The sequence below is a fragment of the Platalea leucorodia genome (genome assembly GCF_965183815.1).
Source record: "Platalea leucorodia genome assembly, chromosome: 1".
Classification (NCBI taxonomy): Eukaryota; Metazoa; Chordata; class Aves; order Pelecaniformes; family Threskiornithidae; genus Platalea; species Platalea leucorodia.
In genome coordinates, this window is record NC_138823.1 from 15,987,217 (window position 1) to 16,059,305 (window position 72,089).

At 42.5% G+C, this 72,089-nt stretch overlaps 1 protein-coding gene across 1 annotated transcript; it reads right to left on the reverse strand.

Annotated features, from left to right (window-relative positions):
* Positions 1–1,131: 1,131 nt before the first annotated feature.
* On the reverse strand, positions 1,132–23,722 carry SLC30A8 (solute carrier family 30 member 8; the record flags this gene model as incomplete). The annotated part of the gene is made up of 8 exons (XM_082309932.1): positions 1,132–1,277; positions 2,281–2,415; positions 5,166–5,271; positions 5,664–5,853; positions 6,378–6,531; positions 11,064–11,202; positions 15,128–15,332; positions 23,643–23,722. 8 exons carry the CDS (start codon positions 23,720–23,722, stop codon positions 1,132–1,134), a joined length of 1,155 nt encoding a protein of 384 aa, XP_082166058.1.
* Between the last annotated feature and the right edge of the window lie 48,367 nt (positions 23,723–72,089).

A 72,089-nucleotide genomic window follows, 5' to 3' on the forward strand; every position in this document is an offset into this window, starting at 1 on the left:
CACTGCAGCAAGACCTGACTCTTTGTTCCCAGTTCTGCAGTAACCATTACCAGGTATGCAGAAGAGGAAGATTTAACACATCCTGTAAAGGAATCTGGGAATTAGCTGCCTGAAGGAGAGGCATGTCCCTTCCCTGTACAGTGAATGGCTGTGTGATATGCCAAATGGTTTTTTAATTGTCTGATATAACTTCGGGGATGTAGCATCACTGGGTAACGCCCCATAGGCCATACTATGAAGGACACTAGACATGATGTTCATGATGGCCCACAGTCTTTCCTTGTCCTAATTATTTTTTCCTTTTCTAGGAGCACCTGGTCTGTTTTATTGTCACAACCCAGTGGTACCTTGTGACACAGACACCCAAAAATCCACTACAAATGCTCCATCTCAACTTATCATGATGCAGTGCAATACGAGTTATGGGTTGACTTGATAGTAGAGAATACTGCCTATGTCTGGCAGAAAAGAGTTTGGCTGAGGGTTAGCTGAAAAATAGATAGGGCTAGCTAAAAAACAAAGAGCTATTTGCCAAATGTGAATGGAGTGAATCCTCTTGTGATGCACACTGCAGAATATGGTGCACATCTGGTGCCCTTAATATTCAGGAGGAGGAGTGTCTGCCAAAAGGCAGGGAAAGCACATGCCACCATCACTTTCTTTCCCAGATCTCTTCATCCCTTCTGCTAATTTAAATTTTCTCTTTTATCCTGAGTAAGTGTTGAGCTTTGTGAACACCAAACCCACATTTCCTTACATTTTGTGATAATTGGTCTGCTGATAATTTGAAGGTTGATTAGTTTTCTGTTACCTGTGATTACAAACAGGCACTCCTAAATGTTGCTTTAGTGCCAATCTGCTGCTCTAGTCAAGAATAATTTAGATACTTTCTCTTGTAATTGAAAGGAACCGTTGATGGACAGGTAATCTAGCTGATGGATGGACATAATACGTGTTCTCTGCTGGTAGGTGGTATCAACAAATAAAGGTCCATGCACTGCTCGCAGTGGCAGGGCTTTTTAGTTCAGTTAATTACCATTTGTTGTTAATCAATTACATACAACCAGCACATATAGTCTCCATTGACCTGTAAGAGGGGTGATCGTTATTTTGCATAGCATACTGCTCCCTTTAATCCCTGGGCTCTTGACAGAAGACGCAATCTCGTTTCTGATCCTCTCCTGATTCAATCTGAATGGTGATGGAGTGGAAGCTGTAGTGCTGAAACAGGGCTTCAGTAATATCTCTCAAAATCTTCTGGCTGTCTGCTGTGTCTGCTATAGATAGCAAGCAGAAAATAAACAAAATGCATATAATATAATACTTTAAAGAAGAGCAAGTGTTTAGTGACAGAAACTATTCACAAACTTCTAACAAGAAGTTTTGAGAAGTGCTTCTTGTCCTTTTTATCCTCCTTTCAGGAACCTGCATGTCAGCAAAAGTTTGTTCATTCAAACGTGGTTGGAATATGCAATTTTGGCAAGAGCTGAGCTAAGAATAATCACCAAAGAAATTCAGTTTGGCAGAAAACTGGAGGAAAGCAGGAATACTTAATAAAGATTAGTTCATCCAGCCAGGGAGTAGCAACAGTGCCAAGTGATTTGGGTGGCTGATAGACCCACTCTTTTGGGGAAGCAGGGACTCCATGGAGGTCTTCACCTCCGAACCTGTTCTTGGCCAAACACAGGTGGAATTTTTTTTCTTAAATAAACCTTAACATGTACAAAGCAAACAGATAAACAAGAAAATTGATCTGGGTAGTGGATAATTTGTCAACAGGGATAAGGACTACATTTAAAAAAATTATTTTTAAAGATGAACTGTTCCCCTGGAGTTACCTCTATGCTCCAAGCTATGTTTTAAAGATTGTTTTACAGCTAGAGATGCATCAGGAATGCAGATTTGCCCTGTAAGTTTTTCTTATAGGGATCAACAGTTTTCAAGTTTGACAAATTCACTCCAAAGTCTATTTGGTATTGTGAGAAAAATCCAGCCTGGGTCTAATTCTTCTAATTTATTTGAAACACCTTGTAATTTACTTCCTTGCTCCACAATCTCTGCCATTTTCAAGTTTTGGGCTAAGTAGAGGTCCATGTTGATTTGGCAAGATTTCTGGGAGGAGGATTTAAGAGCTTTTGTTGTTGTTATTTTTCAAACAAAATGATGACATTTGTTTTAACAAGCAACAGATATACAGTCAGTTGTATCCCAATCAGGAGAGACTGACCTTTACCAGGCAGCAGCTGAATACTTACTCCCTGTTTACAGAAATTTACTGACCTGTGGCAACATGAGCAGATAGAATAGTTTGATTCACTGTCAAAGACCAAAGATGAAGGTTGTGAACAGACTCCACTTTCTCAACTGCTAAAATTCTTGCTTTCACTGCATCATAAGCAAATCCTTTTGATGTTCCTTAAAAGGAGAAATTGGTGGGAAAAAAATTTTGAAGCGATAAGAATGATGATCATTACAGGAAAATGCATCATGAACCTTTATTCAGTTAGACATATAATTTTTATAAAAATATTCAGTGCTTTGGAAAGCCTGTCTATTTCAGGGTTCACTGCGAAATTTAATCCTATCCCTTGTTTTATACTTCACCATGGAAGAATGAGACTCATGCATGTCTTAGGAGATACTCCGAGGGTCCAGTTTACATAGGGAAATGAGCCGTTTAGCCAGATCACATCCCAGTTTTGCACCAACATCTTTTGTGAGTGTAGATTTTATGGCATCACCTGAGCACCTCTGAGGGATTCTGTCCTCAATACATTTACACAATAGAGAAGCATCTGTTTAGCAGAGAGGGAAAGACAAACATAAAGATTAAAATGGTCTGACTCAGGAATCTTAGATGAGATTAGATAGCAGGTCTAGTTATTGAGGAGATCAGTGGTTGTTTTCCTAGATTAGTGTTCTTACAAAAGATGATGATGGTGATGACCCTCATTCAGAGTGAGGACAATTGTGATAGGGTGAGTTGCAACATGAAATTCAGAGTTTAATCTAAATCCAAATTTGACCAAGGAATTTAACTACAGATCTTCCCTGGAGTGAGACCTGGGAGTTTGGAAATGCACCTCTGTGCCCACGTGAACGCTACACACATCATGCTTCACTTGGATCCGTAAACTGAAACATATTTTTAATGCCACCAGTTATGAAGTATAATAATGATAAGCACGGTATTGGTTAATTTTGTCTTTCCTACCATAACTGATACTTATTTGTAATCATTAATGACCTCATTGTTGTATGCTTTGTCTTATCAGTTTATTACAAGAATGATATGCTATATGGAGTACTGACTTAGTAGAATATGATGCTGAGATGCACATGCTCTTTAGAGAAAACCATGGAGAGTGAGTGCCTGCATGACACAGTCACTCACAGGGGCTGTGTGGCTGACATCCCCGGACAGACGGGATGCATGGGGTAAGAGCCACCTCCAATACCAGCTCCAACATCCAATTTCCCTTTAGAAAATTCTGGGCAGAATATACTCCTTAGGAGGTAGGAGACTGGCTTCAGAGACGTCTCCAGAAGGACAGTGTAAAAGGGCTTGCTGCAGAGGGGAACAGAACACTGGCAATTTTGGCATGTCAGCACTGCTTATGGAATCTGGGAGTCACTTCTCTGAGAAAGAGACCTCTGAGTGTCAGGGACTGCCAGGCCTTCCTGGTAGTTTGATTTTTTTTTTCAGTAATCAAGAGATCTTCTGATTTTTTGGCAGCCAAGATACAGCCAGTTAGAATGATAGAATCATAGAATGCTTTGGGATGGAAGGGACCTTTAAAGGTCATCTAGCCCACCGCCCCTGCAATGGGCAGGGACATCTTCAACTCGATCAGGTTGCTCAGAGCCCCAACCAGCCTGGTCTTGAATGTTTCCAAGGATGGGGCATCAACTACCTCTCTGGGCAACCCATTCCAGTGTTTCACCACCCTCATCGTGAAAAAGTTTTTCCTTCTGTTTAGTCTAAATCTACCCTCCTTTAGTTTAAAACCACTACCCCTTGTCCTGTTGCAGCAGGCCTTGCTAAAAAGACTGTCCCCATCTTTCTTGTAGGCCCCCTTTAAGTACTGAAAGGCTGCAATAAGGTCTCCCTGGAGCCTTCTCTTCTCCAGGCTGAACAACCCCAACTCTTTCAGCCTTTCCTCATAGGAGAGGTGTTCCATCCCTCTGATAATTTTTGTGGCCCTCTGTCTAGGTACACTTCTACACAAATGTATCTTTGTCTCACAATCACTGAAAGCAAACCAAGAATGAAGCTTTACTGTAAAAAAAATACTGGAAATTTTCTTTCTTGAAACAGAAGTAGGTGCAAAATGAAAGAGAGAAGTAGATAGCCATGCAGACAGTCACACTGAGTAACTCGTATCCATTCAAAACCTACACTGTTAGAGCTACTTTTCCCTTTAATCCTTATGTCTTCATAGCTGAGAAAGAGGTTGCATTATATTATTCAGTGTAAGGAAGGCAAAAACATGCATCTGTGACTGCTCAAGTCATTTGGCATTGCAAATCAAATGTTCAGGCCCATAGCTGACAGGATTAAATATTGCTAAACCTAGTTCTTCTTGCTGCTGATGTGTTGAGAATTGCCTATGCCCTTGCACCTGAACGTGACTGGAAAGCTCCATCAGCTTGCTTTTCTGGACTGGCTTAACTAAAAATCTTTTAAACTTCTGCCTCTTGCACTCAGCCTATTTCACAGACACAGTTCAAAGCACAGTCTTTTTCTTTTCTTTGGGGTTTTCTTTGGCAAAGACTTGTATTTCACATGGGTAAAGGAATTACACAATGAACAAAGTGAGTAGACATCTCATACGCCAAAGGGATGATAAAAAGCAATGATGTTACACATACGACAAACAAAAGCAACTCAGTTTTAGGAACACATTGGGAGTTCATTAGCAAAACACCAGTACACGGATTTTTATGAAAACTGGCATATGTATAAATCTTCTAGTGCAATGGTAGAAAACAGTTTTGATTGATTAAATTTGTAATTAGGTTTAAAGTATGATCAGAATTATGAGAATAATGGAAACTGATACAGAAGTATGCTATTATACTTTTGTCAGTGAGTATAAGTGTTATGGAGAAAGAGAGAGGAAAAAACAAAATATAACTGTATTGATTCTGGAATCAGGTCCTACCTTCCATTAACACAATCAAAATATCCCTTAAAATGGTGATGGTGGTGGCCAAAACAAAGATGGAAAACACAAATGTGCAGATTGGGTCAGCTATTTTGTATTCTGGCTAGAAAAATATGAACACATCACTTTGTTAATTTCATTATTGTTGGTTACTGCCATTTTTAATTAGTTAATCTCAAAGAATAATATATTCCATTCATCTAGTACAGAATGAGTGCTGACCTCCTTTGCCAGTTAGGGAGCCTCAGAACAGGGAATGAAGGCGCTATAGTCAGAGAGACATGAAAGTATCCTCTTTGCAGTTGAAACACCAAGAAGCGTTACACTCTCAACAGTCATTTCAATTCCCAAGAATAAGTATAATTGTCTTTGACTAAATTACAATGTATATCATTAAGAAAGAGAAAATATTTACATAGTACCTAGTGTCACAATGCTATGAAAATAACGGTTATCCTTAATTGCAAGAAAGGCAAGTGAACTAATAAAACTAACCTTAAAGAAGATGATAAGTGCACTAATTAGCACACTAATACTCTGGAATAGATCTCCGATGGCATGCACAAAGGCTGCCCGCAGACTGGCATTGCTCAGAGCTGCCTTTTCCGGAGGGGCCAACGTGTGTTCCCTGGCTTGTGCCCCATGGCTGTGCCCGTGGCCGGTCTGGTGCAGAATCAGGCTTAGTCTGCAAGAGATGCAAAGCTGCAAATATCAGTGGGGTTATTGCACCTCTGAAAGCAGTGATGTCACACACGTCATCAATCCTCTCACTTCTGAATGCTGAACAGTAAAATCAGACACATTAGGTAAAAATACAGAGTGGTTAAGCAGATAATTCCTAGGTGATTCGGTGTTTTTTTTTTTGTACAAACAAGAAAGTGTGAACAGGGGAATTAATAAAGTCTTATTTTCTGTAGGGTTCTTGAATGTTCTGACATCTAATAAAAAGTGAGATGGAGATTAATCTTTTCCTGGAGTTTGTGCATTTATAATTTCCCTTCCCAGTGTGGCAGCTAATGGAAAGGAGGAGAGTAACTGCAGCCTTCAATGAGAAGCAGGATCTCTCTTCTCTACCTTTTTCCATATTCTCATGAAACTCATAAACACTTAATATTTTTGAGGCCAATATCTGTCTATCATTTTTTATTGAAATACAGGAGCAGGTTCAAGGTTCAAAAGTTAGATGGAGAGGAAAACCAAGTAACTTACAGGATGTTGGCGAGCACGGCACAAGCAGAGGTAATGAGCATCACTGTAGCATCAATATCATAATCAGGGTGTAGCAGCCTCATGCTAGCCAAATATGTCAACACACCAGTCACTATCCAAACGATTATCATAGACATCAAAGCTCCCAGAATTTCTAGGAATTAAAAAAATCTGATTTTAACAGGAGTCATAACAGAAATGTAAGAAATTTTAAGGGATTGAGGTAATGGTTCCAGGTTTGTGAGCTTTATAACCAGCAGAGTTACTTCTTGTGTATTGTCAGCCTTGATGCTCACAAAGAATGGGCCAAAACCCTTTCTGGTCATAGCAAATCCAGTGGCTGCCCAGGGCATGTGGTGGCCTAACCCTGTTCTACCTGCTCCTGCTTTTGTGCCCATTCCAGTGTTGAGTTCATGTGGCATTTGGAGAAATTGGAGAGACGAAGAAGATCGTTTGGGGAGTTTTGGGAGGAGCAAAGGGAGTTATAAAGGTGAGGAAGTATAAAAGAGCAATTCTTTCACACCTTACATAGTTGCCTGGCCCTGCCAGTATGGTTTGAAGGCCCCAGGAGCCAGCCCTCCTCCCCCAACAAGGTTATCTTGGTCACGAGAGCAGATGTTGGAGGGAAGGAGAGAGGCACGGCTCACCCAAACCCACTGGCAGCCATAAGTCCCCTCCCATAGCCTCTCTTGTTTCTGCACACCTCTTGTCACTTCACACTTCAGAAAGTCAGTGACAGCCCCTGACGAAGTCCTGCCAGCAAAACCTCTCCTTCCTCTCTCATAGGACTCATCCTGCCAATGCCACAAAATCACTTTTGTGCCACCAGCGGTGATGAGGACAAAAGAAGTTATTTTTTCCCTGGGGCAGCAAAATTTAATTTTGTCTCTATTGGCTCTGAGTTGGGCTCAAATAAATCCAGTCCCCAAGGCCACTTTTTATTGCACTGCCATAGGCGAGGTCTGGGGATGTTCGTATGAACATGCAGCATGTTTTTAATAGGATGTGGGACTAGTAACTGCCATGTGACTTGAATGGGTAAATGTGGCACTTTATGAGCACAACTGAGACAGTACCAAGGAAAATGAAAATTCACAGTAAAGTGAAAGGCAGTAGATATAGCCAGAAAGAGCAAAGCACTTGCACAGACCTCCACTGTCAGTTTGTGAAAGCAGCTGAAACTCAGCTTATGACTTTGAATATATTTTTATGAGGGTCACACATTTTGCAGCAGTCCAGGCTCCAGATGCTTATCAAAATAACCATTTTGTCTAAAACTGATAAATAACAAATGAAAGCGCACTGACAGGGAAATCTATTTTTGCTTAAAAGTAGATAGAGAGAAGCTAACATAAAGCATGGTGTTTATATTTCCTGATAAATCTGGTGTTTATATCTTCTGCAAGTTACAGGTTAAAACCCTGCAAACCTGGCCCAGCTGAAGGTGTTGATGGCTATGCTATGATTGCCATGAAAGGAGCCAACAGCTTTTGTGAACACCTGCATGAATGTCTGTGTGCATGTGTGCATATACTCCACAGCTGAAAATGTTAGAGGTCATCCTTACCTACACAGGTGAAAATACATATTACTTTTCAATGTATTTTTCAATCTTAGCAAACGTTTAGCTAAGCTTACAGACCAGTTCAGTAGTATTAAATGCTTTACTCAAGATGTTCTCAGTTACATTTCTTCAGAACTGCTAACACTAACAGAGCACAGCAAACAATAGTATAGGATTGTTTGGGAAACTCTGAATCATACCGGAGATAAAGAAATTGAGATTGAAGAGAGCTTTCCTACCTGGAAGTAGGTCTGGCTCATACTATCAATCTCCTTTAATATTATGCTTCTAGCCATGTTGCTGAAAGTAGCTGCACACCCAAAGGATTGTGTTGAACTGCTGTCTTGACTGATCCTGCTGCCTGGTTCTGGCTTAGAAGACAGGAGGCATTCAGATGGCTCCTGCTAAACCCGAGCCCTGTCATACACAGTCTTTGCATGACAAACCCTATCTATCAGTCTGAGAAAAGCAGTGAAAAAACAGCTTCCAGTGTCATGGAGGGCTGCACCTGCAAGACTTTGGTAGTCAGCACACAGTCACTCTGCCACCCACCTGACTGCCCTCAGCTACTCTATTAAGGCACCCACCTGCATATTAAACTGGAAATATAGCTGGGAAAATAAGCAAGAAACAGGATAACTATCATGGAATGCAATTAAATAGCCACTGATGTTTGATGCAGGGCTCTCTTTGCTACCAGGATAAAAAGGCAATAAAAGATTAGCTTTGAAGTTCTGCATTGTGATGAGAAAAAGCTAAAAAATCTAACACAGACTGAGGGTGAAGTTACATGAGGTTGCTGAACCTGCCTACCATCTCATCTGCAAGAGAGAAGTCTCTCTATCACTGTCCTGGTTTCAGCGGGGATAGAGTTAATTTTCGTCTTGGTAGCCGGTATGGGGCTGTGTTTTGGGTTTAGGATGAGAACAATGTCGAGGATACACTGACGTTTTGTTCTTGCTAAGTAGTTGCTAAGTGGCGCTCACAGTGGTAAAGGACTTTTCAGCTTCCCCTGCTCTGCCGGGTGCACAAGAAGCTGGGAGGGGGCACAGCCAGGGGGAGGGCTGACCCAGACTGGCCCAAGGGCTATTCCATACCATATGACGTCATGCTCAGTATATATAAGCTGGGGGAAGAAGGAGGAAGGGGGGGGACATTGGGCGCGATGGCGTTTGTCTTCCCAAGTAACCGTTACGCGTGATGGAGCCCTGCTTTCCTGGGGATGGCTGAACACCTGCCTGCCGATGGGAAGTAGTGAATGAATTCCTTGTTCTGTTTTGTTTGCGTGCACGGTTTTTTGCTTTGCCTATTTAACTGTTCTAATTTATTTTACTTCAATTATTAAACTGTTCTTATCTCAACCCACGAGTTTTCTCCCTTTTACCCTTCTGATTCTCTCCCCCATCCCACTGGGGGAGAGTGAGTGAGCGGCTGCGTGGTGCTTAGTTGCTGGCTGGGGTTAAACCACGACAATCACTTTCTTTTATTCCCAGGCTGAGAGAGCATAAACACAAAAAGTAATTATGGATCGAGTGATGGCAAGTAGTAGTTTGCTAAGGCTGCAAAATTCAGCTGTGTGTTGGCAGCATAATGCCAACCACACTTCAGTCATACTAAACCTCCCCCTCATCCAGCAGCCTGTTTCCAGCAGAGTTGGTACAATATACTTAGGGAGCAATATAAAGACAGGATAAATATGGCATCTGTCTTTTCTGGTACATTCTGCAGCTACAGGCAACCTTGGTCAGCAGACATCCTGAGTCAGAAGCTGCTTCTGGCTCTTTGTATTGAACATCCTTGAAGCAGTTATCATCTGAGTCTTCAGTTCAGGTGCATAGGTACCTAGAGCCATTTGAGATACACTGACACCTCCATGTATGGCTTGACACAAGATGTGTAGATGACCCATAGTCTTCTAGAGTGGCAGCTGGAGACTTTGTGGAACACATTAGGACATTTCAAATAGCACCAATCCCTTACGTATGAGCAAAAATAAATTGAGCCCTAAGACACACAGCATGGAATTCATTTCCAGACTGAGGCAACTAAATTAAAATGTCTACATGTAGGTCTAAGCTAGGTGTCTAAACTCCCATTGTGGACAAAGGACATCAAATTAGTGGTGATTCACACAGCTCCCTGCTCCATTGACTGTCTGGGAACACATCCTAATTTCTTAACTATGAGCATTTGGTGGCATTTGAGATGCCCCGGTCTTGTGTTTGGCATCCTGTGCAGTCTCCTGTGGGTCTTGTGCCACAGCTGCCATTCCCATGCATAAGTCTGAGACACCCTAGAGATGTAGCACCAGATCTCTATGTTTAGACAGCTGAATGGAGCCTAGATTTCTGTTGAATGTACCAGAAACTTGGACCCTCTGCTTATATGTGCCCACTTATGTGTAGCCATTGATATTTAGGTGTCTAAATCTCGAACAGAATCATACCCTCAGAAAATTGTTCTCATCATAGTTAATATTTTGCTGATGACTTTTGTAAAAGCACTTGTGTTTGATTGTAAGGCTTTTGGTATTAGGTGTCATCTGTAAATATATTGATTTTGGTTGAGGACAGAGAACTTTCAAAACCAGTGCTTCCATCTGATAAAAACCAGCAGTGATAAAGAGATATGCAGGGAGAGGATTTAGAAAATGGTAAATGTTAAAAGATCTCACTTTTCTACAAACATAACATTGTTGTCTTTTTTAAATAATTTAATGATTTGCTTTATCATTCTATAAATGAAGTAGACCCTCATGTTTATGGATATTGCTGCTTTTATAGAAAGTTGTATTTTATAGCAGATTGAGGACTTGGTCCTCCTCAGACTCAAGTCACTGAGGGAAGTTGCTGTTATCCCAGCCAAAGCTAGCACCAGCCCAAAACTGTATTCAATAATGAACTGAAAGACACGTTTGTAGGTAAGAGATGACTGTGCTTTTCACTTCTTTGAAGCTCACTGGCTTGCTTTGTTTGTCATGTGTCCTGGGGGCTTTGAGAGCATTAGTGCACTATCTTCAAATATCTGCAGACCTATGTTGGACATTGGCATGTTTTTCAGTCCCTGGCTATGATGACTTCCCTTTCCCATTCCACATGTTCATACTGTGACATGTTTGCTACCTGCTCGGTGCCACCCGAAAGTTAGCTGCTTGTTGGGAGGTTTGGAGGCAAGCCACAGAGAGAAGAGGCTGATCAGGAAGCTTGTCAGGTCCACCAGAATGTGTGCCGCATCGGTGATCACGGCCAAGCTCCCGGCAATCTGCCCACCTGTGTGGAACATGTGTCCGTATCATGGCTCTGGTCGGAAGTTTGAGTTGACCAGATCAAACTCGAGACCTGCTTTGCTGTGAATCAAAGGGAACATTCGATTTTCAGTGATCATACACGACTCAAAACTCTTCAAAGTTAGTTTCATTTGTACCTCATTCATGCAGTGAAAGGTATGAATTAATAGAAAGAAATAAGCTAAATTTCTTTGTCCGAGAGAGAGAGAGAGAGTCCTAAGCAGAATAAGAGTTGTGATACATTAGTGCTGTGGTTATAGCACTATTGGACTGTTTTATTGTAACTATTTCAATATCAGATTTCTTGGTGAAACACAGGCTTAGGGATCACATTTCCAGTATCCTCCCACTATCTCTTCACAGATCGCTAATATTTTAATGTATGTACAAATACTCAGACTCCTAGCTTATGGTATTAATTTTCCATTTGTTATAGGAAAATATGCATGTTCTTCCTGAGTTTTGGATGGCTGGATGCCCAACTTTTTATTTGTCACAGGCAACATTAAAACAGGAGTAAAAGGAAAGGTCCCAGCAGAAGAGCTGTGATAAACAACCAGCCATTTTGGTGAGGGGATAGAGAAAAATGTTCTGTTTACAAGACTAATCTATCATTTTGCATCTGTAATGCATGATTTAATTTTGCTGCTAGAGCTGGAAAAATGTGGCTGAATGTCATTTGACTTTGGGGGATTTTGGTTTCATGTGAATTCTGGAAAAAAAACCCGAGCCATTTTAGGCTATCTGACACCACATTTCTTTTACCCAGTAAGCCAAATATCATTATTTTGCCAAAAGCTTCTAACCATGTCTCAGGGCTAAAGGCAAATCCAAAGAAACTAAAAGATTGCTCTAAACTACCCCAGCTGATGATGGCTGCAGGGGAAGACAAGGATCACAGGCAGGAAGCTCTCCTGCCAACTTGTTACAGCAGGGGAATCTTTTCATCAGAGTGGAAATGTAGAAAAATGGAAATGTGAAATGATAGAGCCAAATCGTCTAGTTCCTGTGTTCGGCAATATATTTCCATCCTTCTTCAGACATTTAATTAATTTCAGTTCACCTGTTTCTCCTGACCACAACCCATATGAGAATCAATGAATCCTGAAAAACATTGTAAAATGTCTCATTCATACCTTTGGCAAGATACCACTGCCAAAGGGACATGTAGACACATCTTTTGTTTCCTTTTAGATGGAAAATCTTCATGCCAGCAGGATGGACTGTCTGTTTAATTTCCTCCCACATGCAGATTTTAGATTAGAATACCTAATCCTGTATGGTTTGCCACTGCAGGAAAATGCATATTGCACATATAGGGCATATATTATTTTTTTCTGTTGTCTACCTATACATCCCATTTACAGCTGCCTGAAAGTTACTTCCCAAAAGGGAGCAGGCATGACTGCAGAATTTGGGGGCATCTCCTTCCTTGCAGTAAAATGAAAAATGCAACAGAATGGGGATTTCCCAGAACATGAGCAGGTGTAAATGCACATATACTTTTTGGTCATGACACAGTTCCTAGACTTCCACTGTTTGCAGGGTAGCTGTTTCCCAAGTGGGAAGCAATTTTGCATAGCAGAGGGAAGCAGGCTTGTCTGGCAGTGCACAGATGTTAACAACCAAGGCATCAGCTATCTTTCAGCAAACAAATATGTAGAGCACAAGCTGCCTGCAAAACCCTATTACATTTTAGCTACTGTATTTCCATGTTCTGTGGGACAGCATTACAAAAGCTTGCTTCTAGCCTGCTGTCTTTGAAAAATGTTGGCAAATTATTATTTTATGTATTGCTGGCATAACTAATGCCTTGGGTGAGTTTGTGAGATCTCAGTCTGCTTATCTTAGCAACCTGGTCAAGTCTTTATATTCCTTTTTGACATGATGACACATGCTGGGTTTGTCTCTCTTTCTAGTGCCCAAATGGAAATAAAGTACTTTGAAATCCACATTTGGTCTTTAGCCACTAAAAATCCTTGGAAAGCACTTTTATATCAGGGCTGTACATAGGGTGTAATCGGTTTGACTGATATCTCCAAATCTATGGAGGTTGTGATGGATCTGCATTAGAAGAACAGAAGATAATTGTCTTTTGGAAACAGTTGGTGTATCAGGCTCAGCCAACAGTGCCCCTTCTGGGAGAGCAGTAAGGGCCAGCACAGATGGTTTGAGCAAAAATATCACGGGAAAGATCTAGGGATTCAAAGAAGCACAACTTTTTAACCTCTTTGAGAGTGATGCAGCTTTGTTTCTTCTGTTTAGCATAATAATGCCCATGGAAGCTGTTTGACCTTAAGAGGAGAAGGAAGGAGAACATGTTATTTATTTTCAAGAGTAAAGCCTGTCTAATAGTTACAGGCTTTTATTGCTTTGTATCAATACTCCCAACAAGTGGCCTTTATGACTTACTCTTACCCGCAATGGATGTTTATAGCTTTGTATACCACAAAGCAGTAGAAACTGTCAGTCACTCAATGGTCAATCATCAGGCACAGGCTGTCTAGCCTAACGATTAAAAAAATTAAATGTATCGTTCATAATTACAAAAATCTCCACAGACTGCTGTCTGTAACTGCAGTTAATAACTGGTTTGTCAAAGTTTAATGGTCTGAAGCAAAATGGTCTTCAAGCCTGTTACTTAAGCTGTCACTGCAAAAAAGCTGTATGATTCATTAAGCAAAATGAAACATTTAGTTAACATATCATCTGTCCTTCCAATTATCCTCTAGGATTGCCACATTCACCAGACTTAAGCCTACTGATTATACGGTTTTGTTAATAATGCATTACTTCTGGCACTGGAAATTACTGCATGGAGATTAGTGGTATGCACCGGTTTTCATGGGGAAATGCACGTGACCTGCAAACAACGGGGCTTCACGCAGATTAAGCACGTGGGAGGGAAGAGATGGAGAAGTCCCTGCTGGGTTTTGCAGCCAGGGGAGAAGGCAGAAATGCAGCGGCTCTTTCATTGCCTCCACTTCTCACCTGTGGGGAAGACAAAGCCTTTCTATTTCATTTTCTTGGGGCTCCAGAGATGCTGAAGCAGGGAAAACATGGGTTTCCCAGGCCTTCCTGGCTGATTTTTGTTACATCCCCTGGGGCACATGTGGCAAAAGCCTGTGGCGTTCCTCATGTCTTACTTTACCTCACCTCACCGTGGAGAAGGGGAAATCAGAGCGCCAGGAACTGTCAGGTGGGTATAAATATCACAGAAGCCATGCAGAGAGCAGTCGGTGGGACAAAATGAAAGCTAATGCTCTATGAGTGAGCCAAAAATTTATATTGGATATTGTAGGATGAGTCCAGAAGTGAAAGCTAATTAGACAGGGGAATAATCTTCCATTGATCCAGAGACACACCAGCAGGCCAATTTAAAAGATAAACGTGCCCTGGTATAAATACATTCACTTAACTGAAGAAAAGCAGATGGTGAATCTGGCCCTGGATTTCCCTGGATTTTGTAAAGACTGTTGCATTTAATATGAGATCCTGCTGCTAGCAGCCTTCATCAGTGCTGAGGTCTCATTGGCCTGGATAAACGTGTAAAATCTTCTAATCTTTTCCAAAAAGTGTAACCCAATTTATTAGAAACCTTTTGTGACATGATGCTAAGACATGCTAGCCATGTAAAGAAGACCTGGGAGAGCAGTTTACACCATTAACTGATCCTTGCATTCCTACCCAGATGCAATCCTTAAATGAATATATGAAAATATTTTGATAATTTTACTTAAAAAAAGCCCACAATTCTTTTAAAGATTGGGGAGAAAAGAGAGTTATTTTATCACAGGTGGGTTCACGTCTGTGGATCGTGGGTCACTGCACTCAGAGTAGCTGCAAAAGGGCATGAATACGGCTGTGCTGGGCACCAAACTGAGCTCTCTTTGAGCAAACATACTCCCCTGTAATCTCAGCAATCATGAAGAAGATGCAAATTACTGATGCTACACAGAGCTTCTTCCTGGCTTGATGCTGCTCCCTTTTTCTGTTCTCATAGGCCTGTGAGTAGCTGTGACAGTGATACGCTGGATTAGCTTCAGTATCTTCTGCTTCCTGCTGCTGCCTCTCTTCATTTAAATTCTTCTGATGCCGGCTCATCCTTCGGGATTGAAAGAAACAGAAGGTTAAAAAATAAAAACCCTGGTTATTTGGGCGTCTAGCCCTGCAGCCCCAGAAACTATGTAATTAATGCTTTCAAAGGATAAAAGCAGCGTTGGGAACAGCGGAGCAGGTCATAGAAGAGGCTTGCTCGCACAAGCAGGGCTCTGCAGGAGGGAGCTGCACATGAAATGACTGCTCTGGCTGTGTTTCCCAGCTCTTTGGGCTCTCCTACATCATTTAGCATTTTATGAAACACAGAGTGACTTTATTAGGCTGTGTATTTTATGCACACCGCATGATTTTCAAGAAGTCATACCTCATGCAAATAGCGACCAAATTCAGCATAGCATGGAGACAGCTCTATGGAAAAATTCAGTTTTTTATTCCTTACAGTTTTTTCAGGAAGACTATTAAAAAAAAAAAAATCCTTTTCTCACATATAATTGACTAAAGATATTTCTCCCCTCTCTTTGCATGCAGAACTATTTTATCTCAAATTTCAACATATGTACAAAAACTATCGATCTTCCAGCAGGGCCTGAGTATAGAAAGTATTAGCCCAAAAGTTTCAAAGACACTTAAAAAATCAAAGAAATCAGTTCTCCATAGTATGCTGACCCCTTTGTGCCACTGATTTCACAGAAAGGCTAGAAGTTCACCAAAAGTGGCTCTTTGAGCATTGCTCCATCACAAGGTGATTTCCCAGCCAAATCTGCTCTGCCACAAAACCTCAGTGCTGTTCTTCTCAGGGTTCCTGCACAGGAAATATGGGGTGAAGGTAGAGAGGTCCAGGGCCGAGCACATTGCATTGCAACGGTGGGAGCTCCTGGATGACCATGACATCTGGTGCTTTCACTAGAGCAGCCCAGAGACTCCCCCAGGGGGGGCCCCAGCGTGGTTTGGTAAGCAAGAACGTCCCCTCCTCCCTACCTCTCAACTGAGAAGAGCCCAAACAGCAAACAAAAACCAACCAAAGCCCTGTCCCAGGAGGCTTTATGTCTCTCCAGATACAACATTTGTTGCCACAGCTGCTCCTAATGTGATACCTCCATTGGTAAAACATCCCCTGCTGTGTACTGAGACTTTCGGGAGCACACTGTGTAGCATCAAAAGGCAAATTTGGCCCAGATGCACATACATAACCTCCATATAACCACGTGTTACAGCTATTTGAGGTCTGTATGTGCAGGGGCATAGTCCGCAAGCCTGTCTGGGAATGCAGCAAACTCCACTGCTGTTTCTGAGTCTGAAATTAGGCTGGGGGCATGACGTGGAGTTAGCTGCCCCCAGTAATAACAGCCTCTTTTCCTCATTCTGACTAAGGACTTTCCTTTGGGACCAGGAAGAGTTGTTTCTTCAGTTGTGTGAAGACGACCTGTGCTCAGGGAGGTACATGGTTCTTGAAGACTTTCTGTAGTGTTTCAGCACTGTTTATGGAAGTGTCAAGATGCCTAAAATCTCGGTGGAAAGAAATCATGCCGGTGGCTGCCAATCTGCAGCAGTTGGTGTCAAGAAAAAAAACACACTGAAGTCACAAGCTTTTTCCAGCTGCCTTTTTGGGCAGCCTGAGGGGGCTGCAGCTGCTCAGCAGGTCCGAAGTCCTGCCAGGTTCCCTGCAGCCCGCACCCCACCGATGGGCGAGAGGCAAAGGCAGCCACAGAGCTGCGGATGCCTCGGCGCCTCATTGTGTTCATCAGCACCGTGGAGGTACTGGCGAAAGGAAAAGAGCTGACCCACCTTGGCAATCAAGCCCTGCAACTGTAGATAATCAGCGTGGATTTGGTTTTGTAAATATTATTGAGATGTTCCAAGGATGCAACATGTTCCCCTGAGTCAGCTTGTTTCCCAGCCAGGTTAGCATGTGGTCTCTGTTTGCTTACCAGTTCCCCCTGTACGTGAGGAGCTTGCATGAAAGAGCAACTGGTCAGATTTAATGGCTGATGCCTGGAGACAGTGAGTTTTCTTAGTCCTTTTGTCAGTGTTTTCCTTTATTTTCCTCACAACCACAAATAAATGGGAGCTGGACCAACTGGGGAATGGGCTGCCCATCTGGCAGCCAGGGTACCCACTAGCCAGTCCTTCTCCAGTCCTTTAGTTTTACATTCATGAGGCTCCTCATGTGCACTGTGTCACTTATGTACAATATTTTCCCGATGAATTAGACTCAGAAGGTACCACAAGTTGATTCCTTCCAGATGGCTGAATAAAATACTGTAGTTCTCTCGCTGTCCCCTGGAGATCAGAGCATGCAAGTTTTTCTTTCTCGTGATCCCTCTCTGGAGTTAACTTCCAATGCTTTTCTATAGCTTGCATGTAAAATTAATTTCCCTTTAACTCAATTTTCATCAGCTGGCATTGAAAATTAAAATCATCTTAACAACATGAGTCACGATCAGCTCAACAGCCTGTCAGGGCAGGGATGCCAAAATTACCCCTGCAGATTTTTGAGCCACCAAATCCTTTTCTTGCTGTTAACAAAATAGGTCGCTTTGTGATCCCCCTCCCTTTTTTAATCTTCAAGTCTTTCCATCAGCTAACAAAACCTCAGAGTACCACTGAGGGGTAGGAAGGCACTGTCCACAGATCTCATTGAACAGATGCAAAAGCAAACAGAGACAGCTTAAACCCACAATTGTCACATTTTTCTGCCTAAAGGGTACCTAAATAAAAGTGGCCTGGTTGTCAGAGGTAGCAAGCATTCGCTGCTCCCTTTGAACTCCCAGAGCAGCATCTGGCCCCATGAGTTAGGAAGACTCCTGCCAGCTGCCATGCGTAACCATTTTTTTTTTCTTCCAAAAGCAGCCTGCCACTAATTAAAAGAATCTAAGAGACAGTTTTATAAATGTGTGAATCAAAAGCTTAAGGTGCAGAGATCAGCTCTGTCAAACCATAAACCCCTTCTGAGTGTGTTAGAGCAAGATGTAGCCTTTGAGCATCAGATCTCTGCACCAGCACACTGCAAGCAGAGTCCCAGATTAAAAAATAATCTTTTCTCCATTTCAAATTCTTTCCTTTGTAAAAAAGATAGTCAGGGGAATGTCACAGAAAGGCTCCTACTGAGTCAAGCCCAGAAGGGGGGAAGGAGAAAATATTAATACATATTGCAGATTCCACACAAATCATTAGCAAGAGCTTTTGATTGCAACTTCCTTTTGTTTGTTTTCACTTGATCTGTTGGGTGCCTTGATCTGCGGGCTGATGGGAATAATTGCCGTCCTCCTAGACCATTATGAGATCCCCAGTCAAAAGAGCAAAATGTGGAATTGCTGCACTTCCCACAGGAGATCATCTCCTTCACAAGGGAAAATAGTAATTTTTTGGTGCCTGAAAGGATAATGAAACTGCCTTCAGAGAAAAACTTATCAAAGCCATAGTCACCTCCTTATGCTGGCACCACTCCGATTTCAACTAATGTACCAATCTTCAATATTTCCAAGTAATTTAAGAGCCTGTTTATACCCTGGCTGTCCAGATTCTCCTTTTCCTTATCACGAAACCAAAAGCAAATATTTATATATTTGCATACATTTAGATGTCTAGTAGATGGGAATTTGTCCCATGGTTATTTTATTCTCATTTTGAGGGCCTGGTCACATCATACGCATAAATGTAGTGTCAGTAAAGTTCCTTCTGCATAAGGGTATAACAATACCTGCATGGAGTTAGAACAAAGGTGCATGTAGTCAAGTATCCAAACTCTGTCATGAGCACAAGGGAATATGTGAGGACAAAGTACCAGAAAGGAACATGTCCAGAGCAGTACTGCTCCCCAGTTGCACAAATCTGGAGGCTTGGAGGTGGCTGAACCAGAGCTTGTGTCTAATAGCCCTTTACAGGTCTTTCTGCCACAAACCTGGCTGACTTGGAAGTGTTGAGTTCCACAGCTTAATTATGATTTGTGTAAAAATAATGCATCCTTTGTTACTCTTAAGCTGCCTGCCTGATATTTTAATTAGTTCTTGTACTGTTAGAAATAATGAATGACCATTCCCTGTTTACCTTCATCACATCATTCATGATTTTATGTATCATTGTTATACCCCTGAACCATCAATTTCATGAGCTGGTGTCCTAGTTATTTAATTTCTGTTTCATACCTCTTACTATGTCGGTTCTAATTTTCTTTCTGAGATGAAGTGGGCATAACTGAAGTGGGCATAATGGAGATGGCGTATGGCCAGTATTGGGCAGACACAGTCCTTTCTACAGGGTCCTCATGTCACCTAACACGAGGGCAAAAGCAATGGGATGGGTTTTGCTGAGTCCCCTAAGATACTGCATGCTGCTGGAGACAGTACAAAGGAGACATAACCACAGGGCCCACAGCTAAAACCTTTCAGAAGTCACAAGAAACACCTACGGTTTTCCTGAGCATTGACTTCTGCAAAGCACAAGGAATGGTGAAAAGCTTTTATTTGATGAGGACGGACTCTTTTATCCCATAAGAGATTTCATATCACCTGCAGGAAAGCAGAAAAAGAAGAAAATATTCCCTATATGCTTGTCATAGAAAATCAGTCTACACCTGAAGAAATTGTCTCCCAGGCTAACTTCAAACTTTTTGCCTGGTATGAGCCTGGCAGACAGGAATCAATTACAAGCCTCAGGCCTCACTGATAGGTAGGAATAACTACAGGTCACGTTAACGCCTTGTGTTACAAAATTTACATGAAGACAAGCCCTAAGGTTTTTACACATCTTTCCTGCTTTCAGCATTTCCCCTCCCCCCCCCTTTTTTTTCTTATCTCTTGTCTCAGAGATAAAATAAAAACCAAAACCTTGAGACCAGAAGCCTCGATTTTCACTTGTGTGATGGTATTCAAAATCCCACTATAATGACGCATAAAGAACATGATCAGGAATCCAGAAATACATGCTAGATCAAGCCAAAATCTAGTTCATAGTTGGTACAATCTGATGCAAATCCACTGATTTATGAAGTGAGATATTGAATATTTCTGGTCAATATTACACTGATCTATTGTCAGCAAGAAATAAAATCATCAGGCCTGTCTTCATTCATGGAAACTTCAGGAATTTGGTCAAGACTCCCGTGTCTTTGATAAATGGTTATCCAGATCATTAGATAGGTGATAACAAATAAAAAATAACATATCAAATGATTAATCATCTGAAGAATTTATCCTCTCCTACCACCACCATTGACTGTAAAAAGACCATAGAAAACTACCTTAGACACCTAATTCAGACTGAAGTTAAAGAGAGATTATATGAATCTCACTTGATATGCCTTACAGACAACATTTTTGCATAAGGCAGGAGGTTCTGAGTGCCCAGCTTCAGACTCTGTTATGATTATGGCTCATACCCTTCCTGGAGGCTGGTGAGAAGTGGTGTCCTATCCTGGGATCAGTCCTGTGTAATATCTTTGTCCATTACCTAGAGGAGGAGGTGCAGTGCTCCCTGATCAAGTTGGCAGATGATGCCAAGTTGAGGGTGCAGCTGATACATTGGAGGGCAAGGCTGCCATAGGCAGGCTGGAGAAAGGGGCCAACAGGAGCCTTATGAAATTCAGCAAGGATGAATGCAAAGTCCTGCACCTGGGACAGACTTCTCAGACCACATGTAGAATATGGTGTCCAGTTTTGGAGTCCCCAGCACAGGAAAGATCAATAAACTGGCACAGGTTCAGCAGAGGACCACCAGGATGGTTGAGGGCTGGAGCTCTTGTCCTGAGGGAAATGGACTTGTCCAGCCTACAGAAGAGGTGGCTTCAGGGGCACCTAACAGCAACCTGCCAATATTTTTGAGGCGGCTATTGAGAAGATGGAGCTTTATTGCTGTGCATGGAGGAAGGATGAGGACAATGGTCATAAACTGAAACAAGAGAGGTTCAGACTGAACATAAGGGAAAAAAAAAGACTGTGAGAATAATTCAGTATTGGAGCAGATTGCCCAGATAGGTCATGCAGTTTCCATCCTGAGAGATTTTTTTCAAGACTAGACCAGATAAAGCCCCAAGCAACCTTGTTTGATCTCTCAGCTAACCCTGCTTTGAGCAGGAGGTTGGACCAGAGACCTCCTGAGGTCCCTTCCAACCTGAATTATCCTACAAGCCTACAGCTGACCTGATTTTCACAGAGCTCAGTTAAAGCCCACACCCTTGTAAGCATTTCATTTGGTATGGGAGACCTCAATGCATCCAAACCCGCTAGTGACTACAGACCGGCTTGGCATGTACAAAACACTCTCCCCCACAGCCTTGTGTGCAGGGAACGGGGCCTGTATTCAGACTTCCTACTCACGTGGTTAAGATAAAAACAGTTTTGTTCGCTGTGTATTGTAATAATGGCATTTATTAAAAAGAAAGAGGCTGGGGGATGGCAAAGAAATCGGCAATGTGTGTGCATAATAAATTCTGCTGAAAGCATTAGAGCTGTTCATTAAGCCTACACACAGGGAATGGAAAAATGTGGTAATTTATACCAAAGGCTAAGGTGAGCTTATTGCTACTGATCGGCTTAAGACACCTGAAGCTGTGCACGCAGCCAGTCTGTGCAAGCCCGAGCCCAGCAGGCTGCATCCCCACCGCCCCGCTGGCTCCGGCCCCTGGGCTGGCACCCCAGGTCGCTGGGCTGCGAGGGGGAGCAGGGCGAGGGCTTCCCCTGAGCTGCCAGCTCTTCTGAACAGGAGGAAGACCCCGGCTCTCAGCCCCCATTTCTGGTTATTGCTGGAACAGAGTAATTAGGCTATGCAGTTAATCAAACTTCACCTGGCAAGAAAAGCCGAGAAGAGGTGAAGCACAAAAGCCACACGCCTGGACAAGCCCTTCTCCTCCTGGGGAGCTGTGTTGCCACTGCCATAACTCAGCCTCCTCAGGACCTCTGCTACAGAGCCCTCCTGAGCCTGGCCCTCTAGCACTGGGGCTGTTGGGAATATCTGCAGCAATCAGCCCAACAATTGCAATTGTTGCATTGATTTGTCCCAACTAACTTCAACCCTAAACTAAGAAATAATTATCAGGAAGAAATCGACTCCTCTAGAAGGTGAGTCAGCTCTTAGATGGGAGGATCAGCTGCTGGGGGTTACTGCCCCTGATGCGCACCCTACCCCTCTTCTCACTGGCAATATTCCCTGTTCCTGGTAATCTAGGGAAACTGAGGGCTTCCTCAAGAAGCAGCCTAACAATTATTCCTGTCTCAGAGCACCCCTTCCCACACTGTGTAAAGGCTTCATCTAGAGATGCCCTTGTGTCCAGAGGTGGCAAGGGGCCAAAGGACCTAAGCCACTGAAGCTGTGCCCACAAAATTGCAAGCTATCAAAAAAGCTCTGAGATCCTTCAGTAACTAAAATGAATTGCAGAATCATATGGGATCTTTTTAAAATATAAATATTACCACAAAAGTAATTTTGGACAGTGCCATGTATATTTACGGAGCCATGTAATAATATTTAAATAATAACCCAGACACTCAAATGACTAAAATATGATGGCAGTGACCCCAGTATAAGAACATAGAGAGACAGATTTCCATTTGAATTGACAGTGTTTATGCCAAGTTTCTGTCCCACACGTTTTAACAGAGCCAAGCAATAAATAACCTGAAAACCAATGAGATAATGGAAATGTCAAGAGGTGCTAAGCTGTAACTGAGCAGCTATTTTCTTTTAAAAATACTTGCTGGTCTGAGTCAAGAGGAAGAATGAAAATAAGTTCAACTGCAAAACTATTTTGTGATAGACGTTTATACTCATTTTTAACCCAAGCTACAGCACATGTTTTCAGAGGGTCTTTCCTCACTCAAGCAAGCATTTGCTCACAGGACCTCTGGCACATGAGAGGTACATTAGGTTCAAGTCTGATCGGCTATCCACATGAATAAACTTTTGCAGGATCAAGTCCTTAACAGCATCGCATTTCTTTCACACCAAATAGATTATTTAGACATTCAAGCATGAAGGAGCCTTGAATCAAACATGGTGTCAATAGCACTATTATAATTCAGCCTAAAATTGCAGCATAATCCATGAGGTTTTGCATCCTACAATAAATCTACTAAGCTTATAAAATACATAGCAGGAGACACTTGCTTCAACAGTAGATTGGTTCAATCCATCACAGATGCAGACACATCAAGCTGCTGTGTAGTAAATGCATCAAACATTTAATAAGAAAGTTTGGAAAGGAAAAAATCAAACAAAACATTTTGAAAGTAATGAAAGATGTTCCCTGTACGCACTGTGAAACTCCTCGTACTTTGACTTCAGCAGCTCGTCGGCAGATCGGTGATCTCATATTGCTCTCAAAGACAAAGCAATGGCAGTGAAGGAAACAGAGCTGTGTTACCTTTCTAGGGCCAAGGAGTACTTCTTGGTGTCCCTCTCACTCACAAGGCAAGCTCTTTCAAGACCCTTTTTGGCAGCCATCAGGAAAGTCGGTGGGGTTTTGCTTTTTTTTCCCCCTTAAACTCTCCTTTCTCTGTTGGAAGTGGATGTAGGCAAAAATGTCCTCCCAACCTACGCAGAAGTCTCTGCCAAATGTTTTTTAATGAGAGGGGTTTAATAATCTTCTCAATAAACCCACTGCAAGAGAAAGCTGCTTTCCTAGTGCTAGTGGCGTCACTAATATGCCAAACAGCCACTTGCTGAGCATGTCAGATTGGGGGGTTTGGGCCTCCCTCTCTTTTTTTTTCTTTTTTCCCCTCCATGTTTGATGCCGTGATGCGCTCTTTGCTCACGCGGTGGGTGCGTGCTCTCCCACTCGCTGGCTCAGGGTCAAGCGCAGCAGTGCACACACCAATGTGCACGCAGGTGCTCGCCTGGGCACGCTGAAAGGGAGAAGGAAGGTGATTAAAACAGCCTGATTTGCCTGGAAACAGTCAAACCACTGTTTGCCTTTCTACTTCCTCAGCTTGGGAGGAAAGTGCACCTCCCTCACCCTGGCTCGGCGCAAGCCTCTTTAATCTAAGCGATCTCTCTAAAGACTTATTTCTACCCCTGGCACGTTTGCTCCTAACGGTTCAAAACAGAAGAGACTGCTTATTATTGCTGTTTGCGACACAGGTTATTGAAATCTTCATTTCACCAGGAAGGACTGCGGATTGTTATTTCTACTTTATTCAGTTTGTTAGTTCTGTCGACAGCCGTGGTCCCTGGAGGGGAGGAGAAGACCTCCAGCCTCACCTCTCTCACAGCCTGGCCTCAGACACGCTCTTCGGCGCTAATGGGAAATTTTGCACTGGTGCTGTCTGTGTTTTACGATATTCTGGGCAGAAACAGGCTGTAATTGAGATCCCTACCTACGCACTGCCTTCACAGAAGATATTAGAACAGGCAGTGAGCAAAAGCTGGGTGCTGCATGTAAATCCTGCAGCCTTTTTTTACCATGGGTAGCCTAATACGTACATGATGAGCTGGGATCTCCCCTCCCTTCCCCCAGCTTGCAGAACACATACTCTGTCTGAAACTTATGGGGGCAGGGGGGCACATTTGTACATCATATAAATGCAAAAAATTGGTTTTATGCCATCAGAGATCCACATGTTGCTTCCCACATGTCAGCTGTGCAAACACTTCCCTGGAACCTGTGAGCTAAGGAGCTGATGGTATCTCAAACACCTTTCTGAACAGACACTGGCAAGCGGCAGACATACATGTTTTTTCCACAATGTGCTGTCACCTCTGCCTCTCTAATGTGCTTTTCTCAAGAGACTTTTCCCAGGTGCTTATGCCCAACTATGCACCCTTATAAGCCCCTTTGGTGGAAGAGATTGATTTTCTGACTCATTCCAGGGACTTCCTAGCTTCTTCTGGACATTAAAATGTTTCTCTTTAATGTTTTTTAAAGTTGCAGCCACTTACTGGACCTGACACTTAATGTGGATGGCTGGCAAGGCTGGTTTGAGAAGAGACTCAGGTCCAAGGATGAATAGGGTGGACCCAGGGCATTTGCAGAAATCTTATAAAACAGAAGTACCACATTACTTACCACCCCAGAAATGCCATTAAGTAGCAATTTTATTCTGCCTCCAAGAGGGAGGAAGGAAGGACAAGGAAGGTAGCCTTTCCAGCTGTGTACCCTGGAACCTGACATGGGCTTATAATTCATACCTAACAAGGGCTTCTGCTGGCTCCCCATCCCATAAACGCAGTCAGCATGGGTTTATGAAAGGCAGGTCCTGCTTGACTAACCTGATCTTCTATGAGGTGACCCATTTAGTGGACAAGGGAAAGGCTGTGGATGTTGTCCACCTGGACTTTAGTAAAGCCTTTGACACCTTTTCCCACAGCATTCTCCTGGAGAAACTGGCTGCTCATGGCTTGGACGGATGTATGCTTCTCTGGGTAAAAAATTGGCTGGATGGCCAGGCCCAAAAAGTTGTGGTGAATGGAGCTAAATCCAGTTGGCAGCTGGTTGCAAGTGGTGTTCCCCAGGGCTCAGTACTGAGGCCAGTTCTCTTTAATATCTTTATCAGTGATCTGGATGAGGGGATCAAGTGCACTCTCAGTAAGTTTACAGATGACACCAAGTTGGGTGGGAGTGTTTATCTGCTGGAGGGTAGGAAGGCCCTGCAGAGGGACCTGGTCACGCTGGATCGATGGGCTGAGGCCAACTGTATGAGGTTGAACAAGGCTCAGTGCTGAGTCCTGCACTTGGGTCACAACAACCCCATGCAAGGCTACAGGCTTGGGGAGGAGTGGCTGGAGAGCTGCCTGGCCGAAAAGGACCTGGGGGTGTTGGTCGACAGCCAGCTGAATATGAGCCAGCAGTGTGCCCAGGTGGCAAAGAAGGCCAATGGCATCCTGGCTTGGATCAGGAATAGTGTGGCCAGCAGGACCAGGGAAGTGATCGTCCCCCTGTCCTCAGCACTGGTGAGGCCGCACCTCGAATCCTGTGTTCAGTTTTTGGGCCCCTCACTACAAGAAGGACATCGAGGTGCTGGACCATGTCCAGAGAAGGGCAACAAAGCTGGGGAAGGGTCTAGAGCACAAGGCTTCTGAGGAGCGGCTGAGGGAGCTGGGGTTGTTTAGCCTGGAGAAGAGGAGGCTGAGGGGAGACCTCATTGCTCTCTACAACTGCCTGAAAGGAGGTTGTAGAGAGGTGGGTGTTGGTCTCTTCTCCCTAGTAACAAGCGATAGGGCAAGAGGAAATGGCCTCAAGCTGTGCCAGGGGAAGTTTAGGTTGGATATTAGGAAAAATTTCTTCACAGAAAGGGTAGTCAGGCACTGGAACAGGCTGCCCGGGGAAGCGGTTGAGTCCCCATCCCTGGAGGTATTTAAAAGAGGTGTAGATGCAGTGCTTAGGGACATGGTTTAGTGGTGGACTTGGCAGTGCTAGGTTAAGGGTTGGACTTGATGATCTTAAAGGTCTTTTCCAACCTAAACAATTCTATGATTCTATGATTCATAAATACCACTACTGTTGCAGTGTCCCTGTGTTCTTCTCAACTCGTCTTTCCTTTAGAAATTACCAAACACCAACATCCTGTCACAGACCGGGGATGCCTGAAAAATAAACCTAGCCTGGGACCTGGTTTACAATGGATCTCAGTCTTTCTAAGGTGCTAAGCCAAAGTATCAGGTCTAAGCACTCTCAATTGAAGGAAAATTTAAAATCCACCTCAGAAGATTACAGATAAAGCCTGTTTCTCTTTCAAATCACTGGAAGCATGTAACTTTTGTTAGTGAGATAGATGAGTTTCCATCATTTTGCAAAAGGGTCTTGAGCCTCAGGTGCATACCAGCAAAACAAAGCCATAGATCATTCCCAGCATTTAATCTAGACCTTTGTTTTGTGTTTATTGTTGTCAATGCTGATGGTTGTGCTTCTCAGGAGGCAGGCTGTGAGGCAGGATAGAAAGAAATCTCTTCAGAGCTTTCCACAAAGACTTGGGTTTCCTCTTTATACAGACTCTGAAACTCATTAAGAGAGAGACAGCAGCTGTCTGTGGAATTTCTGCTTCAGAGAAATTATTCAGACCATCTTAATAAATTCATCTTTGGCTTTCAATAATAATGCAGTTTGTTTCTGAGTCTACATTAAAAATGTCACATATCCAATCATACTGGTTCTAATGACCCTCATCAAGGACATTTCTCAACATTTGCATCCAATGAAGACATGTGAGACATCACACTGGCTTTTGCAAATGAAAGGTCCTCGTCATTATTATCCAAAATCTCCGTCAGTAAAAAAAGCATATCCTTGATCCCATTTCAACTTTAATCAGCTACACTTAAAAATGAAAAAATAAAAACTCTCATCCTGTCATTATGGGAGTAGATACTGACAGCTTAAATGTACAGAGGGAAATTCGGTGCATCTATTAATTGAAAATGCCAGTGAAGTTGGTCAATTTTACCAGGCGTGACACATCTTAGAGATAATCTGCAAAGTTCTTCCCCACTTTTCTCCGGCATCAACTCAAGTAACTGTACTGCATTGCCTGCAACCTAGCAATCCAGGCATTTGTGATTTCTGGGGCTTGATTATTACAGGTTTTGCGTTTATAGCGAGAACATGCTTTTTCACCCAATGGAGCTCCAGTACCTTCGACTGGAACCTCTCCAGCCATCTGTCATTTTGGGATCCAAGGCTGGAGGCAAGACAAATTGAAAGAAAAAGCACTTCCTTCTTCTTGTGAAACTAGTAATGCAGTAACCTTTTGTAAGTGACTGTCAAAAGGAAAATATCTACCCTGATTTATAGCCAATTTAAAAATCATTAAAAGGATGTTAATGTTCAATATTTTAAAATACTGAATTTTTAAACTTCAATATTTTTATCTTGGGTTTGACACCAATATTTTAAAAGAATGGAGATTTTTGATAGCTACGGACTATGTATTGAGGGATAGAATTCCTCTGCAATGTCTTAGGTGGGTATTTCAAATTACACAAAGTAATTGAGGAGAAAAAGACTTTACTTTTCAGGCCTTTGTCAAAGAAATTCAAGTTTGCATTGGGAGTGGGGATCTAGCAGGTACCATTTTGTGATGTACACCATTACCCCCAACAATAAAAGTCCATGCTGCTACCAAATCATGTTGGAATTCTTCTATGAAGGCTGGAGCCTCAGGTCAGGAGTATCAGACATCTAGTCCCAACACAAGGAAGTGTCCAAGCTCAGAGTTTCTCTTAGGCTCCTGGTGAAGCCAATGGTGTGAGACAGCCCCTCCTAAGACAGGTGTCTCTGGAGGAGGTCAAGACCTTGCTATGGATAGCGAGAGAGCCCAGGGTGCCCAGGCTGGGCAGGGAGCACACTGGTCAGTATATGAGGAAATGTGGGATGAATCTAGACCACAGCGTGGGAGTCCTGAAGGACACCACAGACGTGAGCCTTGCACAGCTACAAACTTCATATGGCCCATGCCAGGTCTCTTGAAGGTTTTATTTCTCCAAGTTGTGATATGAATATGGATCTAATCCATATGGTCACAGAAAAAGGAAGGTTTAGCACCTTTTGTCCTTTTTAATCTTATTTATTCAAACATACATTTTATTTTATTTTATTTTATTTTATTTTATTTTATTTTATTTTATTAGGGCCAACATTTCAGAAGTGCTCTGAATCACCTTCCCAGCATCTCAGCTCTCGTGGTTGAATCCACGTTGTCTAGCTAACCCAGCTCTCATTAAGTTTCTTGGAGGGACCAGACCTTCAGAAGTAAGTAATGCCAAGAAATGTTACTTTGATACAGCTGCATTGCTTTTCTGAGAGTCTGGCAAAGTACTTTGGTGTCTGAGTGTCCCAAAAGTCCTGTTCAGGAGTAGCACGGAGTCTACCCTTAGTAGAAGTTTTTCATTCTAGGCTGTAGCTTAAAGGAAAAAGACAGTACAGTTGAAAAACAAATGCTAATGACTTTTCAAATGTTATTGTCAAAGAGTGTGTCAGCTTTTGTTATAAAAATATATTATTATCTTCCTCTGAACACTTAGTGTTTTTCTGTCTCTTTTCCATTCCTATTGCAAAGGGCTTCTGCTTGTTTTTGTTTTTATCATGTCTGAAGCTGGTTGGGGAATTAAGCCTGTAATTGCATTGCTAACAAGTATTTCTTAGATACATTTATTTTTCCTTGGGGAAAGAGACTGTTAGGAAGAGAGTACACATATTTTGGCAGCAAAAGAGACAGCTATGAAATTTGGTTCCTAAGTTACTACCTGGATATAATTTTAATTGTTTTCTTCTACTAATAAAATATAGTAACTTTACTGCATTAGTTCCTTTATTACACTTCCAACATACATTTTGTTGTCATGCTCTTCCTAAGTATATTTGTGTCATGAAGATACATTACAATACATATTGAGAGCCAATTTGTTAAAGACACTAGGAGTTCTGCATTATTTCTCACCGGTGCAAAACTAATTGGTTTTTCTCAGCTACTGCATATATATTTATTTTCCATTTTATCATCCCTATAATTGCAGTTTGAATTAGGAAAAGGACAGAGCAACCTGGTAAAAGCATTTGCAGGGACATCCTGCGTAAAGGCTTCCCAGCAACCAGGATTTCTCAAGCCTGTCGAATTGCAGTTGGTGTTTAAACACCGCTCGTTGTCCTTCTTGCCTGTGCCACGCAGGCACTGGCCATTGCTCAAGCCCTTTTTGTTTCCTGCAGGACTTCTAAACTTTACTTTGCAATAATGTGTAATATTACTGGGAGGTAGGAAACCAGGGCTCTCAATTCAAATGTTCAAGAACTGTGAGAATCCGAAAAAGTGAGCTGTTTTTGTTTACTCCCTTTCCAGTTTGTGAGTCTGTACAATGTGCGCAGGCAGCAGAGCCGGGTGCACCCCAGCTGCAGTGCGGGGGCTCCCAGGCACACGAGCACACCTACATCGTCGCACAGGGACAGCATGCCTAAAGCTTCTTGGTGAAATGTAGCCCACATTGCTCTTGTCTCCTGCAAATCATTACCTGGGTAAGATTTTCTCTGCAGCCACATATTTTTTCTCTGTTTTCTGCTAAAGAAAAAGTGGAAAGTTCAGTATAAGTCCAGGGCTGGGACTCCAAAGAGTGCCACTCTTGCACTGTATTATGGCACCATGTAAGGGATCCAAATGGGTCACACTGGCTGTGTTTCAAGGCAGACAACACCACAGGATCCTGGATCCAGCATCTCAGAGGTGCAGCACATATGTCATCCCCAGGCAGTCCCCACCTGGACTCCCAGCCAGGATGAAGGGACATCGACCTTGCAGCCTGAAGCTCAACCTATGGAAACAGTTGGAAGGCTTCTAGTTTAGGGAAGCAAAACACACTAGATGATAAGCTATAATTTTAATGGCATTTTTCCACACACGCATACCTCTGAGCTGCCTCCTATAAGCCTGTTTCCTGCCTGGGTTCTCTGGATACCTTTTATATGGTGCATATACAGCATCTGGAAATTAAATGAAGAGTTAAATAATGGCTCTCTTGTGTATGGAGCACAGTAAAAATTACGCAGTGAGTTTTTATAACTTTTTTAATATAATAAAGAGACTGAATGCTGGTTTTATGATATGAGATTTCCAGATTGCTCCCAAGTCAGCAACAAGCTATTCATAATCTTTTATTATAGCATTGTCATGATGACTGTAATCAAGTCCCTCAGCTACCTGATGATACCAGGGATAGCGTGAAGCTGGTAAATACTGATACGTTTGCATTTAATATGACATTTAAAGAGTCTGGCTCTTCCTTTTTCTAATATTAAAAGCCTGTTGATAAATTTGGATCTTGTTGCCTCTTTTAAAAATATCTGGGTTTTGTAGATATCTTTGGGATACTAACATATGAGCTGATTTGGTAAAATACGAGTTAGTGTTCCTACTGTAAAAAAACTTCATCACCAGCCTCCCTCCACACTCCCCCACTGTCTATAGTTTTCCAACACCAATTAAAAATTTGATCTAAGCAAAATCTGGCAGGAAGGCATCTAAGTAAGAGCATGCTGATTATTACAAAGGTTGGTCGCACTCTCCTGCTAGGCTTTTTCCTGCATATAAATACCAGTACATTGCAGCGTCAGCTGGACCCCAATTCCTGCAGAGCATCTGGGCTAACCTCATACCAAGGGGTGAATCAAAGGGTTTGCTTTGATGCCCTATTCCATGTGTTCCTAACATTTTGAGGTGCCATCTGTAAAAACAGGCCTTCTATTGGGGTTTGTGCACATCAATAAATGAAGTACTTGCTCCAGGTCGTCTGCATGCTAGTGCTACACAGACAACAGCATAGCACAGCCATGAGACTTGCATTTAGAAAATGTAAATCTTCTCCACTTGCTAGCACCAAAATCAGAAGAGCTCTTCCCCTTTTTCAGCCCCATGGCTGGACTGCCCATTCCTGTACAACTTGCACACACTTTTCTAGCCTCCTCTTAAAAGCCTCCAGCGATGGATATTCCTCATGAAGTCTATTTCTGTGCTTAATTACTCTTGCTATTAGAAAGCTTTTCCTAATGCCTAACTTAAACCTCACTGTAATTTAAGCCATTATTTCATAATGGAGAATTAATTCCTTCCCTCTCTAAAGCTACCTTTTATGTGTTAGAAGCCGGAGTCGTGCCTTTCTGTTCTTTTCCTTTTAGCAAATGACTCCAGTTCCTTTGGGCTGTGGTTTTGGACTGTTCTCCCCTGGACACTCACCAGTGGCTGCATTGCTTCTGAGCCGCGGTGGCTGGGCACATGCTCCAGCTGGGGCCATGCCAATGCTGGAGGAAGAAAGATTTCCAGTATGTGTCTCATAGACAAAATCCTGCTTATATATCTCATGGCAATAGATACTTCTCTGGAAACAGTATAATGTTACTGACTTTGGTTCACCTTGTGATTTACTAAGTGTCCTCCCCCACCAGCCAAATCTTCTCCTGTTATACTGGTGTTTACCCGACATTGGCTATTGCATATTTGAGTAGATGATTATCACTACCTGCGTATAAAAACCTTTCACTTGGTCTGATTGAATTGCATCTTCTTTTTTTGTTTTCATCATTTATTCAATTTGTCAAAAGTATTCTGAATTCTAATCCTATTTTTCAGTCCTCCAAGTAACCCTTTCCAGATTGGGGTCATCTGAAAAATTAATAAACATATTCTGTATGTCACTGTCCATAGCAATAATGAAAAAACTGAATAATGCTGGTGAAGGACAGACCACAATGAAACCCCGACTTAATGAATTAAAGTGCATTAAAGTACACAATTTGCAATTGATTTAGCATTGAACTCACAGACGTGGATACCTACGTGCATGTCCTGTGATCGCTATGGCGATGCTGTAATATGGTAATATACAGCTGCAAGTCTGGCAGAAGCAATGATAGCACAGTGAAAAACTTCGGAAGTTATCCTTATTTTCTACGGGGAGTATAAATGCTTTCTGGAACCACGCTTTGACCAGGAAAATAGATGGTGTCCTGGAAAAAGTCCTCAGGATTTTCGTTAACACCTGTGCCCAAGAACATAGGGAAATGTTGGTCTGTATCTGATATTTTTCTGAAACTTTTCCCTTCACATTTGCCACATGGAAAGGACTTAGGTCAAGGCCTCCAGACTGGATTCATTGTGGGGACTCAGTGGCTGCAGCTCCCCACCAGAGACCTGCCTCGTAGCGAGCACACGTTCCTGCTCGCGTGGCTCTGCAGGGTCCCCGTTTACATCAGGCTTCCTTCTGCCCTGAAACTCACAAGATCCTTCACCTTTTCTACAGGGCCTACAGTGAGGTTTATTTGTTTCAAAAGAATTATACTTTAAACTGACATTAAAAATCCATTATTTATTTTTACATATCATGAATTAGGCAAAATGAAGGAAAAAATCTCTCCTATGCATTTATGAACTTTTTCTGTTGAAAAAAGTGAAAGAGAAAAAAAAAAAAACAAACAAATGAAAAATTGCTATGAAAGCCACATCTGTTTTGGTTGCAAGGTTATTTTTCTTTGTAAAAAAAATGTTTCAGAAAAAAATTTCCAGTGATTCTATGCAATGTCATGTCATCTGCCTGTGAAATCCCTGTAATGACCTTTGCTGTGGCAGTTCTTGGTCATCCAATAGCATATAATGGCTTAATACATGGCCTGAAGCAGTATCAAAATCAAAGAACAATCATCTTTGGAAGGCAAAATGTCACAAGGCAGGCATCAAGCCGTGATGGTTAGGGCGGGAGCGCTTGCCCTGTGAGGAGGGGCTGAGGGAGCTGGGCTGGTTCAGCCTTGAGAAGAGACGGCTTGGGGGGGGACAAAACAGCAGCCCCCAGTGCCCACAAGGAGGTCACCGAGCAGGTGGAGCCAGGCTCTTCACAGCTTTGCCTGGTGGGAAGATGAGAGACAATACGCATAAAATGAAAAAAAGAGAGATTCAGGCTGGATATAAGGAGAATATTTTTCCCCATGAAGGCAGTCAGGCACTGGAGCAGGTTGCCCAGAGAGGTTGGACCATCTCCATCCTGGAAGCATTTCAAGCCCCAACTGGATACAGCCCTGAGCAATCTGTCTGACCCCAGAGCCGACCCTGCTTTGATCAGGAGGCTGGGCTAGAGACCTCCTGAGGTCACTTCCAGCATGAATTTTCCATGATCCTGTGATTTGTACACTGACCAGGACAGGCCATGGCAGTGATTTTAACTTCCACTTTGAATCTACTCATGCCTTTAGCTCTGGATCACACATGTAGTCACATACATTATTTAGTGTTTCTCATGGTGTAAATAAGCTGAACAGCACCTAAGTCACCCAGTGAGGAGACACCGGTTGTAATGTAGCAGTAAACAGCCTGCTTTAAGAGAGAGAAATATGTCAGGCAGTCTGAAGAAACATCTGCAATTAAAATAATTGCTGTGCTGGAACATGGCATTTATTCAGGAAGAGCCATAGGTAGGTAGAAACAGTCGTAATGTATCATTTTCCTAGCACCAAATCTATGGTAGTTTTACACTGCAGATTTGCAGTTTAAAACTTTCAAGTACAGTGAAAGATGATTTATCTGATCTATATGGTAGAGTTCAAATGTTCTGTGATAAAAATGAGCTATTGATCTCAGGAGATTCTAATTTAGATCAGTTCACTTAAAAAGAGTAATAAACTGAAACAGTCTGGGAAGCTTATGTTTCGAATGACTTATCAAGGAGTTAAAAAATTTAGTAACCCGAGCCAGCAATAACTTTAACAGTAGCGAGAGTCCCAGATTTTACTGAGCCAAACTTTTTTTAACTATTCACACAAGTATGTGGATAACAACTCTTCCTATTACACTGATGTCCAGAGAGATGCTAATTTGTAGTAGATCTTATGAAAATAAATAAAAAGTAAAACACATTCTGGAGAACTCAAAACATAACCTTAGCAGTGATGCTGAATAATGGCATTTTGGGCATAAAGTGTTGTAAGTAAAGTATGAGGAGGTAAGTCCCATTTTCCCATAGATTTTCCATGAAACTTGGGGTTTTGCCAAAGATTTGGGGAGATTTCTAGAAAAAGCTTGATTAATGTTTTATTGCTGAAAATCTGACTAAATGGGTACTTTGGCTGTCCGGTTCCTCACAACCACAGTTTGGTTTTAACTGCCTAGCCTGCATAGCTCTCTCTTTTTAATGAAGTTTATGAAATAAGCATGAATTGAGTGGATTAAAACACTATAAAGGTGAATGCACAAATTGCTGTAAGATTGCACTCAATTTTCAATAACTCAGAACAGGCTGTGTCCCGCACAATTAGGTGTACTGTTCAATATCCCCATTAATGACCTGGATAACAGAAAAGCATGGACGTCCTCAAATGTGATAATAATGAGCAAAGTGGGACTGAAAGCACTTGAGAGGGTTAGAATTTAAAACAATACATTGGAGAAACGATCTGAAGTTGGGAAATGAAGCGCAGCATAGGCAAGTGCAAAAAGTGCTACACTTGGAAAGAGGAATAAATTGAAAAGGGAGAAAGAACTGGGCAACAGCACAGCAGAAAAGCTGCTTGTAGGGAATCGTAATCTAAACATGATATAACTGATGTCATGCTGTTGCCAGAAAGGCAGCTTCTATCCTGGAAAATGGACAGTAGTTCTCCTCTCATCAGCACTTCTGAAGCTTGACAAGGAGTGTCATGTCCTGGTTGAGATGTTACATATCCACAGAGATGAAGACCATCTGCTTGATATTAAGAAAAGTGGCACTTTTAGAAAATATTTTTTGTAGGGGATGATGGAAATAAAATGGGTTTGACTTAGCTTAGCAGACTGATGGAAAGGAAGAAGAAAGGTGATATTGCAGAGGTTGTACAGAGGGATGGAGGACAAGAAGGACAAGCAGCAGATTAGGATACTTTGCAGCAAAAGAGAAAGCTGGGCAAGAAAACTGTCTAGTTAGAAGAATAGTTAATCAATGGAACAAATAACCAAAGGCACAAAACCTCTGTCACTAAAGGTTTTGAGAAATGTTTAAAACAGATACGAATGCTCTTCAAAATGCACCCTGTAAAGGACGCCATGAGTTCCTAGCTCTTAAGTAGGCCCCTGCAAGTAGGTAAGAGGAGTCCCAAGAAAGATGGCAGAGGAGATTGCAGGAGGTCTTACTTAAAGTTACAATAGACTCCTGGGATATGAAGGACTCACATTTAATTATCCATGAAAAGCTTTGATTCAATTCTCCCTGTCAGGAGACTGTCTAATCACCACATGATATCTATAAGATGGCAGAAGATCTTTGTTAAAGACATCCCACTTTCAGTAAAATAATTAAAGATGCATTAGCACAAGAGCTGAAGTCCAAAACAGGAGTTTCAGGAGTAAGATACAGGCTCTTTGCTTTCTACACCAAAGAAGGGCTGCTCCAGTGGAGGTCAAATCATGTTTCTCTTTTCTGTGTGTTGAGTGTGTCGGGGGCTGCTGCTATGCACATTCTCTCAGTGCCCCAGGAGCATTGCACTGCTAGTACACTTGTTGCACAGACATTCACAGACAGAACACTTGTTAAAAATAAATAGATCTGGGGGATTGTTTCCATAGGGTAATGCTCCAGTCCCTCAAACAGCACGGTTGGTTACTGTCCATATGGTGATGGGAGTCTCTGTTGTGAGGTTCCTCGCAGCAGCATCTTCAGCTGGACCTGGTGAGACTCCCCAAACTTCTGCTCACTTGTTATGATCCAGTTGGGCTGTGGTCCTGCGTGACCACTCCAATGCATGCATGGTCAGTTTCTATTGATAGTATTAAATTATGCACAAAACATCTAACTATCTTGACTGTGTACAAAAGGCTGTGCTATGTGCCCGTTTCTGCATCTGCAAGAACAGTTTCCACTATTGACAAGTATCTTAGCTATGTGCAGTCTGGTCAGTTCTGTAGCAGGAGCTGCCTGGGTGAGTCCCTTGGACAGCCAGGTTCTCGGCCAGGTTAATCAACACATCTAACACATAAATAGTGCCTGTCAGTCCATCCAGGCACAGCAGGAGCTGCCCAGGGGAAGCTCCAGGCCAGTCTGAAACTCCACCTGGAGGGCTCCTGCAGCAATTGCCCAACAGCTTTGCTGTGCAGGGGCTGGGAGCTCAGGCAATCACCTTGTCACAAGGCAGTCTCTTGTCTTGGGCGGACCCCTTGTTTCATGCATGCAGAGACTAGCTGGGAGCTCTGGGACCAGGGATTAAGGATGAATTGTGCTGGGTGCACACCCAGGCACAGCCCTGATCCCCAGCTACACCACAGTTACAGCTGTAGGACAGCTTAAATTTCAACCTTAGATCTCACTTATGACTGAAATTCCCTGGCTTTTGCCCCACACACATTCACAGAGCAAAGGGTACACACTAAACTCCAGAGTGGAGCCCTGTGTCTGCCGAGCATCCTCTGCATCAGTTATCACCTTATTAGTTTCCTTGGCAGGGTTTTCACTCTTTCCCAAAAGAACGCATCCTCTATGCTTTCACAACTTGTCTTCGTAGAACTGAAGCTCTTTGTTAAAAGCTTCGCTTGCTGGACAAATTTAGAAGCACATAAGCCTGATGAGATAGCAAATTAATAATGGCCTGTCTGCATCAGGCAGTAATAGAGATGTTGTAGTTTAAATGACTGTTTCAGGGTTGGTAGATAAGACTTTTCATCTCCTGTGTGTAAACTAGACTTCCTGACCCAACAATAATGGCTGTCTGCAACCAGCACAAAGCCTTGCTTGTATTTCATCCTGATATGCATTTCCCAGACTGGGGAACTGTACAATTTACTACATCCTTGAAGGTTCTTTCCTCATGATTTTTCCTACATATTTAGTGTAGAGAACACAATAATGGTACAAAATTCAGTTCAAAACGTTGCAGCTCCTGCTTTCCAACTCCACCAGCCTCATGAGACCATTGATAGTTCTCTTAGCATTACCTGTGAAATTAAGTTAAATTAATTTATTTGCCTACACATGAAATGGTTACACATTGTGACTGGTAGTTTCAAAATAAATGGCCACACTGTATTTTGGAAGTTTTGATGGGGAAAAATAAGATGAAAGAAATTTCAAGGCAGGGGAGAGAAGAAATGTGCCTATTATATAAGCAAATATAGAAATGTTTACTCCAAGGAGGCAACGATAGATTTTTGGGTCCATGATCACCCTCTTCTTCCAGTTCTTGGCTAGATGCAGAGTCAAAGCTCTGAATGAAGGAAAGAGATCCACACTGAAGAAAATTCAGAGAATCAACAATCAAGTAATGTTCTGCTTTGGACATAAAGTAAGTCCTAACTAATTTCTTCATTATTTTTTTCCTAGTTAGATAGCAAGCTAAATAGTGGCTATGACTTTCCTAGAATTAATTTTTCACTTACAAACAAGGATACAACTCTCCGCTGCTACAGAGTGAACATACTAAGAGTTTGAGGCCAGATATCACATCACTGAGGACATCAGCAACAGCTCTTCTGAAGAGATAAAGCACCTAAAGGAATTAATTTCATATGCATCCGCTGGGAAGTGCGGTGAGACAAAGGTGTACAGCTAAGAAATTTTCAAACAAATGTAGTAGGGCCAGGGATAGCCCATGGGGATGAAGTTCTGAGGATTTCAGTTTCTCTAGCTGTAAAAGCAGAATAATGGCACTGGTCTTCTCTGGAAAACATTATGAGATAAAAGGAACCTGATAGCATTGTAGGAGAAAAAACATCTGGGAATCATGAAGTTGCCATACTCAAGTGGATAATCCGTCAATATAAATATCCATTGACTGCTGAGAAGCTGTTTTTAAACAAATGGAAATAACGCATTTTTGCAGTATTTTAAGGAAAAAAAATCTCCTTTTTACCAAACAGCCTTACTCTTTATATGAGCCTAGGGGATTTCTACAGCTTTCAGCATCACAGCATCCGAATGAAGGATTATGTTTATAGTCATAAGCACAAAGAGCCCCACAAACGCTACTCTGCTGCACACTCAGGACTTCACAGACACAGCCAGAAGAGAGCTCCAAAGCCCGCTGGAAATGACTATACTCATTCCAGCTACTTCGGTGACCTCCAAATCAGACCAGAGGGGCACAAACTGCTTGAGATGAAGTTTGAAGGGTCATTGTTTGACCCTCACGTTGAATCTACAGTGCTTTAGGCCTCACATGATGCTATTAATAAAAAATTCTGTATGTAGGACTTGTGTAACACTATAGCCACAATGCATGACTGATAGATGCTTACAGTTCCAATAAGGATGGGCAGAGAAACGGGTTAATGACCTGCATGAAAGCACTTGAAGGTAATGTGCCTCCAGCCACACAAGGATCTGTCTTTCAACACATCAGGGGTGGTCACAACAGAAGGACTTGGTGCTAAATAGACATAGAGACTAAAATGTTAGACTTTTTGAGCTATATTCATTAGAGGTCACTTTTGTGGATTTTCAGAGTATTTTGGATGCCAGGTTTAGCTATCCAGCATCTTTTCTGTACATATAAAACTGCTAGATTTTTATAAAAGTGCAAAAATACCAGTGTTGATATTTACATAGCAGAAAAAAGCCATGTTGTTTTCCCCAGTTATCAGATTTTGAGATGAGAAATCCCCGTAGACAGCAACCAGATTTCCAGATTTAAGAAGGATTTTGGCCACTTCATGAATACAGGATGTGTGTAGGAGATCCATGCATGCATGGCTGGGCCTCTAAATCAGCCTGGATTATTGCAAATGTTGCCTAGTAGGAAGGGACCCAAATTCAGTATAGAGATTATTGGAGCTATGTTATGCTGGAGTAGATAGCCTGTCCTGTCTCCTGCAGTTGTCTGCATTTATGAGCTGTATCAGCACCACTCCCTGGTACTTGCTTTGCTGTACGTTGTCAAATGGCATGTCCTCTGTGCCTTGCTTTCTTGTTATAGACCCAATTTTACTCTTACTAACAAAATGCTACTCACCTGACATCAGTGCAGTAACACAGGGGCAAGAAGAAACTGCCTGTGTTTATACTTACCCTGCTGCTGACTATTTAGACCTAGTAAAGGAACTTGGGAAAAGACTAGGCAGTCTATCAGCTATTAACTTACAGACTATTTCGCACTTCATATGCCTTTTTTCTACTTTCAGAACTGTGTTGCTCAAAAAGGCTTGTCAAATTTTAGTGACTTTTATAGCTTGTGCTCATGCAGCCTGCATTAGTTCACTGACTACGGATTTCCAATATCTCTTTTACATTCTTATAGTTTTTACAATTATGCTTGCCTTCTATCACCATCTGAAATAGCAAGCTGTCAATTTTATTTTGTCCTAATTACTGCTAATGACTTATTGATGCAAGCAGTTGTTTTCCGTCTCTTATTGTCTTGGAGGTGTTTATGTATGGGTCTTTAATGCAGTATCAGGAGAAATATTTCTTGGTAAGACATAGGCTCTGGTATAATTTTCTCGATTCTACTTCAGTACAGATCTACTGAATACCTCAGGAGATGGTGGAGGTCAGAATAGTTATAATCACTAAGGACAAGCTTTAAAAGGTATGGAAGGAACTGAAAATGTACATAGCTGACTAATGACAGTGAAAAATGCCCAGGCGTCTAAGCTAACCTGAAATCAGTGACAATGATCTGTGAAATAGATAGCAAATGAAAACAGAAAGTGTCAAAAGCACAAACAAGATACATGTTCATTGTAGACTTTTAATTCTGATACTTAAATGTATGAATAATAAAAAATGGGAATTATTGTCCCAAGACACAGCAAAATAAGGACAATTTTTAAAGCAAGACGATTTCAGAATGATAGTAATTGGATTTGTGCAGGCAACACTTTTACCATCCTGCAAAAAATGATATTTCAGACATTTTTCATATTCTGTAAACAACAATAGAAAGACTCTGAAACACTTTTTCCTGAATGACCAGACAGGTCCATTCCCTTAGTGTGTTTGTGTTCATAATGAGTAAGCATGTCAATACTGAATGTGCTAAAAATGCGTTACACAAGTAATATATGCTACTCTATGCTTATGACATTCACTGGTGGAATTCAATGTTAATAACAGCATTATAAATGAGACAAGCATAAAATGGGACCCAATTTCATGACCACGCATGGCTCCTGTCATACTTCAGAGCTTCACTGACTTTACAGTATTTCCATCAGATCAGATAAGGCAAGAACTGGGTCTGTGATATCTAAAGCCATTTCTATTCAAGTCACTGATTTGGTGATTTGTAGAAGGCTGTTATCTTTCACAGAAGCGAGTTCCTCAGTAGCAGCTCTGCAGAAATTTCCACAGCTTCTCACTACTTGGCCCACAGTCTCACTGCTGGTGCAATTAGCTGTGCGGGAGGTCCTGATTGCAGGACAATGTCTTAGAAAGCTATGATCAGTCTTCTGGAGGACCCAGCACATCACCACAGAAAATGTCATTTAGGCTATCGTAGGAGGAAAGAATGCAGAAAGTAAAGCAAGAATCTGAGGCACTCAGAATAATGCTTGTCTGACCACATGTACCAGGGACCATTTTGGGTTCTTATTCTAGACTGCAGAATAATCTGTGATAATTATCTTGATGAATGCAAAGATGACAGGTCAGATAGGGCACAATGTTCTGCTCTTAAAACGAAGAGTGTGTCTTCTGTTTCCAGGACTGTAGTCCTTAGGAAGGAGCTATTTGGTGGTATTTCATGTTATTGGTATGGCACTGGCTTGGAAAACTGTTTCTAAATAGTTATTTGTGCTTCTAAAGAACAGTGTTAAAAGTAGACATTAAACAAGTTAAACTCAGTGAGTGGTTAAGAAAAGAAGTGGAGTTTTGGCATATACAGTTAGCACTTCTTCTGTCAGTTTTGTAAACTATTCGATTTTACACCTATTTGGATTAGTGTCTGGAATTCAGTATCCCACACAACACACCTCTAATGCAGAATTGGTATTTTAGTAAATTCCAGTTTCATTTTTAGTTTCTGGATGATTTTTTTTTTTACTTTCATATTTCATTAAATGCAACTTCTCGTAACAGCTGGGTTTTTTCAAGTTATGTTTAATGTTTAAATGCTTGTTTACACAAGGATAGTAGTGGCATCTGTCAGAGACGCTGCCAATAAAATTCTGCATATTTTGTGCAGCAGACACTATAAAGAACATCTCTTACTATAATGTCATTCAGAAACATCGTTGTAAGAGAGGCTCATATCTTCTTATTTGCTCTCACCTTGAGATTTATCATAATGGAAGTTCGTCTCATAAGACAATTCAAGGTTGTTTTCTTCTAAGCACCTTGTACAAAATTGCATTGAGCGGCAGGAGATAGTTGCTTCTAACAGTGCAAAAAACTGGGAGGAGAATTTTGGAAGCATTTCAAATATTCTACTATTCAATATTGTCCCTTTCTGTCAAGCATATGGTAGATATTCCTGATTGAAACAGAAGGGCACAATCAAGTTCACATTATTTTTAATGCAGGGATTGGTGCTTAAGCCAATTGTGTTAATAAAAGAACAGGACAGCTCTGAAAAAAAAAATGTAATCATTTCTGGACTCCAGCTGCTCACTGATATAAGTCTTCCATAGAAGAGGCACTCTTTAATCTCAGGCAGTGGAAGGTGAAAAAGAAAGTTGCCCTTTCATAGTCACCTTTGTTATAGACATAGCATCCACTGAAACATCCAGGGGGAGACTAGTATGGGCTAGCATTTGTATCAGTTGTTGAGTTCCTGACAAAGGCATACACAGAGGTTTCTCTTTTTCACATGTCCTGCCCTCCATTTCTGAATTCATCCTTTGTTATAACAAAGACTTCATGGGTTGGTCTCAGTTTGGGATAGACACCTAAAATTAGGTGTCTGTAAGTAAATGTCCATAGGTAAACTTTGTGCCTAAGCTGCTGCTATAGTCAGTACCCTCCGTGGAGGTTAGGGTGATCCAGCTGCCAACCTGATGAGTGCTGAATCTCTCTACTGACTCCCTCTCTGTCCCTCAATTTAGTAGCAATTAGGGTTCCATTCAATTAGTAAACATAGGTGTCCAGTGCCATTTGAAATGGCCTAAGATATCTACACAGAGCTGGCAGATACAGCACAGGACCTACAGCAGACCCATGCTCTTCTGGACTTGCAGCTGAAGGCCAAATGAGCATCTCAACAAATTCACGAGGGCTTCTCAAAAAGCACTAGGCACCTATGTTTTGGCATTACATTTAGACACCTTAATTTAGGTGTCTCAGTCTTGAGCTGAATGCCCGTACTCCATATAAAGGATTTTTGAATCTGAGTTAACTTTAATCACTGAAGAAGTCTGCAAGAATCACACGTTCCTCGGAGGGAGGCAGGGACTCCCTCTGCAGCACCAGATTATGGGGAGGATCTTTATGGATACTAAATCTTTCCATGTGGAAAGTACTGCTGTTAAGCTTAAGTGGCTAAGGAAATCCAGTTACAGAACTGGGGAATTAGAGTGGCAATATACAGTTTCATCTGCTCATGCAAAGAGAGGATATTGACTGTTTCTGTTAAACTAGGGATTAGATAAAGTATCAATGTCATAGTTATTTTAAACAGCCTTAATAATTTTCTAAAAAATTAGATGAGTCAATAAGTGGGAAAACAGGTTTCCAGACCACCTTTAGCAGAACACTGTTAGCATAATAATTAACAGCTAACAACCCACATATTCTTAGTGAATAAAGGTTTACAGGAGCAAGATGAATAAAAATAGGAAATGTCTGTTCAAATTCCAAACAACCATGGGCTCCCTTTTCCCATAGGAACTGAGAGATAATTAGCATCTCTGAAAATTAGTTCACTGATTTTGATGGCTGCAGATGGATTCAGGTGCTTCACTTCAGCCTAAATTGAATAGTTTTTTACCTTTAGTGGTTTCCATAAAATGTACTACCATGGAAATAGAAGAAGCTATGTCTGGGATTCCTGGAAGTAGCAAGATAGATAATTACTCCAATTAATAAACATCTTGGCAGTACAATTCAGTACTTAACCTCTACTGGGTCATGGCTCAGATAGACAAGGAAATGCACTGGACTTGTTGAATTGTTATACCATTCTTACTGCTTTAATAGGATCTTCTCATTTTTAGATTAATTTCTACTTTTGAGCTCTGTTGTAAGTCTTGGTAAGTCCCCAAAGATGCTGGAGTCCCCAGTTTCAGCCTGGTTGTGGTTACAGACTTCACTCAGGTTTTTTTCTCCACCAGAGCTGAGAAGTTGCAGTCAACCAGCCCTCCACTGGTGTGGGTTGTTGAGGTTGTCTTCACTCAAGTCAGAATTCATACTAGTGGCTTCAGATTTCTCTATCAGCAAAAGAAAGGAGAAGACAGCAACTGCTTCATTTACTTAACTTGCTGCTTCATTTTTTTCCTGAGAGCAGCCACAGCCTAAAGGAAGAGGTCACGATGACCAATTCTCCCACACCTAGTGCAGGAAGAATGGCTGAAGGAAAGATCTCCCGACCCTTTCTTCCCAGGAGGTTTTTGTGATAGGAGAATTGAAACCAGTATCTCAGCAACCATCTGTCTCAGAGTACAAATGAATTTCCAGGAGAAACGGCCTCTCTCCTCTGAGCCTTCCATGCAGGCATATTTCTCCTTAATGTATTGGTGAGCCAATGTGTGCATTTATGCAAAGTGTGCTTAAAGCGCTCTGGGTTTGGTAACTAGCAAATCTCCAGTGGGAACCATGGTTGCTTCATGAATCAGGAAAAGCAAGGTCATGCAAAGCTCACTGCCTTCTCTTCCATCATCTCCAGAAGATGGAGAGTAGCCAAAGAGATGAAAAACATGTTGTGTAGGAGTATGCAGTGCATTTTCAGGCGATGTTCGCAGGTCTTTTGGCTGTGGTGTGACTGACGTGAGCTTCGTGCACCCACATTGTGGAGCTTTTTTGTTGTCTGAGGAACACTGTCTGCCCTCCATCTTACATATCAATGGAGACCTGGTGAGCCTGCTTCATGCTCCTGCTTAGCTCTGATCCTTCCAATTGCAAGGATTTGAAACTTCAGTCATTTTTATAGGCCCAAGGGACAGACAGGCTCGGTGCAGTTTTGACATCAGACCTGAGGAGGAAGGTTGCTTCTGGTGCGTGAGGGGGTGGTGAGCCATTTTAAGTAAGTAGTCAGATGTATTCCTGTCTTCTTGAACCTGCACATTGACATTAGAAGAAAGAGTGTGTTAGAAGTATGCTTGAAAGGGAAAGCCAAGTTTTGAAAAACTCTCATAGAAAACAGTCCATGAGGAATTCTGAAAGCTAAAAAGAATTCAGAGGGAAACTGTAGGAAGGATTTGTGACCTGGAGAGAGGGAACCAAAGGAGATGAACTTACTTAGCCTTTGAAAGCCAAAGAATATTGCAGAATGGTTAAAAATATATAAAAGAGAAAGATATCAGACAGTAGCAAGAGTTCTAAAGAAACTGCAGGTCATTCCGTAACAATATCGAATGGCTGGAGGCTGAATTTCGAAAATAAGTTGAAGAATTAATTAAACTGCCAGTTAAAATAATTGGAAATAGAGTAATTCCATCTGTTTTCTAAATAAATGTCTTTGCAAACAAAAAGTTTTCTCTGTGGAAATTTTAATGTTTTCTACCAAAATTATCTAATACTCCAAGTAATGAGTTTTCAACCAAGATTGATTTTCAGTGCAAATATGCTGTTCAATGCCTTCGTGGTTCTACTTACTACCATGTTGCCCTGCTGTTATGAAGATTACATCCCACATTATGCTCCTTTGCAAAAAGGTCCAATGATGTATATAACTTCTCAATAGAAAGGGAGAGACTAGTTTAGCAAGAACAACATAAATTAAGCTGATTTGTTTATCATGAGTTCGAGCAAATCACAACTCCTGTAGGGGAGCTGCTTTCAGAAGCATTCTGAGAAGAAATTACACTGATTTCAGGATTCAAAATAATTAAAGGGGAGAGAAACATTTTCTAAACAGGTCTAGTTGGTACATGCTATGATTAAGTACTTGTTACTCAGACCCTTCTTAATCAAGACCAGTTATTTTTTTAAAAGATATACTTTAGTTAAGAAACAAACTTGTGTTTTTTTTCATACACATGAAATTCTGGTTGAAACTATAACCATACTCTTGAAAACTAGGCGAGTAGTCCATCTGGCCTTCCTTTAATTAAACTATAAAAATATCGGAAAATTGTAGAGCCTAAGAAGTAGAAAACTATTGCAGAACTGACTGAATTTTTTTAATCTGCTTATCCATGCCAACTTTTCTGTCAAATATACCTCAGTGAATATAATCAAAGAAGTTTGTATGTTTGATGATATTTCAGAAAGGCAGAAACAAAACGAGTATGAAGACAGGTCAGTTGAACTTTATGCATTATAGGGCAATCTGCAAGACAAAGAAGAAAAAAAAAGAGAAAGAAAAAGAATGAAGAAAAGAAAAAGAAAACTGCCAAAGAGAGAAGATACCAGTTACATGGAAACCTGGTTAGGTCTTACTTTGTACTCTGCTGAAATTCCTTCCTTTGCACTATTTAGGTGCCGCCTTTGACTTAGTTCCTAGTAATGCTCTAGGGAAAAGTTACACAGATGGCAGAAATTTGCTACAAGAATTTACTGGCATTCCTCCCATTAATAGATGGGAATGTAATATTCATTAAAAAGATTCCAAACTTCAGTCATTCCCTAATGATCATGCAAATTCCCTCATCAATGCATAATAGAACAAAAGAGATCTATGCATTAAGAATTACTTCTACCACTTCCTATGGCATTTCATTAAAATGTCTAATTTCAAACAATCTTTTGCAGAAGCTACTTATCAGATTTTCTTATGGGACACATTGGAATAAGGGGGAAATGGGAGATGCTTCCCTGCAGTTCTGTTTTGTTTTGCTTGGTTTGGCCAGACTTGGATGTGCCAAAGGTAAAATCCAACATAAAAACTTTATGCTTGGTGTTGATTTTTATTGCTACAATACAAATGAAACATTAGGACCATTGCTCTCTCCATGATGTGGGAGGATTTTGTGCAAATCTTTGCAGACTCAACAACAAGAAACACACAATAAGAAATTCTGTGCTACTCATGCCCACCCTCTCGCTTGAGTAATGATAGGAAGGTATCTTTGAATGGGGTGCTGGTTGGTAGTGATTTATCTGTCTTTATATTGCTTTACATAATATTTTCACTCACAAAAAAAAAAAAAAATCAGGAATTATTTGCATCACAAGCCCTGTCATCTGCCCAGAGTTATGGACAGTGGTGAGAAAAAACTGCAGTGAGTTACACTCAAGAAGTAAATATTGGCAGGGAGATTTTCAAGTCAGAGTTAGGCTGGGAAGCTGGGCTGCCAGTAGGAGGGAGGGGTAAGAAGGATGGACATCCTAAATTTAGTCCAATTTACCTTCCTGCTCTGAATTGCTCTCAGGATGCTCTTTCCCTTCATTACCTGGGGAATCCGCAGACGAGCCTTGTAACTTAGGTAAGGTGTCTTAAAACTCCTCGCATCGACGAAGATCTCTTCTTTCAAGCACATTTCAGACATTAAACGCCTGAAATAGCTGTGGGAAGATCATATATGATTGCTGCTTTCCTTCTGCTAGAAAAACCTAAAATTTAATTCACCATGAAATAAGACCATGTGCTTAAATGATAGCTAAAATGACTGTGAAGCTGTTCAAGCTTTGTGAGCTCTGAAAAACCATGAAATGCCTGAGGAGATTAGCAAAAGACCAGGCCCCTGATGGTGCATGCTTCTGGTCAGCGTACCATGCTCAGGGGTTAGGAGAGCATCACTTGGGTCACGTCACACTGGGAACAACCCACTGCTTAGACTGGGCTGATCTGATCACTGTAAGAAGGTGTCTAGAGCAGTTCAGTGAAGAGCAATAATACTTTTTAGGTGAGAAATGCAACGTAAACGCCTTGACCTTGATGTGCTTACTCGCCTTTGAGGATACGAATTTCATTTTCTCTTTGTCTGTAACAGCATGGTGGAAAATAACAAGGCAAGGCTCTGGATTCATCTCAAATGAAGTTCATTTATCAGGTACCAAGTTGCTTTAAAAACATTTCAACTTCTGCATAACAGAGAGTCAGTAAGCATTCGATTTTTTGCTAAATTTCTGCCGAAGTCTGTGAGTACAAGAACGTTTCAATATCAGGGTATTTCTTTATCTGACGATGGCACTATTCAAAAGGGAGTGAGGTTGAAGTGAGGAATACAAAGTCATGCTTGAGTAGCTTTAATCATTAATAACTTGCTCATTTATAATTGGCTAAAAAGCCTCCCAGGTTTCAGTTGTTAGTTCAATGGATTAACAACACAAGGACACTGACCTGCCGTGTCTTTGCAGGAGGAACTTGCTGAGTGGAGATGCAGGAGCAACGAGCTCATTATGCGTCCTGGGCAGGGGAGGATCAATCCTACTTCAGAAAGGGAAGATGGAGAGCAGGAAACATGGTAGAATTAAAGGAAATTTTTTTTTTTTTGTGCTATGCTTTCTCTAAAATGTAAAAAAAGAGGGCTTGTGTTAGGTCTGAAAGCAGGACTAGGTGTAGCTTGTACCATTTTAAGGGAAAAACGTCACTCTAAGAATTATTTTGGCTTGTCAAAAATGTCAGGCAGAAAAGAGGGCACAACTAAACAAGCAATGGATTTAAACCGTATCAGATTTGGGGAAAGAAAAGATCACTGCAAGAGTTCTCCAAGAAAGGAGATGCTTTGCTGAGTAAATTATTTACTTCCATTCCTGGTTTCCACAAGTAATATAAAAATCTGATTTTCACCATCTTCTTGCTGCAGTTTAGATAAGTGACAGATTGTGGCATGGTGTTTGCTGTGGGGCACCAACACAGCTCTTGTGGATCAGCACACTCCTGTTCTCCGGACCGTGAGCTAAAGTTGAGCAAATAGATCGCACTGATCCTGGCATTACCACTGCGGGGCTCAAAGAAGTCAGGCTTGGTTACTGACTTCCATCAGCCAGGGCCCTGGCCCAGAGATTAATGACCCTACAAAAATTTAAGTTAGAGAAAGAATTTGACCAAAGCTCTGCAACCCTAACCTAGTTAGATTGCTGTCAATTTTTACTATTCCTATTGGCAGAATCAGACTCAAGCTAGAGCCAGCTGATGGATCAGTTCTTCAATTGGAAAATGCACTTATATTAAATTTTGAGAGTACAGTTTGATTGCATTTTTCAAAGGGAAAAAGTCCAGCTGGCTTGTTCTGACAGTGTCAAAATGCTTTTTGTATTTATGTTCCAGTTTTATTCAATAAATGCAATATTGTGCACTGTAGAAAATGGGGTTTTTTAATACATGACATTATCACAATGAAAAGATTTTGTTGTTTTAACTCAAACTGTCTGAACTTTTACTGAATGGGAAGTTTCTCCTTGCTGGCTCTAAGTTTTTGTTTAGAATTGAGAATAATGCCAGGAAAGGCACTATTTCCTAAAGAACAACAACAAAACCACTGTTTTCAGTCCAGGTCTACCACCAACAATGATTGGAGAGAAACTGGGGAGAAAATGGAAAAGATTTGGAAAAAGTAGGCAACATTCTCAAAGTAACAATATTTATGGCCTGTTTCTATTAGTGTGATAGCTCATTCTGCTCTGTCAGATGTTAGGTTGATAATTTACTGCAAAGTTGCTGCCTAGTAATGAATAAATTTTCTTATCTAGCATATACAGATGTTTTCATCCCTATTGCCTATTTTAGGGTTTATACCTTGACCTATTATCATATCTGAGAAATGCCTACACAAATCAAGCCTCAAAGTGAATTCCCTACTGGAATTCAGTTTTGGTACTTTGCCCATCAGGATCCCTGGTGTAAAGAGTGTGGTGATGTTCTGCCCTGACTTTCACATCCAAAAGTTACACAACCAAGTCTAACCTCATCAGACTAAGCATCATTGTCACTGGAGATAAATGGGCTCAAAGGATCTACCAAAGGTAGACATTTACCACTGACTTCCATTTCATCAGGAAAATTAAGGTAAGTAAATACCAATCATCTGTGATAAAAACAACCTCTGCAATGTATTGTTTTCTTGAGGAAAGTACAAACAGCTTTAGTTTTAAGCAAATCCAGAACTGTTTTCAGGGCGATGAAGGCTCCCAAATGGTGTCATTGAATGTCACTCTGAAGATAGGTTTTACCTGGGTGCACAGCAAAGTTCCTGCTCTAAGGAAGGTAACTCTGTCAACTTACAAAAGACTGGCATTTTGTGCAACAGAACTAATATAATGCCATCACTTACAGGCTGTTACCATAAAGGACTGTGCATTTATTATTCGAGATGTAACAATGCTACTGGACTCGGTTTCTCTAATACTATAAACTAGACCCTGAGACAGTGTCAAAGCTCTAGGTTCAACACTTGTACCTTTTTTACTACATACAAGATGATTACAGAGCACTGGACTTCTACTGAGTCAGAGACTTTCCTGAGAAAGATTTACACAAGGACACACTGCTTGCACACATCCACCATGTACGGATTTCTTCTGCTTTCTATATTGCTGTTGCTCATAACGTACGTTACACAACACTCGCTTTAGCTAGCTTGATTGAAAGACAGTTCTGCATTTGTTCATGTACAACCTACAATTTAACCACAACTCACAATTTTCAATATTTAAAGGGAGCTCACAAGAAAGATGGGGACAGACTTTTTAATAGGGCCTGTAGTGACAGGACGAGGGGTAATGGTTTTAAACTAAAAGAGGGTAGATTCAGAATAGATATAAGGAAGAAATTTTTGACAGTGAGGGTGGTGAAACACTGGAACGGGTTGCCCAGAGAGGTGGTAGATGCCCCATCCCTGGAAACATTCAAGGTCAGATTGGACAGGGTTCTGAGCAACATGATCTAGTTGTAGATGTCCCTGCTCATTGCAGGGGGATTGGACTAGATGACCTCTAAAGGCCCCTTCGAACCCAAACTATTCTATGATTCTATGAATTTGCCTGAATCCCGCTTTTCCCCCATTGATATCACTACACCCCAAGACACTTAGCTAAGGAAGTAATAGCTTTTGAGGAAACAGACACAGATGAAAACCACAGGGACACAGTCACGATCACCCAGGTGGGAAGTGGCACAGTCTAGCTTGTCCCAGGCCTGCGTGCAGTTGTCCAAGCAATGTTGCATCCACTATTTATCGGACTGCTATTCAGGGCTTTTCATAAAAATAAAAATAAAAACAAATACCAGAGGGTGAAACAGGAGCTGAAGGCTGTGAGGCTGCTAGCGATGGTCAGAATTGACAGTGATTTTCTACAGCACATGAGGGACCTATATCGCTTCTGTGGGACAGCAGCTAAAACAGGCTGAATGGTGGCCAATGAACTTTCTCTCAAATATATTTGCCATGTGAGAATATAACATGGCCTTACCCCTGGTGCATATCTTGCAGCTGTATTTCTAGCTGTGATTTGCAGCCAGTCCATTTTTCGCTTGTGTAAGAACAGCTGAATGATGAATATTTCCAAAAGTGTGTCACACCAAGAAGAAACAAATGTATATTTATATTTATCTTGCTTTGTGTTTATGAATAAAAGTCTTAGGGACCCTCCTCTGTAACAGACAGCTGCAGATATACACAGGAACCTGGCAGAGAAGAAGATGTTTTCCTGACTTCGAAGGTGTGCTGTAACAGCATCGTTGCAGGGCAGTGACGCTGTGGCAATGAGTGTGTCCCACAGCTATGCAGTGACAGAGATGCTCAGGAAAATGAGAAACAGCATCTGAAGAGCATTTAGGGACTTTCAGAAGTGTTTGCACTGATCAGACACTGCTGATCGGGAGATATCCCATGGGAACACAGGAGTCCATAGCCAACAGGTCATATTTCACATAAGAAATTATTTTCAGCCTTCCTCCAGCCCTGTCAAAGCAAGAAGGAATAGAGAGGATGGAATTACACGTTGCTTTAATAAAGTTTGATTTTGGCTGGGGAAAACCATGGTGAGCAGTAATAAGGGCTGATGTCGGAAAGCCCCCTGTAAGCTCCAGGGACGGGATTTTCAGGGGCAGAGCTGCAGCTCACCGCATTGCAGAGGCTCCAGGCAGCCTTCACCTGCCCGTGCTGCTCCAAGGGCTCTCCAGCTCTGTTCAGATGATTTCCCTGTGCTGTTTAATTACAAGATCTTTCTGGCTCTTTATGCACTCCCGCACTGCAGTTTCATTATCAGAGCCCTCTCTTTCCCCAAATTCTCTTAGTGGTCCCATGCAAAACACACGCTAAACATTCGCAATCACACCAGAGCTCTTTATATACTCAAGCCAACGAGCACCCTATAAAAAAGTCACACATAAATACAGCACACATGAAATCTAGTTATAACTGGGAAGTTGTGAAACAGGTGTAGTATGAAGGGAAAGGAAAGGAACTGATTTTATGCATACATTAGCAGGGAGAAACACCAAACAAGGAATCCTCCGCAGCAGTGACATTTGGAGGCTAAATCAAGATGACATCCACTAAGAGACAACAGAGAGGTCTTGCTGATCCTGTGATTGCTGCGACTGCTATTAGGACTCCTGCCATTCAGCAAAGCAACTGTTGTTGTCTTTGGGAGCACCAATTCAGGATCCGCTTCAGTGGCTGTAATTTAATAGTAAAGGCATCAGAGGTTGAAACTGGGAACTTGGCAGGCATGCCTGGGAGAAGAGGGCTTTTTGTGTTAGAATCACTAAACCTTCAAATTCCTGCCACAGATCTGCTTCCCTCAGTCCTTTTTTTCCTAGGAAATGTACAGCCTCAGCATGTCAAAAATGCGAAGCATGGATAACCAGCCAGTGTTAAAATCACAGAGGTTTATATTGAGCTGCAAAGCCAATTTGAGAAAATTAGGGAACTGAAGGAAGCAGAGCCCTCCCTTCTGCCCTTTTCACGGATGCTCCTGTCAAGCCAGACCCTGGACTGCTGGCTGTCCGCTCACAAGCCTGATTACAGATTCAGGCAGCAGACTTCAGGCTCGGGCAGTTTGCTGAAACTCATGGTCTCTTATCCAGGGCTCACAGACATGCTGTGCCTCCACCGAGTGACAGCCTGTTTGCATTCCCTGACCCCATGGCAAGCAGGAGCCAGTGCGGGTCAGCTCCACCAACAAAGTGTGAGGTTTGCAGAGCTAGAGCGAAGCCTTTAGCACCTGCGAGGGACCTATCCAGACTGCACATCACCCATGCCAACAGGAGTTGAGAGAGCCATGCAGGCTCCAAATGAGCCGGCACTGGTCTGGATACTGTGTAGGTCACTACTAAATGCCACACAGACAGCAGCAGCAATTTCTTCTTCATCATCCCCTAATTCACATCTGAATTTGACGTATTTTGTAATGGGCATATTTTCATTTTATCCAGGCTGCCACTCTGCCCACCTATTTTTCCGTGATGACCCAGCTTTGGGTGTAATTTTCATTTGCCTGTGGACTCCTTGTGTCACCCACGGACACACGGAAGCTTGGCAGACCACTGAGCCCACAACAAAGCCCAGAGCAGTGAGCTCTGCCTGGTCCCAGGGAACATCACCTTGTTAATACCCATACTCTTCCAGTCATCATTTAAATAAAAGCTCTGGCAAGCCGAGAAAGCACAAGTGCTGCAGAGCCTTCCCAGGGCTCCTTTGTCAGGCCAACAGTCATGATGCGATTAATACATTTTCAAAAAGACAGTGTATCCTGTTGGTATTTAGCTGGTGTTTAATATATTAGGATGATGTGTGTTGCTGGGATGAGAAGTGAGATCAAGCCTTAGCACTTAGGTTTGGTGCCTACGGCAGTTTTAAGCACCAAGTTGAATGCAGGATGTGACCATAGCTGAGACAGGTCATGGTGCTGAGTTTCACCCCACAATGCAGGGGACAAAATTGTCCATTCCTGTTTACAACCACATGAAAAAATAAATAGAGCTGCTGATGGTGAATTTTGTTGTGATGGAGCTAAATCCTTATGATAAAGATGGAGAAAGGGAGAGGCTTGAGTACCCATGTCCATGTAAGCATCAAGGCCATCCCAGAGTACCTGCCACGGGGGTAGCAGCGGGGCCAGGCTGGTCTCCAGCAGTGCTGGCCAGGGCCTTTAGCAGGGACCAGCCAATTAAGGACAGGGATAAACCCTTTAGCCAGAACTGTTTTATTCCCTGTAAACAACTTGTGGAGCCCCAGTGAGAGTCAAACCCGGGAACTCACATCTGCTTTTGCCACATACCCATCACTGTCCTATGGCTATTCCTGGGCTTTGGCTATTTCCTATATCCTCTTCACTGTCTTTATCATTCATATTGAACATTGCTGGTAGAAAAATCTTTTTGAAAAACTCACATTTTCCAAAGAACTCATTCTTCTCTGAAAAACAAAAACAAAATTAGCTCTCTGACTGATGCTACTATACATACAAGCAACTCAAATGCATCCCTCCTTTCTCCCAGTTTTCTTCCTGTGCAGTCCACGGAGGGGAGGCAGAGTTCTGCAGACAGAACCTGCTATTCAGTTTATACAACCTTTAGAATAAAAACAAAGTACCTTCTGGAAGGGCTCTGTAACATAAGGGTGCCTACGGCTGATGCTGTACCATACTCTGCTGAGCTTTAGGGAAAAGAAAAGAAAACACAAGTGACTTTGAGCACCACTGCAACTGTAACTGATACTCTATTTGAATTAAACATTGCATTTACTCTGTCACAGTGACTGTGACCTTTTCAACTGCAGTTTAGCTCTAAATGACTGATGTTCTTCATGTTACACACACGAGGCGCAACAGACTTGTTCTGTCAAGGAATGAAAATAGCTCTGCGGGTATTTTGTCTCCCTGTTTTGCAGAGATATAACAGCGAGTGCAATAAAAAGTAATGGTGTGGAAGAGATCATGCTGCTGCTTTCCAAGGGTCGTGTCTATATGGCTGGTGAGGAGTCCTGGCACCTCCACTGTTTACTGAATTAAAAAACAGCGACGGGCAGCAGCCACCATGAAAATGCACTGCACGGGTCCCGTGCCTTCAGAGTCAGCCTGACCTCTGCAGAAAACTCAGGTTATACTCCTAGGGGTGAACTTCCAGAATAAAGGAGCTCTAAGTTGGGTGGGCTCTTGAAACTCTTGGGTTTCTTCACTGTCCAGGGACTGTGACTTGCAGGTGGCCTGGAATTATATCATGAGGAGAATGGCCCACCCGCCCCCTGCTCCCAGCTGCACGCAGCCCCCCGTCAGAAGGGTCCATTGCCAGAGCTGGGAGGGAATGTAAAGATGCTTGCCCACCCTCTGCATAGCTGATGCCAGTGATTTTATTTCTCTCCTCTCGGAGAACTGAGGTGCCTTCCTCCAGAAAAGAGAAAGAGCACAAGTTTTTTAAGTATCTCTGCTTTAGTGAGCCCCAGGGGTTATTAGACTGGTTGGAACAGTAATAAAACTCATTTTCATATTTCACTTTTCTTACTTTTCAGATGATTTATTTTCCAAAGCACTTTAAGGAGAGAAGCAAGGCCCCTCTCTGGATGCCATATGTCCCTGTAGGACAGGGAGAGGTGTGCCTCAGGAGGACACACACAGCCTGGAAGAAACGATCTGGCAGCGGGAAGAAAGGGCACAAAAGTTGTCACTGGCTGGTTTCTCTGGGATGCCACAGGGTCACCTGTGGCACATCCTTGATCACAGCCAGCAAAAAGCAGAGCTGAATGCAGCTGGGTGGCTTGGGGCTGGGATTCAACACAGGGGAGGAGATAATGTGGAGGCAGAAACAGCTGAGCAGGGATGAGAAGGGACAATAAAATCTCCTTTAGCAGCTCTGCTGGCTTTAAGTGCTTGTTGAACTATAGCCTGATTTTAACACACAGAGATACACCAGAGATCGATCTGCTATTCAGGAATGAATGGGCTGAGAGCGTGTACAGACCAGTGTCAGGTGTGCATGGAGTCATGCAATCAGCAACAGAAAGGTACTTCATGGTACTTTGCAACCTTTTGAAATCTCAGCTTGACGCAGGAGAAAAGATCACTTCTGACAAGAGACCACTCACTTTTCTGGTCAAGGGCTGCTGCAAAATGAACCAACTGGAGAGCACTATCTGAAGAACAAGGGTCAGGAAACAGAAATCATTGGGGATGGTACCTCTGATACTCTATGCACAGCCAATTCGGTCTCAGTGCAGAAGGTGTCATCCCATGGATGTTCACTGAGCATCAAAACGCTTGGCTAGAATAGTTGTGAGGACCTGTACTTGTGTGGATAAGCTGGAGAGATGAGAAACTGATGGGGGGTAGTTCACTGAGACCCCACAGAGGAACACGAACAGGACACCGAAGCAGCCAAGAGAATGGGGAGGCCAAAGGCAGCCTTCCCCTACAACACTGGTGGCGAAAGCCAGAGGTCTCTAAACAGAGGTCAAAGTCCAGCCATTAGCTAGCCACAGAAATAAAGACCAGAGGAAGCAGACTAAGCTGAATTATGATATGGGCCATAATATATAGCTTCATACTCTAGAAAGCAGGGGAAAGAAAACTGAGGAAACCCAGGACTAGAGAACTCACATGGTCACATAGCAGGTTGGCATTAAAGGCTAAAACCAGTATCCAGTCAATCTAACATGGGCCCCAGCCTGTACTTTGAGAGACTAGTCCTTTTTAATGGATTTAATGGACTAGTCCTTTGAAGAAAGCACCCCCCAAATTCCTTATCACACAGCAGGGGAAGGATGTTCTTCCACAGGTGTCCAAAGGGAGATCCGATCTACCTAATACATGTACCTAAATTCATAACCCACTTGGCTAATTGCTCGTAACTGACACAAACTCACAGTTACCGTGGCTGTTGGCTCCAGAAGGTCAACAAAGGCTTGTACCAACACATCTGGGGATGGAGAGCAGCAACCCATACCACAAAGGTGATGACTGATGGCCAAGGCAAACCCCATCAATAGGTAGAAGCTTTTAGCAGTCAGCTCTCCTTTCTCACATTTATTTGTGTTAGCACCATGCACAGAGGATGCCCACACACAGTTAATTCACCTGTATTCTCCGACTGGAAAAACTATATATGCTGAAGGTGAATAATGTTTTATATTAAAGCACAGAGTGTGAGGCAAGAACCAGGCTTACCTCCCACACACATATCTTGTGATATCAATATATGTGACTCGCCCTTCAGCTGCTCCTGTAAGAAACCAAGTGATATTTCATACAAAACCTATCCAGAGTCTTATTTGTCTTCAGAAAAAAATGTTACCCCATGCCTCCTTCCCATGTTTTGTTTTTTTTTTTTTTTTTTTAATCAAGCTTTATCTCAAAGTAATGCATTCTGCCCAAAGCTTTTCACACACTCCTAAATACCATACAGGTATGTGGATTCAGCAAACACTCATTCTTTGTGCTTTCCTAGCTATTTCCTTCTTTTATTTGCAGAAGCAGTTTTCTGTTAGGGAAGACGGGGATAGTTAACTATATCCATAACCCTTCTTCTGTGCTTTTCAAGACGTTCCATCCTTATTCTGGTCTCTTTGCAACTTATTCCCCTGCACCAAGAAACACGGGCAAGAACATTCTGTACCCTGTTTGTAGCTCTTGCTGATCTCCTGCTGTTTTCCAATATTGTGGGTGTTGTTTTTCTTCCCGGGAAAGAAAAAAAAAATGTTTTTTTACTTTAGCACCATTATCGTAAAAACTGCCAGGAACTCCTTTGCGGACTGTAAAATCTACAGCTTGTAGATGTGCAGTCAGAACTTGCAATGGTTAGTTATAAGGTGATTATCCATAGCAATTGTGAGCTTGTTTCAGAGTCCAGTTATTAGGCAAGCAGACCGTTTACTTTGCGCATATTTGCCGCATTTTGTTAGGCTTTGCCAGTAGATAATTGCTGCTGATTAGTACTGTGTTATCTTGTCTAAAGAAAGACCATGTGTGGCCCACTTACCACGGATACACTGATTGCCATAAAAAACCTCAGCATGAGTTTCAGTTATTTATCACTGTTTTCCCATATTTAGTGGAGATGCAATAGCTTTTGACAAATGAGGGCTCTCTTACGGCTAAAAGCTAATTCAGTATTTCTCCAACTACATTTAAGTTAGTTAGCCCTATTGCACATATCAATTATGCTCTCAAATTTTAGACTTTGTCATCACAGTCAGCATTTTGCCTGGCATTTTGCAGAAGTGCAGGAGATCAAGATTCCTGCTCCAAACTTTCAATCCAAGAGCTAAAATGGGAGCAACAACACAGCATGACACTGCTAAGCAGGGCAGAGTTATCCGGTCACGCTCGTATTGCAAGGTGAGATTGCAGGAGATGAGGAGTCCTCGGGCATGTGGAAGCTCGTGGGTTTGGGCTGATGAGAGCACAGGAGGATGCATGTATGAAAGGCTGCGTGAAGAGCGAGCAGGGCGAGTGCTTCCAACGTCAGCACCAGTTTGCCTGTCTGGTCGGGCTGTGGCCCCGTGCTGGTGCTGCTGGCCTGACAGGGAGATGTCCTGGCTGAGTGGGCGCACTGGGTGAGATGACTCCTGGAAGCGGTGCTGAGCCAGTTGCTGCTGTAGCAGCACACACCTCATGGGAGCACAGGCCAGCTGGCGTGCTCGGTGGCTGTGCGAAATGCACAGCCTCCCTCAAACCAAAAGAAGCTTAATAGTAAAAACCACTGGGTGAAGATTTTTAAGTCAGTGAGATTTGGCACCTGAGAGATTGCTCGGGTTACTAAAAAGGCACAGAGACATAAAACAACCCTCATGAGACTGCCAAGGCACTATGCAGCTCATATTCAGCTGAAGAAGACCCATTTCCCCTATGTCACCCTTTAGTTACGAGCTCACACTTCTACCATCTCCTCGCTGTCTTAGCAGCTAAACCGTGCTTAGGAAACGCAGCCTGTCCAATAAATAACCATGTCTAAAGCCAGAAGTGAACAAAGGAGGAATTAGCAGCGGGAATAACCAGAAAGAATCTTATGTTATTTTCTCACTAATTTTTTTTTTTTTTTTTTTTTTTTTTTTTGCTGTGCCTGGAGAAGCCCAGCCGGGGCCGGGGCGATGCCGGGGCCGGGGCCGGGGCGATGCCGGGGCGATGCCGGGGCCGGGGCCGGGGCGGGGGCGATGCCGGGGCCGGGGCCGGGGCCGGGGCGGGGGCGATGCCGGGGCGATGCCGGGGCGATGCCGGGGCCGGGGCGATGCCGGGGCGATGCCGGGGCGTGGGGCCGGCGGGCGGGCGGGGGAGCCGGGCTGAGCCCGACCCCGCTTCGCTCTGCAACGCGAGGTGGCAGCACCCGCTCACGTTTGGGAAGAGCTGGGTTCTCACGCCGTGCCGGTCACACCGCTGCCGTTTGTTTTTTAAAGGTGTTCTCCACCTCATTTTCCAGCCATTTCGTGAAAATCAATGTTCGGATAAAGAGGAAAGAAAAAGGCCTTTTTCACTCGGTCTCTGTATTTAACTGTTTTGTTCACTGGGAATAGAGCTGGGGTTATATTCCACACTCAGAGCTCTGCTCAAGTCAGTACTGTCACTTAAACGCGACATAGTCAGACATCAAATTAAAATCCCATTCAGGAAAGCTGTTCAGCTTCAAAACGCAGCTATCAGGGGGACCTGCCGCTTGTCAAACACCATATGCAAGGTAAATGTGACTAAAACTCAAGGATGTATTTCTGATGTGAGAGCACAGAAAGCATCGCTGCTCCTAGGGAAGGCAGCAAGGAGAGCTGCACTGCAGAAGCTGATCCTACCCCAGGGTCATCTTTCTTCTGCCCACTGGGGAGGTACTGCTGGTTTAATCTTCTGATTTAATTTCTACTTTTCTAATACTTCTGATTTAATTGCCGTTTCAGAGAAGACCCACATCCACTGACTTCAGTGGAATTCAGTCCGCGTTTTTATACCACTGTCCAATATTGCATTTCATTGAGGAACACTTCTCTAATTGGAAGGGCATGTGAAAATATATTGTATTGTACAGCTATTTCCAGCACAAACAACTCAACCGTCTTGTGGAGTTTGAATAAATCTTTAGATCAAGTTCACCTCTGAATGGCCCATAGATCAGTGCTGAGCTCTGCTGTGGTATTCAATTATTTATTCATGATGTTTTCCCCATTCTCATGATAAAAGGAAGATTTAAAGACCCATTATGGTGTTTATGGAAGTGTTAACCAATTAAAAGCTCAAGGTTGCATGCTATTTCTTCTGAACAACTAAATAAAAAAAAATCAGGAGAATGATTGATACAGTTAATATATTTATGGCATTAGTACATTCTCTTTTATTGCTGGGATCAGGGTGACATCATTCATCATAAAGACAGCATAATTGTCTTTGAATGTTATAAAAGGTGAAATTCATTCTCCTGGAAATTAAAGAGAACATTGCGAAGCTTCAGTAAAAAAAAAGGGACTGAGTGATACAGATGATAAAATGTACTGGCTCTAAATTTCTGTCCATAAACCTGGAATAAAGCTACTGAGAATTAGTCTGAGATGAAGATTGTAATGCAATAACCTGAAATTAGTTTAGGCGTTCCTCTAATCTCGTTTTTCATGGTGTAGGACTATTCATCATAAAATCTGTTTTCCTTCATTGGCAGTATTTCAGCTGTCTACTCACTGAATGAAAACAGCAAAGGAGTGAAGACACCAAATGAAATATATGTTATTTGTTCTGGCAGAATTAGCTCACTGTCAGCAAAGCAAAGCAGATGGAGCAGCATCTTCTTCCTGGTCTTTGCTCCCCACACTCAGAACCACTCTGATCCCTTACTCCCCTTTTTCACATGCAAGTTTGGGTTTAGGAAAAGGCCTTGACACCCTGATAAAGTGTCACTCTCATGGGATTTTAACTTTGCTTAGATTTTGCTTTTATCTCCCTGGGTAATTTCTTATCTACAAAGAGACTCTCAAGACCTCTACACTATTCCTTTGAAGATCAGCTTTGCCACTCTTGCCTGCACCAAGTAAGTCTCACCCTGTGAGTCCGAATTGGGTCCTCTGCCAGTCTGATGCTGCCTAAGAAATGGGATGCAAAAAGAGAGAGGACAGGGAAAAAAAAAGCTGAAGCTTCTTACTCAGGGCTCTACAGGCTGCACTAAAGCTACATGTTCATCCTTGCCTCTGCAAACCTTTACAGACCTGTCTCATGCTTTCACCGTGATTGCTGTGGGAGTGTCATTCAAACAAGTTACCCATGGGGAGGGAAGTTCCCATTGCAAGAGGGCCAGCATCATTTTTCAGGTTGTAAATCAAGGGGGACATTCCTAGTAACTTAGAAGAACTAGCCTTCTGAATTATGCAATAGCTGTATATGCCTGGCTTAATCCAAGTATGTTTAAAATTAGCCTTTAATCTTATGCAAGCCCCAATGTTCCCAAAAATGAAATTGTCAGTGCAAACCGGACCAACTAAGCAGTATTAATTAACACCAGAAGAAAAACACAAAGGATTCTCTTTGATCATTGCTTGAAGACATTTTGTGCTTACCTTTAATTTCCTCCCCTCATTTGAAATAGCAAGTTCAGGTTAGAGATCTTAGAATAATAATTAAAACAATCTAGTCTGTGCATATACATTGTTTAGCTAAAGGACCCTAATTATGTGCATATGTTAAGGGACTAATTGGGGTTAAACCTGCAAGGGAGCATACCTTAGATTCTTCAGGAGGTAAAAATTCCTATTAAACATGACAGTGTCAACCCAAATCTGTACTTTTGATTGTTTTCTCTTTCTTCAAAGTTATTAAGAGAATCTTTAAGTCTGCTTCTGAGTTCTCCTGTCAAAAGGTACAGCTTTTTAAACACTTCTGTGAGGGTTTCTCTACCTTGTAGATGTTCAGAGTCACAGAAAAAGTCAGACCAAAGGAGCTTCTCAGTTGATGTTCACTGCAGGGTGCCCTGATGGGACTGACCAGCCAGAGGGCACAGGGATGCTGCCCCATTACGTGTCCAGCCCCTCAGCTAGAAATGGCAAGAGGAGTGGGATGTCACTGGCATTTCCCTTGGGAAATTCCCTTCACTGATCCTTGTGCCTCTGGTCTTTGGACTTGAGCGGGGCCAGGCAGGCCAGCTGTACTGCACAGTCCCCTGCCACTGGGCGGATAGGGTATCACAGCCACGCTCGAGCCTCCTCCTAGGTTTATCTTTACATGTAAGTGAGAAGTGTAAGAGGAGTATCACCAGGACTATCACCGGAGAAGGCCACAGCATTTTACCCTTTTATGTAAAAAGTGAACAAAGGAGACAGTCTCTTGTCAAAGCTAGAGGCAACTAATCTGGGTGAGCAAAAAGGAAATGGCACTGTGTCTACCCTATATTACAGCCAAAATTTCGAGATGTGGAGAAAAATCACAGTGCAGTCTCAAAAAAAAAATAGCTAATCTGGGGTCAAAGCTTTCCCCTTCTGCGAAAATCTGGCGTAATTGCATTACCCAGTGCAGCTATTCCAGGTTTTAGCACATCAAGTCCCTGACTAAACAGGGACTCTGCAGCTGTCCTAGGCAGGATAATGATTACAAGAGATAATCTTCATGTTTCAAGAAGCATTACTGACAGGAGTCAGGGAGAAATGCCTTCTCTCTCTCCCACAGTAGCCAGAGTATTTCATAGCTATCCAGATGCATTATGAGAACTTTATGTCTTTCTCTAAAACAAATGGTGGAAAGCATTGTCAGAGAAAGCACAGATGGATTGTATTTTTCCCTGCCATATATCACTACGGTTAGCTGGAGATTAAATTTCTCTTTGGTATTTAGGCAATCTTGCCTTTATTTTCTTACTAATAGCGGCTGGAGGGAAAACGCTATAAATCTGTTTATTATGTATGCACCACATGACTACTCGGTACTTCTTATAAGCAGCACTAGTTCTGCTGTTGTTTAAATCAAGGATTGGACTCAGTGTTAACAAAGTCGGGATCTGTTTGACGGTCCTCCCCCCTCTCCATCGGTGATCACATCACAGAAGCATAGGGCAGAAGGAGACAAGGTTACAAATACTGGCACTGCTTCATATTGACTATTTTACTGCCTTGGTGTTTGTGCTCAGTTCTTTGTGAACTCCTAAAGATTTACATCCCAATCCATCCAAATCACTGTGCAAGGCTAAGTTAACCTTGACAAAGCTGTATCCTTTGGTGCTGAATTTAAAGTTAGAAAAATGGAGTTTCTTCTTACACAGCTTAGCAATTCCTCTTCCAAATCTGCCACATTTAATAGCCAACACACGGCAAAGTTTCCTCCTGTAGACATTACCACGAGGAAGATGGACAAAGTAAAGTGAACTCAGCCATTGAAAGCACTTTGGCTTCACTCGGAAAAGAACCGATAAGGATGTTTGAGTCACGATTGAACAGAGGAGTTCAGGTACAGGTGCACTGCCCCTTGATCATATTCTTTCTGTTGAAAGCCAAAAACAAAATAGTCAGTAAGCTTTCTGTGTTCGCTGCCAGGCAGAAAATATATACCCTTAGTTGCTTTCATTATAAATAATTAATTATCCACCAGATCAAGCCACACACTGGCTGCTGATTATTTGAGTTCTGTAATTGTTTCAGTTCCTTAACACTTACCAGCCACTACTCTCAAATAACAATAACCATTTAATAACCATTTATTACCAAGGAAATAGCTTAATGGCAATTTCAGGAAACTTTCTCTTCAGGGAGGTCCTAAGAAGTGCCGTCTCGTGGGATGCAAGTGTTTAAAAATGTAGGTGCTTGCGACAATGGCTATTAAGTTCTAGTTCTGTGTGTGTTTGCAGACAATGCTTAGCACTATAATACGGCGACATCTCTGTCAAGAGCCTCTAGGTGCTGCCACAGTACAAATAAACAGGACCTAGTGCTGCATTTGTTTCATTGTTGGGAAGAGACAGTAATCTTTATTTTCAAATAAACTGATATTCTAGCAGGGTTTTAAATAGATACTGAGGAGCAGTGTTTTTCCTTTGCATTTCTTCGGTCAACAGTCTAATTGCAATAATTTCTCAATAAAACAAACAAAAAACCAAAAATGTCCATGCATCGACATCCCTTTTGAAATGAGAAACCACTTAAATACATAGTATGTGGAAGTGTCAATGATTTTTTTTAAATTATAGAAAGGTTAAAAAAAATAAAAGGTTAATATGCAACTTCAATTTGAAGTTATGTTGCTTTGTTTCCCCACCTACCAAACCCTATACACACTGAGATTTAGTCTGCTCTAATTCTTGCAGGGAAGTCTCCCTCTCTCCCCCACAATTTCAAATTATGATCAGCTACAAGGACCAGAAGGTGATGGATTTCATTTCAGACTAGAAATGGAGGCACGTTTAATGCAGCTGTTTAAAAAACATCTTCCAGTGGTGTTTTTCATTTGCAGACCAAAGACTTCACAAAAAAAGAAATCTTGCCCACCAGCATCTCCCAAGGATTTTGCTTCAGTGCCCCCATCCCTCAGATGGGATAAGGAGCACAACTTCAAAGCAAGCATCCTGATTTACACCGAGGATCTGCTCAGGGAGCACAGTGCCGCTCAGCATTCAGATGCAGCTGTGCACCAGACCCATGGGCTCAGTACCCATCTCTGTGATCTTTGGTAAGGTTTGTCCCCATGATCTTATAGATAAGCACACAGAAAATCTGTAGGAATTATTTTTATATTAAAAAACCCCCTCATTTACATATACACCAGTCTTAACTATAACTGCAGCAGCAAAGCTTCAGAGATGCTAAGGCTGGGTGACTTATATCACGCCAGCATCAGCCTTTCCAGTCTGAAGGCAGTGTCACGGAGCCTTGCTCTGGGCCCAGCACTTTCACTTCCAGAAAGATGCCCCAGAACGAGCTGGCAGTTTTCACGTGGGAAAGGCCAGTTGCAGTGACAGCTCCTCACCAGCACTGTTATTATTTATGGTTCGGCAAGGGGGAGAGGGGCGTTGTTTCTAATTTGAATTCATCTGCCTCCTGGTAAAGCCCCTCTCCGTGAGATTTAAGAGTCTTTTGGAGCCTGCTGAGATGACGGGTGTAAATTTGGCCTTGAACAGGAATGAACTTCAGCAGCTACTGCTGTGCCTCCCTGGATGGTGACTTAAATTCTTCCTCTCCACATCGGAGCTCCTGTGTCTGAAGGGACGAGGTATTTGGTCAGCAACTAAGGCCAGGAATTGGCAGTGCAAAGGCTGGCAGGACAGAAAACTTATTTCCTGATATTAACGTATGAGAAAGATACATGGTTCTCTTATGTCTACTAATACAAGGAAGATCATTATTAGATGAAATTATTCTTATACAAAAAAAAGAAATTCTTCTCCCACCTTTCACTCCCAGACTTAGAAAAACCTGTTGTAACTCCCCACTTATCTTTATCAGCCTAACTATAATGTGTCCTTGCAGAAGATAAATGCTGTTATTATTTAGAATTCCTAGCGCCAGCTCCCAAAAATGCTGACAAGTCACTAATTCCAAGAAAATGTATGGTAGTTAATTATAAGCGAAGCACGCAGAACTCATCCAGTAGATTACAATCAACAAGATTCACTGAACAAACGCTTTGTTCCTCAGTGCTAAGGAGACAGGTTGTTCCCTGACCCTTCCTCCTCATCCGTCCTTCCTTCTCATCCTTCCTTCTCAGCTTCCTCGTCCTTCCTTCCATCCCTCAGCGGGATGTTCGGATAATGATGAGCACAAAATAAAACAAATGAACAAATGAGTCTTCAGCCCCAGAAACAAATAAATCATCTTTCAGAGCTGAGCACTTGGAGATACACATTTCCACCTTTTTCAGAGCTGTCCTGCTGTGTAGGGAGAGGTTTTGCTCATTTTACCTCACCTTGAACTGAATACTGAACAAACTGAAACAAACTCCCACTAAGCAAAGGGGAGTGATGATGCACGCAGAGTCACCATGGGGTGACCCATGCCACATAGTACGGAGCTGAGAACACCCCACTCAGCACGCTGCCTGCCAGAGACCCTCTGTGAGCCATGGAGAAGGAGAAGCCCCTCAAGGGGGTCCATTTCCCCAGCACCTGGCAGGGATGCCTGAGTGTATTGACATCTCTGTATGTCAGAGATGTGTTGAAACAGTCTCCGCATGGTTGCTGTGGTGGTGCCAGTGCAGCCCCGCTGCCAGCACAAGGGGTAACCAGCTCTTGCAGACACGGGGAGACATTCCTTCCTCCTTACTGATGCTGGCTGGTGCCACAGGGAGCAGAACAAGCCTTTGAAAGCAGCTCACAGCAGAGGGAGTAGGGGAAGAGGGAAAAGGGACAGAAATGAAACTACCATCTCTTCCTCATCTCCCCAGAAACCCTCCCAGAAAAGTGCAAAGCTTCAGTGGGTAAAGTCAGCCCAGAGAACACCCAAGGTCCTCACCAAGTTTATTGATGGCCAATGAGGCAGACTTTCATGGGTTCTGGTAAAACACCCCATTTCTTAAGAGTGATGTCTGGAGGCAACAGATGGATGTCTCCATGTGTCTCCATGCGCAAGATTAGCAAGCATGTGGGGCTTGCCTGTGGTGAGAGAGGACATCACCAACATGATCTCAGAGAAACAGGATGAAGCACAGTCAATGGCTCCATATGGGACCTTGGGAAGGAAACAAATGGGGCGTCAAGGTTGTTGTCATGCCAGCAGGGTGGCCTTTACCATTTTGAGCTATTTACTGCCTCAAAAGCAAAGCTTAGTGGGAACACACAGCCACGGTTAGGACACCTGTAGATGTAGCAAGGAAAAAAAATGAGCAATGGATGGCCAAACAGTGCACCCATAAAACCTTCATTCTTGAATTTCCCTTACAGGGGTCCCATCTCTCCTGGTGGCCAGACCTAGGCTTGTTGTTTGGTTTGAGGTTTTGCAGGGGAAGGGGGTTTTAAGATCCATTTACCAAGACTGAAAAGATGTATCTCATCAAAGCGGCAGCTTGTCGTGGTTTTATGTCAGTTCCAACCCATGGAGACAAGAGCACCACTGAATTGTGCAGACCAGCCCTGCACCTTGGCTGTCTCATTTTAGTGCTGAGATCTTTTTTACACAACAACAGGCCCAGCATGGAAGACACAATTTTTCTGAGACTCTTTGTATTTCTTTAAACAAGGTCATTAGAAACAGCAGATGCTGTTGATCACACCTGATGTGCTTTGGGGAAGTAAATTTCAACATACTGTTTGTATGAAGCGAGGACAGCATTTATTAACTCAGCTGAACCACCTCACCCAGCGGAAGCTGGATTGCCCGAGATGCCATAAATTGCAGGGAATGGGGAGCTAAAGCACTGAAGTTATTGTGTTCCCATTGGATACTGCAAATGAAACTGAGCTTCATAATCGTCCCAGTCATAATCAACAACTTCCCCAGCAAAGCAGACTTGTATTTCTAATTATAAAGGGAAGAAGGCAGGGTTTCCATCATATTTATGTCTAGCACCCTTTCTTCTAGGAAAATTGATATGATTCCCAGGCACATTCACAATTTAGATTTAAATAATTTTCACCAGAATATTTAACGTATATTGTTATAGAATGTTATAATTGTGAAATATTTCATTCTGAATTAGTTTATGGGTGCTCTGTAAGGAAAAATATTCTGGTTTCGCTATTCATCTTCAAATCGATTTTCCTGCTCTTATCCAAATAACAAGTACGTGTGGGATGAAAAGTATTCTTTGGGTGGAGCAAAGGTTTTTTCAGGTACCGCAATTTCATCTCTGCATTGTCCTATTATTATTCTATTACTTATGATTTCTTTCCCATCAATAACACTCTCAGGTCTGTACCATAATAGCAGTTTCTTCCCCAAGTGGTTTATGTCCAAATGAAGACAAAATGCACTGGAAAATTCAGAAATGAAGCTTTATTTGTGTGGAGTTTTATACATAGACATATACATAGACATAAAACCAGCTCCCCTGACATTTATAATGTTTTTTTGTTTGGCGTTATGGAAGACTAACTAAGGCACAAACAACAACTTTGTGACCTGGAGTTCTGAGGTCTTTCTCCATCAAAATGGACAAAAAGGAGTGATAGCAGCTAGGGAACTGAAGAGCAAGACCAGCATATCATTATTGACAAAGAATATCTGTAGAATAGGAGTCATCGACAGAGAAAAACTATGCTGCACTGGTGAAAGGAAAAAAAGTTGAATATAACAGAGTGTGCAGAGGAAGTTAATATCCATGGAGATGAGTGATATGTTTAGACTGACAGCTGAGAAAGACAGTTTTGACAGACACATATTAGATGAATTAGAGTAGGATGATGCAAGTATATATGGGATTTTTTTAACCTTCCTTTTTCACTTCCACTATTTTTCAGCTAAGCATAATTTTCCCTTATACAACATTTACAATCTCAACTCCAGTTGAACAAGGCTTCCACCAGGCTCTGGAGACTGGGGCAGGTAGGGAGTTAGAAGATGTTTTCTAAGCTGGGCAGTAAATAGATTTGCATTGCTACTTCCAAAGACAGGACGGATTTGTATTCAGATCTCTGAAATCTGAGACTTGTGGCAAACATCTTAGTGATTTTTGGAGGACTTTTGTGTAAGCTTGATGACATGCAGGATTTCCAGATTCTCTTGGGCTTAGCAAAGTGTGCTAACTGTGCTGTACAAATGATCTCTTTTGAAGTCCAAAGCCTTTGGCAGCTCAGCTACAAATTTACAAATGATTTAGAGACATTTTCCAATAGGAGGCTGTCTGCTGAGCCCTTGGAGACTGCAATGACTGTACTGAGCAAGCTGGGCACTAGCGAGGCATGAGACCATGTGTGAGCCCATGCGAACATCCCTAAGTTTGGCTTGAAGACTTCAGAACCAGGTAGACTTCTCAAAATTTCTTAAAACCTGATACTCCTAACATAGAAATTATTCATGCCAAGAGTCACACTAACATCACCAGAAAACCTTAGTAAAGCTCAGTGTGGTATGGATTGCTGATTTGGGCTCTGTAACCCAAGGAAATCTTCACAAATAGTTTTTTTGAAGACAGAAAGACTTCACTTCAGATATGGGAAAGTCGGAAATTGTGTCCTTCTTCTTGGGCTGAGTGCTGGACTTCCCCTTATCATGAGGAAATGACAAAATTTGCCTTGCCTCGGTGAGGAGGCAAGATCTCACTCTTGCCCTAGGGGCAAATCTAGACTGAACTCCCCAACATGTCTTCGTTTCAAAGCAGGACCTCTGAGATTTAGGAGGCAGAGATGTGTTCACTGTGACAGGTGCTTGTTGCACTTGTCACCTTCCTCATGTCCCCAAATATCCACAGGTCTCCTGTGCAAGCACTGGTGTTCCTGCATGTGCTCTTCTTAAACCTTATGGCACAGAAAGCCTTCCTGAAGCAAGGGATTCTGTATAGCTCTGGAGAAAGGCAAGGCTGCAATAGCTGGAAATCATTACAATTATGCCTTCTAGAGGTTCTTAAAGTCAAACCTTCCCTGAAATGTAATAACATGTTTTACTGGACTGAGAACAGAAACAGAAATAGAGCCATATGCCAATTTGTATAACATTACGCCCATTTAATTGAATTTATTTTGAGATAGAAATATGACAGGATGCTACGCATCCAGCTATAGAGGAAAGAGCTGCTGTGTGCAGAGCAGGCGGCAGCGCAGCTTTCCTCCTGCCCACCTGCCACTGCCCAGCTCTGCTGACTGCTCCACGCTTGCTGAGTCCACCATTGTCGTTCCTTGTCCTGGGCTGAAATCACCTCCCACTGAAATTACAGAGATGTCCTGCCATCCACACCAACATCACCAGGACTTCAGCCTGCACCTTTCCTGCGCTGCCTTCCACATCTCGAATGGGCTCTTGCCACTCTTCCTGAGCCCCAGTTCCCAATGCTTACATCCGAGATCTCTGAAATTAAGTTTCTGACTTTGTGTTTTCCTGACGTCATTTATCTAAATCGTTGCACATTCTTACAGCCCAACAGGGTTGGGAAGATGGATGTACCCTTTGTGAGACTGCTCGTTGCTTAGTGCTGGGAAGGACAGACCAGGCACCATCCGGTAGCTTCCCAGGTACAAGCTATTCCAGTTTCCCCTGCTGAGCTGTTAAAACTCCACTCAACGCTCACAATTTCTTTCATGTCCCTGGGCACAGACAACTCACAAATATGCAGCACTATGAAAATTAAATTGAATTTAATAGCTAACTAAATATCACCATGGGCATTTTCTGATTGCATTGTACTGGGAGGGGGACAGCTGCTGCCATGTGCCATGTAATCTCCTGTGCTGAATACGGCAACGGCCCTTTGAACAGACATCAATGACAGATCTAAACCTTGGCTTTACAAAGCCTAGATGTCATAGACTTTTTTCCATTTAGATTAATGTAAGAGTGGATAGACTCCTCTACCTTCATCTTGCTGATCCTGAACACCTCTCTTTGGATGTGGTAAAGGAGTGGGGAGATATTTTTTAAAAGTACTACAGGCTTTTAGAAGTGTTGAAAGTCTAAATGATTTCTGCTTTTAAATGTCTGCAATATCTTTAATTTTTTCCCTCTTGTTATGTGGAAGTTGGGGGGGGGGCTATATATGACTTGTTCTTGCAGTTATAATGTCCATACAGTCTCTCGTTTTTCTGTGTCTGTAATGGATGTAGATACAGCCTGCAAATAAGGCATTATCTGCAAGAGTTCTATATATTTGGCAGAGAAGCTCTAGGAAGAAACAGAGAAAGCATTTAAAATAATGAGCAAGTTGTAAAAATTAATGCTTTTCACTTGATCATTTGTGTATAATAAATTATAGATCAGATTATCTGGAAAACTCCCACTCCCATCTAATAGAGTGCCATAAACCTAAAGAGCAACTGGCCTGTTGCAGATTGGTTGCTCAGGACATTAAAGTTTTGAATGTTCAAAGTCAGACAAAGATCCGAGTCCAATACATTTCCTATACTTCTGCACTCCAGAAAAAAAGATAAAGGGCCTTAAAAGTTATATGCTACAGTCCTGACTGATCTCTTCCTTGTGGACACAGAGAACACATGGGGATTTTGAGGTTCTCCTAAGACTGAGTAAGCACCAGCTGCAGCTGTGGACCTCGCCTGTGTAGAGCCTGACTGTGTAACACGTTGTGCAGGAGGTGGGAGAACTTGGGGCATCTGTCTCTTGGTCTCATGACTGCTATCTCAAAATACCGCATTACTTCAACTCCATTACTCAAAGCTCTCCTCCCTGTACCCCTTCATTTTTAATCTAACTCTTCAGGAAAATGCATTAAGTGAAGAAAGTAAGCCACACGGTTCAGAGCATACCTGAGCCTCTGCAAAACATAGAAGTGGGTGAGGTCAAGAAGAGAGCAAGAGGGTGGCACTGGGTTATGTTCAATATCTTTATTGATGATCTTGACGAGGGGGTTGAGTGCACCCTCAGTAAGTGTGCAGACGACACCAAGTTAGGTGGAAGTGTCGATCTGCTGGAGAGTAGGTAGGCTCTACAGAGGGACCTGGACAGGCTGGATTGATGGGCCAAGGCCAACTGTATGAGGGTCAACAAGGCTCAGTGCTGGGTCCTGCACTTGGGTCACAACAACCCCATGCAAGGCTACAGGCTTGGGGAAGAGTGGCTGGAGAGCTGCCTGGCTGAAAAGGACCTGGGGGTGTTGGTCGACAGCCGCCTGAACATGAGCCAGCAGTGTGCTCAGGTGGCCAAGAAGGCCAATGGCATCCTGGCTTGGATCAGGAATAGTGTGGCCAGCAGGACCAGGGAGGTGATAGCGCCCCTGTCCTCAGCACTGGTGAGGCCACACCTCGAGTCCTGTGTTCAGTTTTGGGCCCCCCACTACAAGAAGGACATCGAGGTGCTGGAGCGTGTCCAAAGAAGGGCAACAAAGCTGGGGAAGGGTCTGGAGCACAAGTCTTATGGGGAGCGGCTGAGGGAGCTGGGGTTGTTTAGCCTGGAGAAGAGGAGGCTGAGGGGAGACCTCATTGCTCTCTACAACTGCCTGAAAGGAGGTTGTAGAGAGGTGGGTGTTGGTCTCTTCTCCCTAGTAACAAGCGATAGGATGAGAGGAAATGGCCTCAAGTTGCGCCAGGGGAGGTTTAGGTTGGATATTAGGAAAAAGTTCTCCACGGAAAGGGTAGTCAGGCACTGGAAGAGGCTGCCCAGGGAAGTGGTTGAGTCCCCATCCCTGGAGGTATTTAAAAGAGGTGTAGATGTGGTGCTTAGGGACATGGTTTAGTGGTGGACTTGGCAGTGCTAGGTTAAGGGTTGGACTTGATGATCATAAAGGTCTTTTCCAACCTTAATGATTCTATGTTAGGAGCTCCCAGGATACGGTTTGACTAGAACAAGTAAAGAATTCCAAACTGGTTTTGCCAGCAAAGGAGATACAGGATCTGCCTGAAGAATCCTTGTGCACATCCTTACCAGAGCATCTTCACCTATCCTGAGCATTCCTGGGAATTTTCCTTTGGAAGTCCCTTTTCATGGTATCTCTATGAGGT